General features: G+C 39.9%; 3 protein-coding genes across 4 annotated transcripts; 2 read left to right on the plus strand and 1 right to left on the minus strand.

Moving 5' to 3' along the window:
- The first annotated feature begins 241 nt into the window (after positions 1–241).
- Positions 242–13277, plus strand: ednraa (endothelin receptor type Aa). Of its 2 annotated transcripts, none has more exons than XM_063218217.1 (8): positions 242–493; positions 1519–2003; positions 4309–4436; positions 6899–7097; positions 8103–8255; positions 8434–8567; positions 8683–8791; positions 9493–13277. In XM_063218217.1, exons 2-8 carry the CDS (start codon positions 1596–1598, stop codon positions 9610–9612), a joined length of 1251 nt encoding a protein of 416 aa, XP_063074287.1. In that variant the 5' UTR covers positions 242–493; positions 1519–1595; the 3' UTR covers positions 9613–13277. The 2 variants fall into 2 exon arrangements, with proteins under 2 accessions (XP_063074287.1, XP_063074288.1); XM_063218218.1 differs by lacking the exon at positions 242–493 and adding an exon at positions 524–611.
- Positions 13278–21367: 8090 nt separating this feature from the next.
- tmem184c (transmembrane protein 184C) lies at positions 21368–31028 on the plus strand. Its single transcript, XM_063218220.1, has 10 exons — positions 21368–21992; positions 22085–22215; positions 22369–22405; positions 22533–22738; positions 23069–23143; positions 24979–25072; positions 26368–26480; positions 27006–27105; positions 27422–27593; positions 29496–31028. Exons 1-10 carry the CDS (start codon positions 21876–21878, stop codon positions 29780–29782), a joined length of 1332 nt encoding a protein of 443 aa, XP_063074290.1. The 5' UTR covers positions 21368–21875; the 3' UTR covers positions 29783–31028.
- Positions 31029–32440: 1412 nt separating this feature from the next.
- prmt9 (protein arginine methyltransferase 9) lies at positions 32441–56724 on the minus strand. The gene is made up of 13 exons (XM_063218219.1): positions 56508–56724; positions 55970–56169; positions 52983–53131; positions 51784–52020; positions 51434–51601; positions 50894–50996; positions 48979–49088; positions 48595–48787; positions 46490–46673; positions 43557–44259; positions 42244–42397; positions 34879–35001; positions 32441–33374 (listed from the first exon to the last, which is right to left on the minus strand). Exons 2-13 carry the CDS (start codon positions 56165–56167, stop codon positions 33066–33068), a joined length of 2631 nt encoding a protein of 876 aa, XP_063074289.1. The 5' UTR covers positions 56168–56169; positions 56508–56724; the 3' UTR covers positions 32441–33065.
- Between the last annotated feature and the right edge of the window lie 4224 nt (positions 56725–60948).

Below are 60948 nucleotides of genomic sequence, written 5' to 3' on the forward strand. Positions count from 1 at the left end.
TGTGCTTCACACTGCATATGTCTCTATACCATGTCTGTGTGTTGTAATGCGTGGCCATAACCTGTACTAATGTGTTCGAGTAAGTGCTGTGCTATGTCCGTCTGTGCCTGTGTTTCTCACCCGACTGCTGTTCTCTCTAGGGCCTCCCTCCCGGCTGAATCTTTGAGGTGGGAGAGGAAGGGGGAGGGGTAGAGATTTGCACTCCCACCCAGCCAAAGTGATCACAAACAGACACACACACATACGCACGCGCACACACACACACCAGACAACTCTCCACAGGAAAAGCTTGAGACAGAATGCGCAGCACCTCTTTCCCGTCTCATACACGCTCTGTCAGCCCAGAAGGGATCCCTCGCTACTTTGATATCTGCTTAATTACTAATGTGATGCCACACAGATGTCTGGGGGCAAGAGCCGAAAGTTTCCCTGCATGTGTGTGAATGACTGACTGAGTGACGGGACCGTGAGGAAGGCAGACATTTTAGGAGCGGTAGGTGCAAATCCAAAAGGCATTTATTATTTATACATCAAGCAATTTGCTGTCAGGACTCCTTGTGTTACAAAGGCCGAAGTTAAACTGTGATGCTACATGAAAGACTGACAGTTAAGTAAGTTTTGTGTATCAGGAGGTGGCAAGATTTTTTTGTTTTAATTGTGACTGCAATTATAGATAAAAAAGGCATATCTGTGACTCAAAATAGTCATTTAACTGAATTGCACAAATTTGAGTTTTACAATGAATTCACCTTTGATATACATTTATTTTTTCTGTGATTATAGGTGTATGCTATACTTGAAGATTATTAATCTAATCTAATTTAATCTGATCTAATTTAATGTGATTCTTTTAAAACAAAATAGACTTAATCTTAAGTAATCCACAATTTTTTGTAAAATAATGCAATGAAATTTACTCACGTACCATGTAATGATACACTGAAAGTTACTTGGGATGACCATGATGTTTTGATTATTGTCTGTTTCCTCATATGTCACTGACTAAAAGGACAAAAATGCCCCCTAAGCATTCCCAGAAAGTTCTGTCTTTTATGTTCCAATGGTCCTTTGTTTGTTGAAACCATTTGCTTAAAGCTGTAAATTAGAAACAGAATGGAATGCCCAGCAACAGAAACCACACTGATGAAAGACATGCATGGAGTGCATTGACAAAACAACATGTGGAAAAAAACAGTTCCAACATGGAGTTGCATGGTCTTAGCTTAGCTGCCACTGTTGATGTGTGATGAGAGAAAAAAAGCCCTTTTCCCTGACAGTAACCAGCCATGGCATCCTCCATCTGTACCTTCCCTCTAAATATTTTTTCCTGCTTTAAAAAAAAGTCCCTCAGAAGACATGATATCTAACTTTCAATAGGCCTACTGGTTTCATTTGTTTATTTCGATAAACTATGCTCTCTGAATGGTTACATTTCCATGTACTGATGTGTGTTGTGCCCAGTACATGGCAAAAGCGAAGATGCTTGGAGTTCTAACAACATGTACTTTTCTCTCATAGTGTCTTTCTGAATCTGTGGATATATTGGATACTTTTCCCATCTTGTCTGGAAGTTAAGTTGTGGATTGTGCAGCACAATGGGCCTCCTGACCATACATGTGCTGCTGTTCATGGCAGCTTTGGCCAGTAGTGGAATTTGCCAGATGAATGATTCAGACACTCAAGATCCCCGAAGCGTCCCAGTGCTGAGCTCTGGTTCTACATCCACACCATCCGGTTCTCAAGTCAATCGTGGCTCAAATGTCAGCAAGCAACGGGTGCCCTATTGTACAAAAACCGGGACATCCATTAAGTCTCACTTCAGGTACATCAACACAGTCATCTCTTGTATCGTGTTCATCGTAGGAATTGTAGGGAATGCTACCCTCCTGAGGATCATCTACCAGAACAAAAGTATGAGGAATGGACCCAATGCTCTGATTGCAAGCTTGGCTTTAGGAGATCTTCTCTACATCATAATTGACATTCCCATCACAGTCTATAAGGTAGGCTGAACATTAATGTCATATTAGCACACCACATGTCTTCCCTTCTGATAATATAATCTGATCGGAATTAACAGAGGAACCCCATTGAGGATTACTGTTGGGACACTTTCTTACAGATAATGGTATATCAACGTTTTTTTGGTTCGTTTGTCTTTTTTTGTTTATCAAGCAGATTTAAATTTAAATCCATCCATTTAAATTTCAAAGTAGAACACTCATTTTATTTTTAATTGTTTGCCACCACTTGTTCTCAGCTGAGATGTCAGGTGTCAAGTGTCAGGTCTGTGTCTGTGTGTGTGTGTGTGTGTGTGTGTGTGTGTGTGTGTGTGTGTGTGTGTGTGTGTGTGTGTGTGTGTGTGTGTGTGTGTGTGTGTGTGTGTGTGTGTGTGTGTGTGTGTGTGTGTGTGTCTTTGTGAACAGGTGGTGACAAAACAATAGAATTAGGCTTGCAAATTTAGAAAATATTTTGGTTTTGGAAATAAAATGACATAAAAGTAATTGAATGAACACTTACGTTAGAATAATGTAAACTGTACATAGCCTACATCTGGGTATGAGAAAAGAGTCACACGACCCCACGTCATTTAAGTGCATCACAGCTTGACATTACCTTTTTTGTTTGATTTTCTCCAAGTCACTAGCCACTCAGCCATTCTACTAGCCACAGTTTTATTATCAGTTGTTATTTCTTCTATCACAAGATCAAGTGCTAAAGCAAGAACATCAGTCCTGTTAGGCTACATGAAAATAAATCAATTGAATATGAGTAACTGAGAAATTAAGCTATTTCTCGAACTTGAAAAAGCAACAACAGGGAGAGATGGCATAATCTACTGTGGAATAAGCTTCCTTTCAGAGTGGCTGAAATTTTCACAGCCATAATCAAGTTTGCAGTTGGCAGGTGCTAATGCCGAGCCCTGGGGTTTACCCCTTTGTGAGTGACTCTGAAGTGTCTTTGGGCTGCTGTCAGTGTCCACAACATCTAAGCTTTTACTATTACGCTTCTTATTATTTCCCCACTTTCTCTGAATTCATACTGATTCTACTTGTGGCCATACATCACAGTAAACATGTCTAAATAAAAGTAGATCCCGCACAATACTAAGGCCTAATTAATAACCAAATTATGTTTTCAATTGAAGCATTTATATTAAAGCATGCTCAGCACTACATGAAGTAAAGGAGACTGCATAGCGGAGGATAAATATCACTGGATCAAAAGAATATGAAGATAAGTATGAACAGCAATGAACAGAAAAAAAGAAAGAACAAGAAGAGAGGGAGGCTAAACTTAGAGAGGGGAAGAAGGAGGAGAAAGGGGGCACAAGCAATTACACATCTATTCAGTGCTGAACTCCCAGACCAGCTTGTCTTAGTCACAGAGCTTTTTCATGACGAGGACAGCAGAGAGAGGGGCTGCTAAAATAAACACAGGGATTGAGTTGTGGTTACAGAACGGAGAGGTACTTTATCACTGGTCAAACCGAACAGTCTTATCTTCCACTATCAGTGGCTGTTGGACAATGTGCAGACCCCTTACCAAACCAATAGTCATTATCACACAAATGTCTGATTGCACCCTAACACCAGTTGTGGTACTTCAGGTCTATCCATGAGACTCTTCAGAGTCAAATGAATTTGAAGAGGATAATCAAGCACTAAAATAATGCTTCTCTGCTTGCTCTGTTTTATTCTTGTCTATGTTAAATATTATCTCACAGTCCATTTATTTTTCCAAAAATAACCCCTCTCATTATTAGACACAGCTACATTTACCAGGTGTTCTCGATCAAAACAGTGAACTGACAGCTGAACAACAGAGAGTCCTCCTTCCATAGGCAGAAAAGAAAACAAAATATGCTTTTGTTTAGGAAGGAAGGAGCACTATATGTCTGCTCATCTCACTGAAAAATACACATCATGGACACATCTAACCCTAACCCTAACCCTAACCCTAGAACAAATATAGCTATCTGTCTCTGACGCTGTTGGTAACTCTTTTGGTAACCGCAGTAACACTTATCACATAAAACATAGATCCTTCACTTATGGTTTATGTTAAGGGGTTGTTTCAATAGCTCATTTGAGCTGTCTACAGAGTCCATTACACTATCTATAAATACTGTGTTTTTCTGTTTTAATTATTGTAATTTCAATTTATTGTATTATTGTATTGTGTTTTTATCAGTATTTCATGGTCAATTTTAGTAATAATAATAATAATAATAATAATAATAATAATAATAATAATAATAACAATGCTGTTTGCAAAAATGGTACATGACTATTTCATCTATCTCAGCTCCTGGCATCTAGGTTCCCCTTCAGCGACAGCTCATTTGGACTGTTTCTTTGCAAGCTGGTACCCTTTCTACAGAAGGCCTCAGTGGGGATAACAGTTCTCAACCTCTGTGCCCTAAGTGTGGACAGGTATGCGCTACATTTGTTTACATGCAAGATACAAGAGCTATTGACAACTAATACATAACAATAAGTTCAATAAATGGTTACTGGTAATGTTGGAGTTTTACATCTACACATCTACAGACCATCTAAAACATTCTTGTTTTTGTTGTCATAGTTCACCAACAATGTGACCTGTAAATATTTGAATGTATTTGAAGCTGGGATAAAGAGTAAGCCTATGCGGGGGCAAAAATACCAAAATGTGAACAAGAGTATATATAGGGCAAGAGGATATATCCTTGATTACTCATAGTCCTAATTGGAAACACATGATGCTGACAAAGCTATGGGTCACATTCCATGCCTAAGATGAGAAACACTTGTGGTTTGCTGTTCTCATTTAGGCTAGGCTATTCCAATGTAGTCCTGCAGTTTTTCATTCAAAATGTTTAATGAAATGTTATTTTGCCATATGTTACCATTTCATAGACAATATGTGAACAGCACAGTGTCAATACAGTACTGAAGAACAGCTTAAAAAAAAAAATCAAGATGCTATTTTGGGACTTTTCTGAGCCTTTGGGCAGTGTTGGGGTTAATTGTTATGGCCACCGCTCATGGTCCAGTGAAATTTCATGTTTTATACACAAGGCCACCTGTGAGTATGTTTACTTGTGAATCTTTCCCAAGCAGCAGTTTTAAATGGCTAGAACAGTAAAGTATATATGCTAGATGTGTTGACTTACATATGTCGCAAATCCTACTTGAATTTAAGTCAGTATTGACATGTTTTAAAGAATCAGTAGTTTGGCAACTGTGTATTATTCTAATGGCTAGAACAGTAAAGTATATATGCTAGATGTGTTGACTTACATATGTTGCAAATTCTACTTGAATTTAAGTCAGTATTGACATGTTTTAAAGAATCTGTAGGCAACCGTGTATTATTCTAATGGTCCTTAAATTCCTAAAAAAAGGAAGTTATGTTTTTGGTCACGTTGGTTTGTTTGTCTGTCTGTCTCTGTCTGTCTGTCAGCAGGATTACTCAAAAAGTAATGAATGAATCTGGATGAAATTCGGTGGAGTTATTGGAAATGAATGAAACAAAAGAAACAGTGATTCAATTTTGGTGGTGATCCGGATCACGATCCGGATCCAGGAATTTTGTAAAAGATTCTTCACCATTGCAGGCTTGGGCGAATTTTTACATTCCAGTTTCTAACTCCACAAAAACAAGGCAGAAAGACGTGAAAAAATGGGGTGTAACATAGTCAAATGCTCTATCAAACAGCAAAGTTTAGTGATGATCGGATGTGGATTCCAGATCTGGTGATCCAGAATGTGGAAAAATATACAGTACAGTAGAAAATGTGTAATTGTGAGATGACAAATGAAGGTAGTTTTTACTACTGAACAAACATCATTGTAAGTTATATTATAGACATTGGATTCCACAGTGTGTAGATAATATTGCGCCAGTGACCCCCATGGCCTTGGCGGAGGTTTGCACTCTCTGAGTGCTTCTAGTTAAAATATATTACGTAATGGCATGTCTTTTATTCAATTCAATACATTTATGTTTACACGGTGAACATAAAGTCTAGTCAAAAGTCTTGTCAGATAATTTCAGTGTTTTTTTTCTTTCTTTGAAAATATTTTGTTTGTAAAATCGTGTTAAGAGAAGAAATAATCTCATTACTGTCACTATACACTATTGCTTAAGTATTGTTGAGTAATGCTGCGCCACATTTGGATGAAAAGGTTTTAGTTAGCTGAAACATGTTGACACGATGAGTCTTAACAGATTGATATAAAGAGATATAGCTGCTACAGAAAAAAGATACGGTAATTTTGAAGCGAGACCAAGGGAATGATCATTTCTGGCACTACTGTATGCTGTCTGGACTGTTATGTCTTCTTCCATGGTCTGGCAGTCTAGAAAATTGGGTACACACTACATTGTGAAATATAAATGGTACATTGTTGTTTGGTTGGGATATTCAAATGTGTCATGAAAAATATATAGTTTTGCATAAAATCTTGATGCAGCATTTTACTAAAACATTCACTTGAGAGATGTTAATGATACAAACAAGCAACATGATTTCCAGGAACAGCAAACAGAATTGTGCTTGGCAAGCAAGCTCAGCGTCTTCCTAGTAATAAACATTAGTTCTGTCAGTAAGTATTTTGCAGCATTAATATTACAGCACAGGAGAGCACTGTATTACTTTCCATGAATATGGGATCATTCTCTGCCAGCTCTGATTTGTTATGTGCACTCAATTGGACTGGATTAAAGTGAGAGTCATTGCAAATAATACACTGTTGGAATATGAGTGAGTGGGCAGAACGTGTGTCTGTGTTTGACAAGAGATCCCGTAATAAATAACATGAACGGAGAAAAGGTTTACATGAACATTTTATTTTGTTGTTAATTATTTTACGTGTTTCATGTAGGCTACCTGTCTTTCTATCTGCTACAGGTACAGGGCAGTGGCATCATGGAGTAGAGTTCAGGGAGTGGGCATCCCACTGTTCACTGCCATCGAGATTCTCTTAATCTGGGTGGTTTCGATCATTTTCGCAGTTCCTGAAGCAATTGTGTTTGACATCGTCCCCTTCAACTACACTAACCAGACCCTAAGGACGTGCATGTTGAACCCCAAAAATTCCTTCATGCAAGTAAGCCAACATTTCTTGACATTTATCTAAGTTACTCAGACAGATTATAGTAATAAACTGCTGACCAAACTATTGTTCTCTCTCTCAGACTTGAGCAGGATACCCAAAAAACAGAGAACAATTGAGAAATTGAATATGACCACATTTTTCGTCCTTCCCCCATTGTGTTTTTCCAAAGATCACTTTCTTTGTTCCAACCAACTTTAATTGATTGCAGGCCATGAGAGCAATCTCCTGCTGATTTATGTTCCCCTGAAGCAGACCATGTGTGCAGAGAAACACTGGGGTTTTTTTTAGAGCAGGGGTTCCCAAACTTCACCATGGCAAGACCCCCATAATACCAGCAAAGGCCCCCTTACATGGGTCGTGCCAGACTACTTTTCTGTACATCCCCTTTTACAACCATAGTCTACTGTAGGTCTTATAGTTAGTGCCCCACTGGGATACATTAAATAACAACTTAACGTAGTAATGTTCAGAGATGCCATAGATTATTATTATGCATTATTTACCGTAACTAATGGGTATATTGTTAAATTTATATTTGGTTTATTTTGGTATACATTAGTTATTCAATTTATTGAAATATTTATTTTGTTTTGCTATGCTTTTCCTGCCGCGAGCCCCCTACCAACACCTTGCTGGCCCCCAGGGGGTCCCTGGCCCCCACTTGGACAACCACTGCTTTAGACTCTAAACTAAAGTTTAGAGCACCACAGCCTCTTAGTTAATTTGACATTGTTTTATTGAATCTGGACTGTACACATAATAGCTATGCATTACTTATCCACACTATCCAGTTGATATTCTTTGTATGACATATTACAACTGTTACAGGAACATTTTATAGGTCTACTACAAATTGGCAGCCATATATTTTGGATGAGAGTGAATTTCCCTCTGTTGTGTTCAGTATGAAGTGAACCGTTTTATCTGTTTTTGTTTCTCTTGGTTTTCATTAAATAATGACACTCTGTTTTATGTTGGATTGTTAACTCATTGCAGTTCTACACAAATGCCAAGGACTGGTGGCTGTTTGGCTTCTACTTCTGCGTGCCTTTGGCCTGCACTGTCATCTTCTACACACTAATGACATCTGAGATGCTCAATCACCGCAATGGCAACCTTCGCTTTGCCCTAAGTGAACACCTAAAGCAGGTAATTACGTTCAGCTACGCTACCTGACCAATACTGTTGCACAAGTGGCAATACTGTAAACCATTTACATATAATGAGACCATGCAACAGAAAGTACACTTTGGTTTAGAAATGTATGTATGAAAATGTTATTTTACATTGCTTATAATAAGGACTTCTTAAATCTGATCCCTTGCAGAGACGAGAAGTGGCCAAAGCTGTCTTTTGCCTGGTTTTGATTTTCGCTTTGTGCTGGTTCCCTCTGCATCTAAGCAGGATTTTGAAGAAAATGGTCTACCAGGAAAATGACACAGGCAGATGTGATCTACTCAAGTGTGTTGACTTGAAATTAAAACATTCTATGCTAAATATAATCCTGCAACACTTTTCCTACGGCTTTGACTATGACTATAGTCAATATTAATCTTTGTCTTTTCATTTTTTTTAGCTTCCTTTTAATTATGAACTATGTGGGTATGAACTTGGCCACAGTCAATTCCTGCATTAATCCCATCATCCTCTACTTCGTCAGTAAAAAGTTCAAAAACTGTTTTAAGGTGAGAATGTAATGCCTTGTCCATCCTACATAGGGGGGAAACAGTGTTAATAATTCAATATTTTTCTGAGAATACATGGTCCCAAACAATTCAACTCTAGGTGAATTTAACACTGTATTTGAGCATATAGCCTATGGCTTCACAATGTTTATTCAACACTCAGAGTTAAATTTAACACTAAAATCAAATGTGACCATACGTTCTCAGAACACTGCTAATGTAACACATTAGCCCACCTCCCTTCTCTCTGGCATACCCTCAATTTCAGACACACACATACACAGTTCCTCCCATAAATACTGACTGGTCTTAGTGAATTTCTCTGCTACACATGAAACCCAGTCGAGGCACAGCCTACTTACAGGAAACTATAAACGAAAGCATGATGTATAGCCCTATATACTGGGGCATGGTTGCTTACAGAACTCCCTTACAGAGATAAGTCGTGTCTGACCCTTGTCAAACTTTAAGAGAAAGTTCAAGGTGACTGGTATGCCTTTCAAATGACTTAGACGGTTATCATCCATGTTGTCCCACACATACGTAGGTCATTAACATAAATGTCATATACATTGTTCATGATCTGTTAAATTGATTTGTTGACAAATTATGAATTTGCCAGAAATCTGAAATGCAATTGTTTCTTCTGAAAACGCAAGTTCACTGAAATATCAATGTTCCTCTCCTGTTGTTTCTTTTAGTCTTGCCTTTGCTGCTGGTGCCACTCCAACCCTCAAGTTAACAGCAACAGTATCCAATGCAAGACCACAAGTCCAAACAACCTGCACACAGACCCGTGTGTGAGAAAAGACAGTGACTAAACCCCTATCAAATATGATGCCTGTGGAACAGGGCAAAGCACTTTGCAATACATGTCCAGGAATCTGCAAGCCAGTTGGTAGAGCTGCAAGCTCAAGTGTGTGTGTGTGTGTGTGTGTGTGTGTGTGTGTGTGTGCGTGCGTGCGTGTGCGTGTGTGCGTGCGTGCGTGCGTGCGTGCGTGCGTGCGTGCGTGCGTGCGTGTATTTTGCAGACACTCTGAGCCAAATCACGGTGGGTTCATTTACAGGGTCACATGTAACCATATGAAACTGATATGATACATTTAAAGGCCTATTTATATTATCACACTTCTTATTCTTCCCTCCTTGGAGGACCATGGAAATCCAAGTTCACATGACCACTTTTCAAATGAATCGCATCGCTCTTCTATTAAAGCTACACAACTTGTAATCAGACATGTATCAAAGTTGTTAACTAGTAGAAAAGGTGACAGCAGTAATGTACACAATATTGCAAATTGATGAACAATGTGGCTATTCAAAGTTATGTGACTGACACATAGACACGTTGACTTGATTTCAAACTATAAGTAATAATTTCCAAATAGACGTTTTATCAACACAACTTAGCCATAGGCTTTAAATGTATGGTCAGTATGACTTTAGATACATGCAGGGACATGCATCCTGAACACATAAGATCATCTTGGCTGCCCTCACAATGAATATAATGCTGGTCATTATATTCTGCGAAGTTGCTCAGTCAAACAGATTGAATTACCTTCAAAATACAATAGGTACAGATACAAGCTTCTTTATCATAACCCCTTCTTTTTCTTATTTTTTAGTTGTACTTATAAGCATTCACAGTGATAAGGAGCATTACAGACTTCAGTTTTCCAAACGACTAATCACAAATTGTAATGTGTGTTTCATGATTGAAATCCACATTTAAATTAGCCTGATGTTTTTTTTTTAAATGTCTGGTCAGATACATGTGATGCATTTGCAATCAAGGGCATTGATAAGTGTACGTACCAATTGAAGGGGGCACACTCTTTTTCACCAAATAGGGTCTACATATAGGCTATAAAAACATATGTATTAAGTTATTTCTAAAAAAAAAAAAAGGGGGGAAGATGAAGAAAGAAAAGAAAGAAAAACACACGAAAGAGATATTGCAACTGCTAGGTTTTATTTATGTGAATTATGAAAAAAAAATTGACAAATTAAAACCTAAATTTGTGATTTCTTTGAAGATAGACAAGTTTGATGTCAGTAGACCTACCTTGATATTTTAATTTCTACAAATTATTGCACAAACCTTAGAACGCCAGAAGCAGACTAAACCAGATGTCAAAAGGCTACAAGCAATAAACTAAGAAATATGACGTGTGATCATGTTTGAGATTTAAAAGCCTGCTTTTGGAAACTGTCCAAGTGCAACAAACTTTGAATAAACTGAAAAATTATTACTATACTTGGGCAAGGGCTATGGAAAAACAGCCAGAGGTATTGTGAATGACAAAAACACATTTTACAATATACAATGTGCAATGCACAATGTGAATTTTAGAGGATATTCAGTGTCTGTGTTTATACATGTTCATGAGTGTTACCGGTGTGGTTGCCTCGATATCTATATTTTCTTTCTGACCTGCTACACTATATTAATTCATATGCTTGGCACAAGATATTATGGTATACAATATTATTCCACGTCTTTTGTAAAAAGCAAAAGAAATCATGATGATGACTTCTAAAGTGTGAAAAGATGCTATGCAAAAATGTTTGTGTAACAGTTTTACATATAGGTACAATTTTGCATTATGTAACAGCAGGCAGGTACCATAAAACAACTCTGTAACAGTTTCTTTGACTTCATGTGATTGTAATGCTGCAATGATATACTTTGTACAGATAAACAACACATTGCATTTTTTTTATTAAATATTGTGCCTTCTTTATTTGGGTTGGGGAATTCTCTATACCTTTTCGTTATTTCATATTTAGAATTTGGTTGTCTAATCAGCCAACAACAACAATAATGTGATGGTGTTACATGGGACTCAGGGCATCCTAACAGTGTGAACTCTTCTTCTTTAAGTACAAAGTCTGGTCTGGGAATGATTTAAAGTGAACTATGACCTGCTTGGCAGTGTAACATTAGAGGTCAGTGGGGTCAGCAAGGAGGATGTGAACTACCCAGAGTCACAGAAAAAATGCAGGCCAGGAGACATTCAAGTCCAGGCTGGAATCTGCTTAACAGATGTGTTATGGGAACCTTTATCTTGCCTCTGAATTTAAGAAAGCTGTAAAACAGAAACCCCTGACAGAATGTTTATAAAAACGTAAGTGTTTATAATGACCCATAAAGCAAGCTATTAAGCGCAGAGTTAAGAAGACATGCAGACGTTATTTCAGCCACGCATAGTAGGCTACGTATACATGTAGCCTATACTGTGTTGTATCATTAAAACATTTTTATAGGCCTATTATATGAATAACATATCTGTTTCAAATGTTTCAAACATTTTGAATACTTGTAAAATAAGTCCCATCCTCATAAACTTGTTTGAAGATGTACAGTATTCATTAAGGAAATGTTAGTGACTGACTGGTGTTAATGGTGGCAAATCATACACAAACATGAAATGTACAATTGAATCAAATTATGTGTGTGTTAACGAAAGATGTCCTGTTGGCAATGATATTCAAAAATGACATTATGCAAGTCTGGGGTAGGGTATGCATGTATGTGTGTTGTGTCAGTGAAAAACAACATTTCATTAAATCCATGTTTCTTCTTGTACTTCCAATATCCTTCCAACACATTCTACTGCTTCTGATGCCTGGGTGACTAAGCAATGGTCGCCATACAGCAAATGTGCAAATGTGTTTCCAGTTTTCACAAACAGAATGTCTGTTTGTCTTCCCTGCCCCAACATGGGAGACCCCTTATGCCATTTTGTAGCATAGGCCCTTGCAGCCATCCAGCAAAGAGGACTGATTGTGGCAAGAACATTCCTAATTCATAGAAGCCGAAAGGATTAATTTAATATTCATGAACAATCTGTCCTAGCCCAACCAGCTACTTCTGTGACTGTGGGGCAGTATGATGACAGAGCATCAAAAAGGGAAAAGTTATGTATCACCCCCACACTCCAGACTGAAATACAGGAACAACAAACCAAACGATGTTGAACACCTCCAAATGAAGGAACAGGATTTCTCCACCCTCCCAATCAATTCCAGTCAAACCAGAGCAGACAAATCATGGTTAAGTCTTCAGAGTAATTTTGCAGGAACTATTAGGCCTATAACAAGACATTAGGGGGCAAAACGATCAGGCAAAAATGTATACTTTACTTTAGCCAACCACAGTCATTTTTTGGTCTGACTTCAGGATCATCAGAAATTGAATAGTAGCCTGGTTACAGGGCTAGGCCTATAGCTCAAATTGATTTTGACTACCTAGTGATCACACCACAAAGTTTGTTTTCTGTGAAAGGGGTGATGATCTAAAGTTCTAAACACAACAGCTATATTACAAAATGCAGAGATTAAGTATAACAATTTATTTCTTGTAATGTATGTCTTGCTGCAATGACTATTATTTGTATCTTGTATTGTCTTGTAATGTATATTACATGTATCTTAGTATGCTGCTACTGATTTCCTTCTGGATAAATAAAGGAACTCTACTCTAGTGGACTTTGACTTGTATGTCAATTCTTATATGTCCATTCTTAACATTTCTTCAGATTGAGGAGGCATCTGTTTTATGAGGCAAAATTGACCTTTTTTTCCTCATGTCTTAGGAATCTTAATTCGAAACATGCAAATGTACCCTGCTGATTGGTGCAAGAAACATTCTCTAATGATGAAGCAAACTGAAATAGCTACCCGCATAGCCAGTAAACCATTTCACTGATATTGTAGAAAAGCTGAACCTTATAGATTTAATGCTCATACCTTTCTTTCCATTCTGAAGACCTTTCAGACACTGCAAAAAATGTACCCAAGATTTTTAACGTAATTTTACAGGTTTTTTTCCATTGGTTTTGTTTGTTTCATGAAACCGAGATGATATTCTCAATATAACAAGGACAAATCCCCAAACCAACTTGCAATTTTTCACAACAGAATAGCAACAACATGGCCCAGTTTCATTGTGTAAATCATCACATGCAAAAATAGTCAAGAACACAATACATTCCTAATTCAATTAAATATTTAAATTCACTGTGGCAATCAAGTGATATTAACTTTAAAAACATTTTCTTCTGTACATTACAGTTTTCGTTGTTGTCTGGCTCCTTTTTTTAAAAAAATCTTTAATGACATTCTGTAATGGAAAATTTAAGTTGGTTTGGGATTCATCCATGTTATCTTGAGAAGGCCATTTCTGTTTCAAAACATGGATCAGTAACTTGGATTGTGGCACCATCTGCTGGGAGGAACATGTGCATACATGAGCAGAGTAGGCCCTATTTTGGTGCACTTAGCCTGGTTCTCGCCCAATATGTTTGACATTCAAAGCAAAATTTCTATCATTTTTTGCTGCTGTGCCCGAACAGATATATAGATAAGTTTGAAAACATGTCATGTTCTAAAGAGCTCATACAGTTTGCATGATTTTTTCCCAAAATGATGGGTTTGAGGTAAGTTGTAGGCCTACCAGCTTGTGCAAAAGGGCATAGGGTGTGCCAGATTTGATGATGGGAGATAATACATTTTAAAAAATCTGTTATGGTAATTGTGCGTTCACAGTTTTTCTCATTTGGTTTGGTGCATTTCTCAAATCAGAATTGTAATTCTCAAAAGTTCTTGTTCAATTGCCACATCATCGTGTCACTTGTGCAGGTCGAATACTCAGTTTCTGCTTGCTGTTAGCAAATTGATTGAAAATTGAAATTGATTTTGTCAATCCATGCAAGTGATTGTGTACAATTCTCAGTTTTTTTTCTTTCGTACATTATCAGTTGCTTTTGTCATATTTCTCAAAAATCTTTGTCACTTAATGCATGAATCTGTCTCACCCCTCAACACATTAGGGCCTAGGCCATTGTACATTCAAGTTATGACATGTAAAATGATTTACCAAGCTGTCATAGTGTGTAAAGCAGTCTAATTTCCATTACATTTTTGTCTATAAATATGATCTGAATTGCAAAATTGCTTGGCTCTCTCTAATCAAAGGCAGTAAAAGGAAATAATATTTCACAGAGAAAACAGGCATGCAATATACTGCAACAATAGGCACTGTACTGCATCACATTATTTTATGCGTGCCCTGTATAATTATGCTCCACGCAAAATTACAATATTTTGCTACAATTTCACAAGAGATTAAGTACACTTTATACAATATCAGTGTATTGTTTCAAATTTGTTTCACTTTACAGTTCTATATTTTTTCCACATGGGCCTGCAACACCCCCTTTAGCCCTACGCCTTTCCCCTTCCCCTCCGTGTTGCGCGTCCATGTGTAGGGGTAGTGGCGTAAGACTTTCCACCCCTCCAAACGGAGATTTTCAGACACCACACTCCAGACAGAGGGCGACGACAAATTTCCCTGAATGCATTGCGAATGCCTTTAAAAATTGCCGCAGCATCCACAACAGCACACAATTATATAAATATCTTGGTATTTTGCTTGATGACACTTTGACGTTCAAAGCCCACATTGAAAATCGTGTGAGGAGTAGGTTTTTTTATTTAGAAATACATTTTGTTTTTCCTTTCATTTTAAGAAGCGCCTTGTCTCTGCAACTTTTGTATCCATTTTAGACTATGCAGACCTGCTGTACATTAATGCTTCAGCTCAATGTCTGAGTAAGATTGACTCTGTGTATTGGTGCCCTGAGGTTCATCACTAACTGTAGGGCCCTAACTCATCACTGTGAACTGTGCCAGGGTTGAATGGCCTGCACTGACCACTAGGAGACTCACTTACTAGTATATATTTATATACAAGGCAATACTTGGACTACTGCAACCCTACATCTGCAGCCTTATCACAGTGAAGAATGTTGAATCTTATGGTCTGCGCTCTAAAGGCCATTTGACTTGAAATTAAATTAATAGAACTGATTCCATTGAGCGATTTTAATTCCAAGATGAGATCACGACTGAGTCCCTTGTCTGTAACTGTTTTATAATTGATTTGTTATTGTTTTACATGATTTGTTATTCTAATGCAACTGGAATTTTAACTTTGTAACTTGTGCCGCCACTTGGCCAGGACGCCCCTGTAATAGAGATTTTTAATCTCAACGGGTTTATTTTCCTGGTTAAATAAAGGATAAATAAAATAAATAAAGATTACTGTATTGAGTTTTTCACATTCGTTTTTTAAAATATAAAGTTCATATTTATGCCATCATGCCAAATGCTTTATACTGTAAATGATTCAAAATGTCGTGTATTTATTTTATAGCTGTATATATTCCAGGTTTTATTAATGTTACAGTCTCATTGCAGGACATTTGACATAAACCTTTACATAAATCTGAACAAAAATGTTTCTTCTCATCTAAAAGTAATATGAAACATAATGTACCACATCTACTTTCATTCACATTTGTTTTTAAGAGGAAACATAACAATTTTGTAGGTTTTTATCCACACAACAAATATTAATTAAATTAATGTGTTGGGGCAGCCGTGGCCTAGTGGTTAGAGAGTTGGTCTTTCAATCTGGGGGTTGCAGGTTCAAATCCCCCCTGACCTCTCCCACATCCATGGCAGAAGTGCCCTTGAGCAAGGCACCTAACCTCACATTGCTCCAGGGACTGTTACCAATACCCTGACAAATAATAACTGTAAGTTGCTTTGAATAAAATGAAAGCATCAGCTAAGTGAGATGTAATGTAATTAATAGGCCTATTTCAATCAGTCTTTGTTAAAGTGGGAACATATACAGCAGGGGTCCCCAAACTTTTTTCTCTGGGGGCCACATTATCGTTCCTGGCTGTGATCAGGGGCCGGGATCAATTATGTGGGCTGTATACTAGGCCACTGCCTGTTATAGCCATAATTTCTAGCACAGCAATAGCCATTACACGCTGAAGAAGGGCTCTGCCCGAAACGTTTGTAGGCGAATAAACAGAGAAAAAAAGGAGTGCTGTCCTTCGCTTACTTCATTCATAATTTCTAGCACAAAATAGCTCATCATTACAAGTGATTTGCACAGTGAGTGAGTACTTCACATGTTTTTCCATTTGAAATACCACAGGTATTCCTTTTAATTTCCAAAAACCATGTGAAAAGGTTAGAAACATATGGTGATTGACAGTTTAGGAGTGATACAATAGAAATGGTAGGCCTGTTTATATTACAGTGAGATGATTATCAAGATAAGAAACTTCTGGTGATTCACACTAAGTTAGTGAAAATTAAACTGTAGGAAGGCCTGTTGATAAATATTTTTCTGTGAGGATTGCTTCTTTGGGCCAGTTCAAATGGTGAGATGCAGAGAGGTGGAGGGCTGGTCAAAGGGGTATATTATACAGCATCTAAAACTAGTGCATGGGGGGCAAAAAAAGTTTGCATTATCATTCATATTCATTGATACAAAGCAATCCATTTTGCAGCCAGAGGCCAAAACTTATGAACAGCACTGTAACCAATATAGGCGAGTAAATGTAGGGTTTAACCACAAAAAAAATGATACAAAAGGTATTTTTCATGGATTATATTATTACTGGACCTGCTAAATGACATAGGCTACTATAAATTTCAAAATGCAAAAAAAATCAAAATTTGAAAAAGTCAGGCTCAAAATTATTTTTTATTTTCTTTCTAGTGAGCCAAAATTTATCTTCAGAAGAGATTAGTGACATCTCTTCTTGTTTAAATTAAAACAATCTTTGTGCAGATAGGCCAGCTAGCATTTTCTTTTTTCAAAACATGGTTATTTAACACTTCTCTTAGATTTAAATAATTGAGTTTTATGTTTCTCAAGTTCTTCCAGACATTCTTTGAGTCCGGTCGTATCATTCGTATCATGGCAAGGTCAGCTGTCCTCAACTCATAACCTCTCCACCGAGATATCCAAAGGGCTGGTGCTGGGGCTCCTATTTGCCATGTACACCATGTCACTGGGCCTTATCTGTTCAAAGCTTCTCATACTACTGTTACACTGATGAAGCACAGTCATACCTGTAATTTGTGCCAGATGACTTCATAATCTACACACACATTTCCGCTTGCCTCTCTGAACTATCCACAAGTAAGGAATGTCACCTTCAGTTGAGCCTCGCTCAAACTGCACTGCTGGTGATCCCAGCCAAAGATTTAGGCAGCCTTCAAGAAGCAAGTAAAGACTCTCATCTTTCGTGACTATCTATTACACTGTCTGAGCTGCCCTAGCCCCAGGCCAGACTCTGGAAATGATATAGGTATGTGTGTGTGTATTCTACTTAACAAATAAAATAAAAATAAACTTCTTTGCATCTGCACTTGTTCTGTATATTTCCTGTGCACTTTGTATCTGCTTGTGATGTTGGCTATGACCATGTCCTCGTTTGAAAGTTGTTTATAAAGCGTCTGCCACATGCAATGTAATGTAATGTAATGTAATGTAATGCCATTATATCAAACTCAATATAGACTCTGCTACTGTTGCCTCAAATAAGGCCACAAGAAACCTAAGTGTCATTATTGATGACCATCATTCTCTGACCACTCAGTTTCCCAGTCATGTCACTTCTCACTGTTCAATAGGCTACACATAAAATCAGACTGTACCTGACCTAAATCTTCTGGTCCAGCGGACCTGAACTACTGCAACTCCCTCCTGGTCTTCCAGCAATAAGACCTTTGCAAAGCAGCAGCCTGTGTCTCTGTCTTTCAACATCATTGACTGATGGAGACTGGGACCGCAAACTGAATTGCCCTTCTGATGGGACTAATAAAGTTATCTGAATCTGAATCTGAATATCACTGCATGACACTCCTCTTTTTCATGCCCAAATTGAATACAAGGCCCTGACCATTGCCTACAAAGCTAACAGGACCTGCTCTGCTCTGACCTGAAAGCAATGCTAAAGCCCTATGTCCCGTTCAGGACATTGTTTCCTTCTACCAACCGTTTAATATGCCCTCTTTACACAAGTAGGCTAGTGGCTCCTGTCTGTTCAGTTCAGCTGCTGAAAGACCCACACTCCCAGCGACACCATGATTCATCACTGATGGTGTGCCCTGACAAACAGCAATATGGATATTACCATGCAGTAGGCCTAATGTCTTTATCCACCCTAACAGCACTCCAACCAAAGAGATCCTGAAAACATATGCCATAGGCTACAGGTGAGTAGGCTATGCTATGTTAGCCTAATTACCCACACAGCAAAAGTACACCGTAATGGATCCGCCCCGGAGTCCACCGTCCGGAGGCCATCCTCCGGAACGGATCCGGTAAACGGGGCCGTATCGGCGTCCACTTGCACGCCGCCTATCATCCGACGCGGAGGCGTGGTGCGGACTCAAAAGGGACCCGTTTGTCACCCGCAACGGATCCGCGTGCAGAAGCGTACCTCCGCAGTGAGCCCGGTTCGGAGGCGCGACATCCGATGCGGACTCATTCCGTGTCCACTTATTGCATCCGTCACGGTTCCACTACTTTTTATCAGTTACGGACCCATTCCGGACTCATAGATGTTCCGGGCCGGGACCATTTTGGATCCGTGCTCATAAAGTTACTTTCTTATTATGCTATAATCCCAATAAACGAACACTAAACCAGTTAACCGTTTCAAACAGCATTTAGATTTAATTCTACAGATAACACAGACCTGGCCTAGACACCGTTTAAATAAGAACCCGAAAAAAACACAACCTGACTAAGAACTTCACTCATCATGATTTTTTATTTATCTTGACATTATTTTTCTGTCTCACTGTCATGTTGAACAATCGCGTGTCGTGGCTGCCTTCTCTTCCTTCCCCGATGCCTCATCAGTGGACGGGGAAACATCACATCAGCGCTCCGATCTGAAAAGGCAACAGAGCTAAACTTAGAGCTTTCATTTAAATTTCGTAAGATGGCAATCAGACATTGCATTGCATAGGAATGGACAACGCTCTTTCACATCTCTATCCCGTGACAGTAATGATGTTGAATATTATAAGATGTACTTACTCTTGGTCGTAAAAGCCGGGAGGCAGGCGGGCATCACCGTAGCAGGGTGGATTACAGCTGGCTAGCCCTGTCCGACCCAGAGGTAATTCCACCTGTTTACTGATACACAAGATTAAGGACAAATTCAGATATTTGTAGCCCAACCACGGACACCTGTATATGAGCCCAGCTACTTCATTCATTCACCAATGATGGACAGCATATGGGACGAGGGCGCAGTTCATGGCCATCCATTAATTGCTAATAAATAATTAGCCTGGATTTCGTTAACGTGAGGAGAACATGATGCCACCGCTTTAGGATTTGTACCGTTAAAAACACAGTTGGTGCCAAACCTGTTGAGAGCATCACCAATCCGTGTAAAAGTGTACCATGAGCCAAATTCAGACCAATATAGCCGTTTCATAGGAGTATTTGAACACTTAGACCTACGTTTAACTTTACACAAGTTTGCTTCAGTCAACCGGTTTGCTAGTAACTGGCTAGGAAGCTAATGTAAACAAGGCTGTTAAAATGGGCACAATGTTGATCATTTTTATTCAACTGCACTTCCTCCATGTATCGGATGGCATCATATTTTAACAGTATTTAGGAAATACTACAATAGCCAATGTAGTTCTCCATGTCTTTGAATGAATGAACTAGCTGTCTCGTTTTGAAAACAACTAGGGTTAACTTACACTTTTAAAGTCATAAAACAAAATCCTACGAAATATCAATAAGCATTGATAGTATAAAAGCTTCAGATATACTTTTTGTACCTTTGTGTATCACCTAATATAAATAAATCAATACTTACTGTAGAGCGCTGTTCGGTCGTGTCTGCCCCAACAAAAACTGTACCAACGTCCGTTAGATTTACAGCGCGTCCGCGTTTGTGAATCAGATATGGATGCGATTATGGTCCGCGTTTTGACGGTAGAATTTGGGGCGGCGCACGGTGGCGACCCTGATCCACCAAGTGGAACCCAAAGGAATGTGACAGTGACACGGATGTGGTGACTTGAACGCGGCTCCGCATCGGAGTCCTCTGCTGTGTGGGTAATGCCAAAGTGCAAAGCATGGGCAAGTTGAACAATACAAGGAAGTTATCTGTGGCAATTTTGACAAATATACATATAATGCATTACAGTTTTTGAGTTGCCCAACCGTTATTAGGCTATTATTATTAAAAAAAAAAATCTTGAAAATTACACCTTTCCTGAAGTTAGATTTTCTTACATTTTTAGTACGCTAGTAACACCTAGATGTATTGAAATCACCTAGATGTAGCATATTGAAATCAGTTGAAAAACCTTAGGCCTGTCAATGTTTGGGGGGTTTTGTCCATAAATGTAAGCTACTCGACTGGCCTACAGTAGGCCTAGGGATATTTGCAGTGCGACCTTCTTTGATCGACAGGCTGTCTACTCAACGTAGACTGATTGTGAATTAGACGAAATATTCACACGTGTCTTGCTGATCATGGGTCGGGTATTAAGTTTATTTACTTATTTGCTTTGATCAAAATTGCTGCAAGAAGGTTCACGCGATTAACCTGGTTCTCAGATGTGTACTATGGTTATTACCAACCACGCGATCGCCTAACTAGAAGCACGCGCTCCCTGTACTGCGTCAGCGTTATGTCCAATCAGATTCCAGGAGGCACACAAACAGGAAGTTCAGATCGAGTCGTTGTCTGTGGAAGTTTGTTTTGCCACGTTATGACAACAGTTTGAGATGCTCTGCATGTAGCTGATTGTATTTATTGATAATGTCTCGTTGCCGATTCAGCGATTTGTTTGACAAGATACCGGTTGCGTTTGTTTGACGGCATTATAGCCTAAACAATGCTGCGTTTCACAACTAACTGATTAGCCGACGGAGTAGCGCGAAGTCTGGATTGTTGACACAACAAATCAGCTGACTAATGTAGCGAAACCAGTTAGCTAAGCAACCGACCTCATTCGGGTATTTTAAATCTGGCTAGACTATGTTATCACTCAGTGATTTACTAACAATCAACAACATGCGTACTGCAGCTTAACATTATGCATGAGGCACTGCAACCTTGCTAACATACGAAAACAAAGGTCGCTGGATAGTGTTAGCCCTCAAGCTAACAACTAGATGGATCTTTTGTTTTTAGCTTTAGAGAAATAAGCATTTCCCCTCATTATGCCATGTACTTGTGGAAACTGGAGGCGGTGGATTCGTCCCTTGGTAGTGGTCCTTTACATTTTACTCTTGCTTGTGGTACTGCCCCTATGCATATGGGAGCTACAAAAATCAGAGGTTCGTTTCTCGCATCCTCTTAACTTTGATTAAAAAAGTCGCTGTGAGATGAGAGGGCATTTCTTACATCAGCGTCTACTCTCTTTCATCAGGTTGGCACACACAACAAGGCATGGTTCATCGCAGGTATTTTTGTGTTCATGACAATACCAATATCACTGTGGGGAATATTACAGCATCTAGTAAATTACACCCGGCCGGAACTTCAAAAGCCCATTATCAGGTCAGTTGTTGCAAAGAAGGTTCTTTGGTTGTTATTCTATCGTTCATGTTAAGGTTATCGGCGATGCAACCAAAAGGTTCAAGCAAATGGGATGTCAAATAAGAGTGCTGCTAGTCTCCTGTGTTGTTAAACCCCACCCCTTGTGTTTTGCAGGATACTTTGGATGGTCCCTATTTACAGTGTGGATAGTGTAAGTCAGATAAAAAAAAAACCAGTGTTTTTGTATGTTCATGCAGCCGTCTATACAGTTGAGTGCACTAGCTGTTTTCTAGTAAACCCTAATGTCTCATTGTTCCACTTGCATTTTTGCTCTCTAGTGGATTGCGCTGAAGTACCCCAAAATTGCCATATATGTCGACACCTGCAGAGAATGCTATGAAGCATATGTCATCTACAATTTCATGATCTTTCTTCTCAATTACCTTGGAAATGAGTACCCCAGTTTGGTATTAATGTTAGAAGTCCAGGAACAACAGAAACACCTCCCACCTCTCTGCTGCTGCCCACCATGGCCCATGGGAGAGTAAGTCCTACCAGCATCACTAGCCAACATGACTAACATGTGATATGTATGTCCCTAAGATACAGACTGTTATGTACGATCTAGACCTTAATGTCTACATAAACTGTGTGCTGCAAGCTCATTCCAGGAGTTTCCATTGACTGCTCCCAAGTCTAAATTGACCTACAATTTTGATAAACATACTAGTTACAAGTAAAAGTTGCACAGGGTTGTTCAAAAAGAGTTTACCCAAGTTCATAGTAATAATTATGACGAGAATGCTGCTAAATATTAGTAATCGGCCTAAATATCATTGATGCTCAAATGTGAGAAATTGGTGTTATTCTACAGGGTGATGCTTCTCAGATGCAAACTTGGAGTCCTGCAGTACACTGTCGTGAGGCCAGTCACGACAGTCATAGCACTGTGAGTACATCCTTTTACTTCATGTATACATAAAATGGGCTGTGTACCCTGCCAATACACAAAATAAGAATCACTTTATCATGATAAAATGCCTGCGTTTTAATATTTAGACTGTTTTCTGTATTGACAAAGCAAAACAGACAATACACACTCACCAACTTGAGTTTGATGAACATGTTATTCTTCCTATTGGGTCTTCTGTCCAACAAGTGAAAAGCAGTTCACTTATTGGTGGGCTGATTCATTGACAATTGACGGCAAGCAATACTAGATCCATATGAATGAAACTGAATGAATGAATGAATGAATGAATGAAACTTTATTGTCATTGTACAGGTACAACAAAATTGGTAAAGTGCAGATGTCATTTTGGACATACAGTGCACACAAATAATGAGTACACCCCTTTTGAAAGGTATCATTATTTCAATGAGCACACAGGTTATTTCCTAAATGTGCATAGAGTAAGTTAAACACAACATCTGGGAGTTTTCAAGAGACAAACTGGGCATCAGTCTGGTGTGTACTCACTTTTGCACCACAATAATTTCACAAAAATTGAAAAATATCTATCAATCAAAATGCTTATATAGCATATTATCATACATAAATGTTATTCAATGTGCTAAAGAGTAGAGAAAAGAGAAAAAAAGATATTGTGCTGTAGATAGTGTGTAATTAGCTGTCACCAAAGGCTATGAGAATAAAGCTGTTTGTGTAATTTCCTTTTAAACAAGATACTCTATGGGCAGTTCTAATTTGGACATGAAGTTGGTTCCAGCATTTTGCAGCACAATAACTAAATACCATTTCACCCTGTCTAGACCTGACCCTCGGCACAACCAGGAGATTCTGAAGACCTAACACATCTATTAGGATGATATTGCTCAAGCATATTTACAACATATTTAGGTCCTAAGCCATTTAGTGACTTATAAACTATCAGAAGACTTTTAAACTCAATTCTAAATCGCACGCACTGGTAGCCATTGCAATGACCTAAGTACTGGAGTGATGTGTCATTCTAGTTGTATTATTAACCTTACTGGGAATAGCTTGGTTATTCAACTATTTTTCAAAATGTTAATTTTCAAAAGGCATCTACTCATTATTAATGTGCACTGTTACGATTTCCTAGTTAGCCAGAGAGTTGGAGATGTGTTGAGACAGTATGTAACTGGCTGTGTTGATTAGAATACTGATTAAAATAAAAGTAATCTTCTATCAAACGAATGTTGAGGGACTATTTTGTCAACAGAGAATAATATTGCGCTAGTCGTAATGTAACCAAGTCACATCAGAATCACCAGAGATTTGTTGCAAAAACGCCTCTGCTTGTTGTAGCTAGCTCAACATCCACTGCCTTTGGATCTATGGATTAAAAACCAACAAAGTCGTAGAAATGGTAAATCATTGTGCATACCAATTCCAACAATAAACCCCCATGAATGGTTATCGAAAAGTTTCGATATGGAAGATCTTGAAAGAAGGCAACTCTTCTAAGCTGTCAAATAGTTAAATCATTCAACACAGACATTGATCTCAATATTTTCTCATAATAAGTGGTGCTTTGTGGATTGTGTTTAAACGTGTTTTTAGTGGCGCAGGCTGCACTTTTACTAACCTAGTACCAGAGACAGAGGGAAAAATGCTGCTCTCAAAAAAATTGCCAACACATCTCCACACTTTGGCTAACTAGGAAATTGGTTCCAAAATTTCAGAGTGCCACTTAAACATTTTTGTAGGCTATCATTTCATGGTGACAATTATATTTATCTTTTCTATTTTCCTTACAGTTATGAGTAATAATTAACTGATTTTTTTGTCTTGTGCAGAATATGCCAACTATGTGGGGTCTATCATGAGGGCAACTTTAGTTCAAAGAACGCCTGGACCTACCTGGTCATTGTGAACAACCTTTCTCAACTGGTAAGAGACTGCTTTTAAAAAACAAAACATTGTTATGCATCTGACAGTATAGCTACAAAAGAAGAACTGTGTACCAGATATCTAAACCAACTGTATCGTCTGATTATTCTTGTGTTATTATATTGAAAAAGGATGCTGCGTTAGAACAGTTTAGCATACATTCCACAATACAGTAGAGGAAAGACTGCTTTTAAAAATCACTTGCCAAGATCTGCCATAATATACTTTTTTTTTTTAATTGTTTGAGATCCTATACACTGCTGTTCAAAAGTTTAAACCCTAATTGTTCCAGTTTTTTCAAGGTGAAAAAACGGTTTGATTACCCATCAAATTGGTTAAACTGGACAGAAGAATGAAATCTAACTAACCTGTTTCACACATTTGTTACTATTGTTTTAATCAGTTTTTCTATAGACATGTATATGGTTTATTAGGGCATGCATGCAGCCATTGGAAAGCTCTTTGCCCATTCCATAGGTTTATGACATTTGTTGTGCTGCTGCATACATTTCTTAGCCTGGCTCTCACGAAGACCCTTTGTGCATTTCCGCTCAACTTCGTGAGCTCGCATGAGGGTCTGCAAATCTTAGATGAGCCCGAACGGAATCAGAAATTTCAGGGCCTGTCCAATCAGAATCACGGGGCGGGATTCCGGGCGTGGTATATACACGTCAGTGGTTGAAGTAGTACGTGATTTAAAAAAAAGCCAATGACAATGGCTCCAGATGGTCGCGTGAGAACCAGGTTATACATTTCTAGCCATCAGTATTAACCTAATGGATCCTGTTATTATGAGCTCATGATCTCTGCCTTGTTTCAGTGTACAGGCAAGTGCCATACATCTAGCAATGTGTAGATCAAAAGGAGTAGACATCCACTTTGGCATGCAGGGGGTCATAGAGCTCATTGGGGAGCTATTAGTAATGCCAAAGGTGTCTACACTTAGATTTGTCAAAAGTTAAGGATACATTTTGGTATTTTCTATGCATAGATTTGAATTATGCTAAGGGCATAGTGACTCCAAACTTTTGAACAGTAGTGTATATTTAACAAATATTTAATAAAGGCACTGCACTGAGGAGGGATGATCAGAATGGGGGCATGTGTTCTACATGTAGGAGTAGTAGTAGTAGTAGTAATAGTAAATACAGTATGTGTTCAGTCTATCCAAAGGAAGACACCAAGACATATCAGGAGTTATGACTTTGCAGCTGACAAATGTGAAGGGGAAACGAGTGCTATACAAGTATACAAATTTCATGTTCTGAAACAGTGATGTTTTCTTATCGTTACAGTTTGCAATGTATTGTCTGGTGCTGTTCTACAGAACACTGCGAGAAGAGTTGAGTCCCATCAAACCAGTTGGCAAGTTCCTGTGTGTGAAACTGGTGGTTTTTGTGTCCTTCTGGTAAGCCTATAGTAATGTTGCATACTATGTTTAATATCTCAAGTATCTAACTCATACAGTTCAGATGTACAAAATGTACCAAAACAGTTGGGACTCTGTACTTTGTGAATAAAATCGAATTGTTGTCTTTGTCAAAAACATTCAATATGGTAATAAGATGGAGCATTGTGCAAAGACACAAAGACATTGCTAGAGCCAAGCACAATTATTGTTTTGAGGAAAATGTGTGTTTTTTAAAATGGTAAAGTGATGTACGTACAAAATTGTTACAAGATATTACACTGGTATTACATGCTATTAAATATTGTTGCACTTGTTATTACACTGTACCAAATGTGGTAGACCCACTGTAATAGTGAACCATCAAAATAAAGTGTTACCCTCTTTTCTTGCCACACAATTTAACCAATCAGTGGTCACCTTGTCATCACCTCCTGACGGCTCTCTAAAGCACCCTAGGGTCTGGCACTGTCCCCGTTGACAATCTCTAATCTCTCATTTTTTCCTTCCCATTGCCACTTACAGGCAAGCAGTTTTCATCGCCCTGTTGGTCAAAGTGGGGGTTATCTCAGACTCTCATACATGGGACTGGGATAGTGTAGAAGCTGTGGCTACTGGATTACAGGTAAACTGCATATTTCTTTGTGGTAGAGATGGGATGCAGATCTGACTCACTGTTTGCAAAAAAAAAACTTAACTACAAACCCCAGTTATGACACTTGGTAAATTGTGAATACTGTATCAACAAAACACTATCATTTTCAAAACCTCGGATTCTACGCTTGTAATCTATGTTGATTGTTATGTGTGTTTGTCTTTGTGTGTCTTTGAGTGTCATGAAAAGTGCTATATAAAACGTTTTATATTATTATTATTATTATTATAATCATCATCACTCACTGTATTGAAACTAAGTGGCAAATCTGTTGTTTATTTTTAAGGACTTCGTCATTTGTGTGGAGATGTTCCTAGCAGCTATTGCACACCACTTCAGTTTTACCTACAAGCCTTACATCCAGGAGGCAGAGGAAGGATCCTGCTTCGATTCCTTTTTAGCTATGTGGGACATATCTGATATAAGAGCTGACATTTCAGAGCAAGTACGAAATGTTGGTAAGTTCAGTAACATGTATTAACTATTCCGTCATTATTTCTATCTTCCAAATATGCCAAGGTGGAAAATATAGTTCATTTTTCACAATTCCCATCTGTCAGTTACCTCAGATGTCTGGCAGTTATCTCTTAAGTATTACTCTTTTTTAAATGAATATACTCGTTGGGAACGGTGTGTTAAAAAGTTCAACAGCAGGTGTAGTGTGGTATACCAATGCCTGATAGTTTGTTGGGGAGTATGGCATTGACGGAAAAACTAAAGTCTATGAAGAGCAGCCGAGCATTCCCTTTTGCTCCAGATGGCACAATGCAGCATGGAGAGCTATGGCTTGCACATCTTCAGTAGCCCTGTTCCCTTCAAGCAAACTGGCCTGGGTCAAATGACATGTGTGAATGCTACTGGTAGATAATCATTGAGGGAGGTGAGGTTTGTCTTTTATGCGGACACTGACAATATTGCTTTGTAAGTAAAGACTAGACAAAGAAGACCATACTTGGTGGCATAGCCCTTGTTTTACAGCACAGAGGTCAGACGTTTCATGTAGTTGATGACACTGTGCATGTATCAAAGGGGTTTTTGTCCACTTTTCTTTGCAGAACATCTCTAAATCCTTGGCTGTGTGGCAAATAGGTGCTTCAGTTTTTGCCATTGGATTACTCTAGAGTTAATGTTTCCAGACTGTCTAGGAAACTTCATGACCTTAATTTGCCTCATCGTGTGCCACTCCTTCGCTGCTTTGGCTGTATGTGGTGATTTATTGTCATGTTGGGAGACCCATCCATTACCCATCTTCAGTCACGTAGTGGAGGGACGGAGGTTGGCATTCAGGGTACATTTCATGTCTCCCTCCCTCCATCCATTTGTTGACTATGTAAAGTTGTCCTGTACTTTGGCCAGACACCCACCCTCAAACCATAATGTTACCACTTTCATGCATGATGGTGAGGAGAGTGTTGTTGGGATCATAGACAGCATTTATCTTCCTCAAAACACATTGAGTTGTGTTAATGTCAAACAGCTTGATTTTGGTTTCATCTGACCACAGCACCTCCCAATCATATCCTAAACGAGTCTGTTGTTCATTGGCAAACCTCAGCTGGGCTTGCACAGAGTGCGTTTATATGCAGTTCAGTATCCCGAATATGAAGCACATTCCGGTTACGATCATATTCGGGATAAGGTGTTTATGAGCACAGAGTGTTATATCCCAGTCTACATTCTTTGCCGTTAAAGAATTCTCTTCAAATGCATGTTGCCTGGATATCAGCAGCAACAGTGTTCTATGGGAAGCCCCTGTATTCGGGATAAGGTGTTAACATGCGTCAGTATCCCGACTTCTGACGGAATACTCCACCTCGCATATCCCGATTTCATAGTATCCCGAATACTGGCGTATTCGGGACACTGAAGTCGGGAAAAGGTGTTCATATGCTCATTATACGCTAATTCGGGATACTTAATATCCCGATCATATTCAGGATACTGAACTGCATGTAAACGCACTCACAGGTTACTTCTTAAGCAAAAGTATCACATTATGTGCACTGCAGGATTTTTTAATCATCTGTAGCAGTGTTGCCAATAGTTTTCTTAGTGATTGAGGTCTCAACTGCCTTTAGATCATTGCCTAGCTCCTCCTGTATAGCCCTAGGGTGCTTTCTCTTTGTTCTCATGATTATTGAATACCCACAAGGTCAAATCTTTTATGGTCTCCAATTTATTTGAAGAATGTTGACATTAACTTACCTTTTTAAAGGCACAGTTATTATTTTAAACACAACTGCATGTCGTGTTTACCTATTTTTTTTGCGTGTATGTGAATCACATGGATTGATGTTGAAAATTGATGTAGACTTGACTTGATGTAGAAAATGTGCCATGAAAGTGTTTCTTTTTTTTAGGTCGGACAGTTATGGGTCGGCCAAGGAAGACATATTTTGGCGAGGAGCCAGAAGACGACGAACATAGAGGTCTCCTATCAGCTGGCTCGCAAGACCCAATTCCTGAAGCTTCGTCTGTTCCTGCATCTCCAAAAGGCAAATACCAGGGGTTAGGTCGCACTCTCACCCCTCACTCGGTGTCTGCACCAGCCAACCTGAGCACTACAGCATGGGATGGTGATGTGGATGACATCATATCCGCGCCAGCCACTGAATCACCTGATTTGGATGACGCTCCTGTGACTTAGTAGAATAGATTTTGTAGCCACTGTAACACACACCCACGGCGGTAGGAGGAGGTGCGTCAGATTGGTCTCACTGAATCATATACCTTGTGCAAAAGTAATAGCCTGTGAAACTGTTTTACACTGTGCTATTAACTAGCCAAAGTGAGTGACTGGTATTAGTACTAAAGCCATAGGCCCAAGGAACCCAGTTATGAGAATACGGCCCTCCTTCACCTCAGTTTGACAGATGTGGCCGCCACACATATTTAAGGAAACTTGAAACAAAGCACACCTTTTGTCCTGCAGTATCCATCAACGGCACGGCTGTTGGGCCTCTCTAAGAAGACAGCTGTTTGAATGTCAATATTTGTTTTTCCATCATAAAGCATTGAATCATGATTTTTTTTTAAACAATTGAAGTTGATACCATTTCCTGCTAACATCCAGATGTGTGTATTTTGACGCGTTTAATTCTCATTGGTTTTAATGCATTGTGTGGCTGGACATCATTAGGTAGTGTGATACTTATCAGACTTTCTACAAAATGAACATCCTACAAGTACTAGAAAAACAAACGTATTATACTACACGTCCTGGTCTACATCTTAAATTTCACATCAAACTGTATTTCATTGTGGTAGATGTATATATTTTGGAGACACATTCCTGTTTCATTCATTCATGGCAAATGTACACCACAGTAACATTTGCATGCACATGACAAATGATATAACAAACATAGAAATCAAGTTGCTGCAGTAATTCTATGAACCTTCATAGGATGTCTTTACATCAGTAATATGGGTCTGTATTTCATGCACAATACCAGTGCCTCAACACATACACATAATGCTCAATACACAACCGTGGTTTCCTTGATTGGCAGTTATTTCTCTAAAGACAAACCAAATTTGCAAGACATTTTTTGCCATTGCCTTTGAGGATTAAAATGCTCTGAACCATTTAACCTAATTTTTAACCAAAGATCCGTCAAATAAACAAATGTCTGGGTGACATCTGGTTGAAAGATCATGTTATGATCCAAGTAGTATCTATTCAGGATTTTGTTTTATTTTACTTTGTGGTAGTACATCATATTCGAAGTGCTGATCATATCAAATGTGTCTTTCTGTAATTGTATGTGCAGCTATGTTGCATTGCCTTATCTAACAATTGTAAATCATTAAATATTACAGGGGAAATTATTCTAATTGACCATCTTTCCTGTGCAACCTGTACTAAACCTTAAAACAGTACATACATATTACACAGTGTTTTATCATTTTTTTGCACATATATTTATTTACACGTTACATAGTTTATAGCTCACACCCATACCACAGCACCGACTTTTTAACTGCCCTTGTATATACAGTACTACACTATATAACCAAAAGTATTCGCTAACCTGCCTTGACTCAAACATGAACTTAACTGCCATCCCATTCCTAACCCATAGAGTTCAATATGTCAGCAGCTTTTGCAGCTACTTCAGCTTCGACTCTTCCTGAAAGGCTGTCCACAAGATTAAGGAGTGTGGTTATAGGATTATTTTTTTTCCCAAAAGTGCATTGGTGAGGTCACACATTGAGGTTTGTGTTTGTGTTGAGAAGGCCTGGCTCTCAGTCTCCGCTCTAATTCATTCCAAATTTGTTCTATTGGGTTCAGGTTAGGACTCTGTGCAGGTCAGTCAAGTTCATCCACAACAGTCATCTATGTCTTTATGGACCATGCTTTGTGCACTGATACACAATCATGTTGGAAGAGGAATAGGCCCGCTACAAACTCTTCCTACAAGGTTGGGAGCATGGAATTGCTAAAAATGTATCGAGAAGCATTCAACGTTCCATTCATGGAATTTCAAGCGCCATAATACAAAACTGCAAAACAATGAGTACAGTATGATATTGGCGCATGGAGAAACTACAGGCATACATTTCAGCCATTTATATTTTCAGAAATTACATAAGATTTTACCCATGACATGTATAGTGGTACATTGTTGTCTATATATATTTAAAAAAATGCAGTACAGTGAATCATTTCTGTTTACAACACACTTTCATTCGTCCCTCATGCAGGGGTCTATGCAATTAAAAAAATTAACAAAACAGGAGTGCAGATAAGAATTTAGGAGCACTGTGAAATTGTTAACGCACAGACAAAAAGGGTCTAAGAGAATAGGCTATGCCTTTTTCCCCACACACACCGGCGTATACATTCTAGGGGTGCTGGTCACAGGGCCAGTTTTTCATAATTCCTCCCAGTAAAAGGGCTGAACAACATATTTTAAACATTTATGTCTACATTCACATTCATTTCTATATGCAGCCCGATGTCTCCTCTGCAGTGTCAATGAAGGCCTGTCGCCTAACTCATCAATATACAACTGTAAAACAAAGCCTGGGGAGTGTCACTAAACTCATCCCAACTGTCCCTTCTCTGAAGGTTTTTTATTGCTCCCAAACCCATGTTAACTACAACAACTTGACTAGGCGTTTGATCTCTCTGTCTTTCAAGCACTCATGGATTTCTCTATAGGATGTATTCACTCCAGGAGGAAAATTCGAAGGAAATCGTTTTTAAAATCGCTTTTAAAAAAACGGATATCGTTTAAAAAAACAGTTTCATTTACATTTTCGGAAACTATGGTGGCCAAATTTAAACTATGGCAGTTTCCTCAATGTATGGGAAACACTGCACATGGAAAATATTGATTCCTCACTCCAGAGAACTCCGTTGGTGGACTCACCAATGCCCTTTTTGAAGAATGGCCAAAAATTCCTATAAATACACTTCTCAATCTTGTGGACAGCGTTCCCAAATGATTTGGGGCTGTAATAGCTGCAAAAGGTTATACATGGGTTTTTAAAAATATATTAACATGGTGTTGTGAGGAAGGGCAAGACACTGGCAGCCAACCCCGTGAGCTAATTTTTTGACCGACAGTGGTTTCCAACAATCAGAGATTGAGTTGTGCGCAGCCAGGGTCGCACAGCCAGTGGAAAATAAAAAAGAAAACTTATGTGTATATCATATTGAACTCTATGGGTTAGGAATTGGAAGGTAGTTAAGTTCATATGTGAGTCAAGGCAGGTTAGCGAATACGTTTTCGTAAGACAGTGTCTCCCCATGGGTGTCAGCGTTTGTGAGGTACTACACAGATTTAATGAACCCTTCATTGCGTAATACAAAGGATGCCTTCCTTTTTGTTTATTTCTAAGCCTCTTGTCCTTATTAGGTCCTATACAAAGTGAGGTCAATCAAGAGCAAGTGGTTTCCAAATTGCTGAGCATACTTCCAATTAATCATGCACTCCACTTGCTTCTTCATTTGCAGGGTCCATCCTAACAACGTCCTCACTCTGACTTGCATCCATGTTTATAGGCTTGTCTTCTTCTCTGGTGGCAGTGATAGACAGGCTGCTCTTGTGGAGTTGGATAGTTAGCCGAACCCAGTCCCCAACAGTAACATGCAGGGGTTCCTGTAAAACTACAGCAGCTTGCTTCCAATGTGAATCCTTACTGAAGGTGCTGACGCCCCACTCATCATCCAAGTGAATCTGATACCAGAAGGGGATGGCTGTCAGTCTGCCTGAGCAAGTTACCTGCACCTGTGTTTCATAGACACATGGAAAATCATTCAAAAGAGGTTGCAAAGCAAGTTACATTTTCTGATGTTGAATTCATCACACTTTTTATTCAATCTTGGATTCAGAAAGTAAAAACTGTGCCACAAAATTTGATTCAACCATCTTAATCAGGTGATCTTAATGATTAAAGGAGAAAAGGGTTTTTTTTACATTGGGCCCTTAATTTCACATTATTACATGTTCTTCTCACCCCTGTAACGTGTGTCATTTGGAGCTCTGTCGAGTATATTCGGTTTGGTTATATCCATGAAACGACTTCCTATGGGCCATTTTTTTGCATGCACAACATATGCTGTTTTTAATTTATTCATTACAGTACACTACCACTCATAACACGTAGGTGGATTGCTTGTTTGAAACTTCGTGGTTTTGGGGTAATACAGTTTTTGAAGGACTGAGTGATGAGTGATGATCCACCCTTTGTTGTTGTTATAGTACCCAAGATAACGTGCCCCAAAGTCCAGAATGATTTCAGGCTTTTGAAAGATTTGTTAATGACATTTTAAAGAAGACTCAGTCTGATATTGTCCAATTTCAGTTTGCCTATAGGCCACATAAGCTTAGAGCTATTGAGGATGCAGCTGTATCTGATGGAGCATGCGTTTTTAACATCTGGAAGGTAAGGGAACACATGCCCAACTCTATTTATTGATTTCTGCTTTTAAAACTATTCAACATCATATTTTAATAGACAGACTTGGAGCAATTTCATTTGAGCAAAACATTGTGGGCTTTGATACTTGATAAAACTCACATGAAGATTGAATTATTATTTACTGTAGATGTTTGGAAACTTCCAGACAGCTCCATATCTCCATAACGGAACCAGGAGGCCTGGTGTGTGTGGGATTCGAAAGAGGAAGCGTGGCTTCTATCCAAATGCACCATACACGCTGCCTCTGTTCTCGTAAAATAATTCTTCATGAGAATGAAAAGTGTGAAAGAATAACTGTAAAATACCATATAAAAGCCCGGGCTATTATTTGTCTCCATCACATAAGAGACCAAGGCTGAATCTCAAATGGTGCACTTGTGCACTTCGGGCACTATGTTTCAGTGCGTAACTAATACGGCATGCGCACTGAAACATGAACACTAAAGTGCACAAGTGCACCATTTGAGATTCAGCCCAGGAGTCCATTTGATAATAGGCAGCCATTTGGGTGCACCTAATTCCAAGGTTTAGCTGAAAGTGAAGTATTCAAGTTCCTCTCCCTTCCTCAATGTCCTCCAAAATGCCAGCAAAGTTGTGCACGTATTGTGATTGGGCAGCTACCCACACCCCCAAACCGGTTTAGTTAAGGTGTTAACCAAGGGAGTGCTGAAATTTTGTTCATTAGACTACAGGCTTTGGCAGGAGCTAGATAACTCATCATTTTCCCATAACAGGTTATTTCCTATACTACTCATATGCAGCTTATATGATGAAATTTACCAAAAACGGCATGTAGAAACTCTTACTCACCATCAGGTCCCTAGAGGGGTAATTGTTGTGCGCGTTCATAAGATCTAGACTGAAGAGTTCTGCAGGCTCACTGAGATCTGTGCAGTCCAGAGTGGAAAGATCCAGAAAGACATGGATAGGCACCTGTTGGTCAGAGGATAATCAATTGCCATTGTATCTATGCTAATTCAAGCAGACAAGTGCTAGATTTTGCACCATTTGTGTAGACTGCACTACACTGTGAGACTTTTGTCTATTTGATAACATATTTTCAGTATTTTAACCGGATTACACCCAGTGACCTAGGAACATTTAGTACCTACACAATCTGAATATTTAGGACGTGTTTGCAGTATGCAGTCATATCAGGACTGTATGGACTGCTGTCTAGCAAGCAGGATGGGTAATCAAGCAGCACAAAAGCATGTTCCTCTCTGCAAAGAGAACAAAGAAGCTGTCAGCAGTAGGTGCATTCAAGACGGCAGAGGCTTTTGATGTGACTAATGCAATGCATGCTGATAGATGCAGGTAGAGGGTGTCCTATGCTGAGCACAGTGACACTCTCCCACGATGACAACCAGTAGCATTTGGAGAAGTGCCCTACACTGAGCACTTCAAAGACAACATCTGTTTAAACAAAAGGCCATCCCTTGGGTGTCTGTTTGAAATTAGAGCACAAATACGACACACAGAAAGAACGAGAAAGGCTTCCGAATCCTACAGATACAATTTCACGTGATATTGTACAGGCTTTTAAACTTTTTCTAAAAGGAAAGTGCCTTGGATTACCTTCTGTGACTAGCAAATGTACTACAAAAATTGAAGTTGAAGACCTTACTATTTTTTTCCAAATATCAGCAGATTTTTCAAAAGAATGTTCAAGTGTCAGTCACAAAGTTAAAGCTGAGCAGAGTTTGGAGTTTCAAACAGGACAGTGATTTGACTGTAATGATTCAAATTCAACAAGGAGTTCATGTAAAAAACAAGTACCGGCACAATGTTTTGAAATAGCCATACCAATCTAGAGATCTTACCATCATTACAAATTAATGAATTTAATTGAACCCGGCTGTCTATAGAAGACATAAGTAACCTGACTGAATTAGAGGTGTTCTGGATAGAATAATTGGCAATTATTCAGTAGTAGCCTACCGTACTGTTGGGACTTGTCTGTTTCAGCCAACTCAAAACTATTATTTTTATAAGGCAGGCCCAGGGCAGCTGTTACCAACTACTGTAATCTAATCTCATCACAAAGTTTTACCCAAGACTCCAATTATTTTTTGAGTAGTCCTTAGTCAATGGGTTTACATACTTTTCCCACCTTGCACTGTGAATGTTTACATGTTGTGTTCAATAAAGATGAAAACGTGTCATTTCTGTGCAGTATTGGTTACATCAGAATGTGCTGATCTATTGATGTGTGCATGAAGATCAGAGCACATCTTATGTCTGTCTATCCACCTGACATCAATACGGCACAACTGATGGCCCCACACATTTCAATAAGCTTATTGTTTGTCTATTTTCAAGTAAAAATGCCCAGTCAGTCATGTCAATCTCAATTGAACATTAAAGTCTTCCAATAACTCACTAGAATTGTAGAACTAGAATTTTGAGACCTAAAACCAAGTTTTAAACACTTGCCAAGCATCTTACAGACATTTTCTTGATCTGATATTGAGTCACAGCCAGTTACTTGGAGAGGTCAAACCTGTGTTGGAGGGAATCTGTGGCAGGGTTTTTCACTTTCAATTTTACTTTTTGTACCACTGTCTCACCTAGATAACCAGCAATGTTTGACCAAGTGACCCATTATCAGATCAAGAAAATCTTTCTTGTATTGCTTGTGTCAATTACCTTGTGTTCCATGAAAGGCGCTATATAAAACCAAGTTATTATTATTATTATTAAGATTGACTTGACTGACTGTGTATTTTTACTTGAAAATAGACAGGAAAAATAAGCTTGTTGAAACGTGTGAGGTCCTCAGTTTTGGTGTGTTGATGTCACTGTTTGGCATTTTTTTATATTTTTTTAATAATTGTTTTTATTTTTTATATACAGCTCCAGGCCTTTTTATTAGAATACCATGAAAAAGTTGATTTATTTCCATAATTCCATCAATAATGTTAAACTGTCATGGATTGTAGATTCATGGCCCAGTGTTTTAACTATTCCAATCATTAAATTGTTTATTTTTACTAGTGGTGGGCCGTTATCGGCGTTAACGTGCTGCGATAATGTGAGACTCTTGTCGTGCGATAAAGAAAATATCGCACGTTAATCTATTCTCAAAATATAGATTTGGAATTTGGGTATGCACGTCACAATAGCGTTTAATTGACAGACGCTTTCAGACTGCGCTCCAGTCGTTTCTCCTCTCCACCTGCTGCTTCAGCAGACCTACTAAATATGAAGTGTTTGCATGCTGAAAACATTAATCCCTCTGTCGTGGTAGGTGTTGTTTGAGTGCTTTTTCATAAGTGGTAGACTAAAGAGACATTATTGTTTAAGGTGAACATAGAGATACATTATGTGTGAGTAGGCTACCAGCCCGACATAGCCTACATTTCCTCACTCATTGCATGGACAGGAACACATAGCCTAAACAACTTCCAGAAATCTTGAATGTGCCATAATTGCAAAACATTCCGTGTGATATGCATTTTGAAGATTGTCAAACTGAAACTGTCAATAGGCCTATCTACTCTCACTGAATGTTTGTGTTGCAATCGCGCACATTTGCCACTCAGTGAGATGTTCTCATATCAAACGGTAATAATCCTCGCGGTTGTCGCGCTTGATTTTTTTTTTTTTTGCCAACTGAATTCATTTCCAGTTGTAACTCCTCTGGCGTTCTGAGACTGAAAACAACTGTCAGGTTTAGGCCAAATCGCCGTGTGCCAGTGCTGCATGTTCTAGATAGCGAGTATAGTGGAGTCGTATTAGGCTCAGTCATTTCAAATTGGTGTTAAAGTTTGGTTTTCACTTCCAAGTTGAAGTTTAGGGTCTATAGAACAATTTGAGTTCGAGTGTCAAACACACAGATAACAAAATGGCCTGCGGGGGGCGCTCTAAAATATATAAACTGCTATAACTTTTGATTAGTTAAACCAAATTTAACATATGAGGTATGTATGGATTCAGCATGAAGAGGAGAAACTGGTGAGCTAAGTATTTGGTTGCCAGATTAAAAACACACTATGTAATAAACACACATTTAGCCAATGTACAGCTAAATCCGTGCTTTTTTTAAGATAAAGGGTGGAAATGCCCTCAAAGTTGCAATGAAACATAATTTATTGTTACAAGTTATTGTAAATAAAGCCTGGGTTATCACTTAACTTGATTTGTTCAGAATATCCCTGAAGCACACAGATACTTAGGATACCTATACACAAATATGGCTGCATAAAGCCTATGTGATATTTAGCACCCAACTTGCAACTTTGAGTTTATGAATTTAGGATCATGAGTACCAGCTTTTTTCAATCAAGCCATCATTTCATTCACAACTTAAAACGTCATATCTGGAAGAAAGTAAATAAATAATAATAAATAATAATAAATAATAATAAATAATAATAAATAATAATAAATAATAATGAAGATGATGATGGAATACTAGGGGAACATCATTTTTTCCTGCATTCAAAAAACAAATAAAAGACCATTGGGCTAACATTTATTCCAATACTCCACTCTACAATAACTATGACAGAGAACAGATACAAAAACATTCAGTGGTCAGTCTTGGAAATTGCATGTGCACTTTTTGACTAGGTATCAACAAGGTAAAGGCATTGTCAGAGAGGTCTTGGCTCTGAATACAAACTGTGCGAAGATCATAAGCAAACTCTTAAAAAAATTTCAGAGAGAGCAGGTTTAAAATCCCTATGATGCGACCCCCAGTTTTCACTTAGAAAAAAAAAGAAATGTGTGAACAGCTCAGCGCATAGGCCTGAATATGTCAATTTTTTGACTGAACCACTTGGCCTAGAAAAGTGATCTCAGCTTTAACATGAAGCAGGGTTGTGCCATTTGTGTGTCAATATCATCTGACAATCTGCAAAACTTTTGGAGATTTGACAGCGTAAAAACAAGGCTGCACATATTACTCAGCTATTGACTGCCAAATTGTCACCTTTAGAATCTTTATTCATATACCACACACACACACACACACACACACACACACACACACACACACACACCACACACACACACACACACACACACACACACACACACACACACATGCAGCCTTGTAGAACTTTAGACCTCTGCTGAGACCTGGGCAACCGTGGCCTAATATGCTGCTGTGGCCACTCTATACAGTAAGTGGCAGTGGCCTACTGGGTAGGGTGTTGGTCCGTCAGAGGGTTGCAGGTTCGAATCCCACCCTTACTTCTCCCTACCCACCCATTGCTGAAAGGCACCTGAAGCATCTGCACACACACACACCTCTCTCTCTCTCTCTCGCACACACAAACACACACACACTCACAAACACACACACACACACACACCTCTCTCTCTCTCTCTCGCACAGACAGACAAACACACACACACACACAGACACTCACATACTCAGACCTCAGATCTCTTTGCAAATTGACCGCCTATGCTGATGACATTAGTAGTAGGAATGAGGAATGATAATGATAGTGAGTAGTGAGTAGTGAGGAATAATGATATTGTGGGGCTGCTGTCTTGTCTGGACACTTTTTCAAAGGCTACATCAGCACGGATTAACTGGAATAAATGTTCCTCTCTCCTGCTGGGGAACTGGGGGGTTACCCCACCACCATGACTCCCTCAGCAAGGTGTGTGGGAGAAGGGGGGTTTAAAATACTGGGGGTGTTTTTGGGCTCTGTGTGTGTATACAACAGCTGTGTGTGTGTGTGTGTGTGTGTGTGTGTGTGTGCATAAGCCGCAAGCATACTAATAGCATTGTCTCTCCGGAAATGCAGTCATATTATTATTATTATTATTATTATCATTATTATTATTTTCTTCCAGATGTAACATTTTTTTGTGATTTTATGTGTGAATAGAATAGGCCCTATGACTTGATTGAAAAAAAAAAAGTTGATACTCATGATCCTAAATTTATAAACTCAAAGTTGCAAGTTGGGTCCTAAATATCACATAGGCTTTGTGCAGCCATATTTGCGTATAGGTATCCCAGGTGTCTTTGTGCTTCAGGGATATTCTGAACAAATCAAGTTGAATGATATCCCAGGCTTTATTTACAATAACTTGTAACATTAAATGATGTTTCATTGCAACTTGGAGGGCATTTCCACCCTTTATCTTAAAAAACCTGAATTTTGCTGTCCATGGGCTAAAGGTGTGTTTATTACATAGTGTATCTTTAATCTGGTTACCAAATACTTGGCTCACCAGCTCCTCCTCTTAATGCGGAGTCCATGCATACCTCATATGTTAAATTTGGTTAAACTAATAAAAAGTTATAGCAGTTAATATATTTTAGAGCGCCCCCCGCAGGCCATTTTGTTATCTGTGTGTTTGACACTCGAACCCAAATTGTTCTATAGACCCTAAACTTCAACTTGGAAGTGAAAACCAAACTTTAACACCAATTTGAAATGACTGAGAAAAATTGCATAGGCCCACGACCCCACTAGTAGCCTGGCTCTGCTGAGGGCTGCTGTGCCTACTGAGAGCTCCTCCCTCTCTTAAAGGAGCCGCTGCTCCTTTTAACAGTCAGTGGCAGATTCTCTCTCTCTCTCTCTCTCTCTCTCTCTCTCTTAGAAATGCTGAATTGTTGAGGTAATTTTGTTTAAATAGCCTAAATGTTTGATAGATTTATCTGTATTTGCCTCTACAATGTATAGCACTGTTCATTTTGAAATTTCAGCATCTTATAACTGTAAATGCTTCCTAATATATTGGACACACTTTACACATATTGTTGTGATTTTTTTTTCATCACCAAATGTCAACATAACCATTTTTTGAAGATGAGATGCATTTTGGAAAAAAAAGATGAGCTCTGGTCTAATTGCGACATCTGTCTTAAGAAACCCCAAGGTTTTTTTCGGCATTATTTTGCTAGCATGCCTATTCTGAATGAGCGATTTTGATATAGATTAATCTAGATTAATCTAGATTAATTTAATAATTACAGTGAGATTAATCTAGATTAAAAAAATTAATCTATGCCCACCCCTAGTTTTTACACATTTTGGTCTTCCAGCTCAAAAAAAACATGAATTGGGGAATTCACATCATTAGAATATTGTAATAAAATCACAATTTTCTTCATCAAAATTTGTTTCACATCAGTGCACATCAAATTAGTTGAACTTTGGTACTTTCTACACAACATGCAATGTTCAATACTTGGTTAGGACTCTCTCTGTCTTAATATTATTAATAATAACGGCCATGATGCGTTTAACATTGAAGTCAATGGCAGAAACAGTGCATGGGAGTAATGGAAGGCCAGATATCCTTGATGCTTTGCCGTCAGCTGTTTTTGTATAGCTGACCTGGTGTCCCACACTTCACTCTTCAATATACCCTGTAGATTTCCATGCCACGTTTTGGCACTAATCACCAGTTTAATTCTAAATAACCAGAAATGAAACCCCATTGAAAATGAATGGGGTTTTATTTCTGTTGAGTTAGAATTAAACTGGTGAGTTAACACCAAAACGTGGCATGGAAATCTACAGGGTATATTGAAGAGTGAAGTGTGGGGCACCAGGTCAACACACAAGAACGGCTGACAGCAAAGCATCAAGGATATCTGGGCTTCCATAACTCCCATGCACTGTTTTTGCCATTGACTTCAATGTTAAACGCATCATGGCCATCATGAAGACAGAGAATGTCCTAACCAAGTATTGACCATTGCATGTTATGTAGAAAGTACCAAAATTCAACTGATTTAATGTGACCCGAATTTTGATGAAGAAAAATGTGATTTTATAACAATATTCTAATAATGCGAATTCCCCAATTCATGGTTTTTTTGAGCTGGAAGGCCAACGTATATAAAAAGAAAAAAAATAATGATTGGAATAGTTAAAAAACTGGGCCATGAATCTACAATCCATGACAGTTTAACAGTATTGATGGAATTATGGAAATAAATCAACTTTTTCATGGTATTCTAATAAAAAGGCCTGGAGCTGTATATTTTCATTTTTTTGGTAAGCACATAATTATACATGTGTTCATCCACAGTTGTGATGTCCTCCCTGAAAATGTACGTATGTTCTATAAATAGCCACAAAAATAAAGACAATTAATTAAATGAGAAGGTCAGTCCAAACTTTTGGCCTGTACTGTACTGTTTCTTGTACTGTACTGTAAAGATTGACAAAAATGTGAATTGATAACTAAACATACTGTGAACTGGTTGATGAAAGGTGCGATGTTGAAGCCCAGTGTTGGCTCTCTGCCCTGGACGGCACTCTCCTGGAGCAGCATGTCAGATTCCACCAACTTCCCATAGACCACAATGCGCTCTGGGAATATATGTCCGCCATTCTCCAACAGACACCTGGGAAGTTACAATGAAACATTGTGTTTTATGTTTTAAAGTAATTTGTTTGGTTGGCAAAAAGGATAATCTCTTAGGACCATATTTTTGAACCATGCAAACGAAGTTCATTCTGCTTGCTCTTTAGTGACATCGTGGTTTATGAGAATGTAATCATCGACGCAACCTATGGTAAGAGAATCTAAGCATAAAAGTTGACTAAAGGTTTAGAATTACTAGCCTGATAATATTTGTCAAGTTTCTGAATAAACTTCCCTCCACCACATGCTGATAGATACACAAACCAGGATCTGAACTTGTCATGTTCAGAAAACTGGCAGAATGCTGAACACAGAATGCAACAAAAATGTAGAGTACCTGTGATTAATTTCATAATTAGAAATAAACCATAACAGAAACCGAAAAGAAAACAGACAAAATGAACAGGGATTATAATGCAATTCTTTTCATATACCGGTAATATATTTGGTTCAATCCACACCAAATCCCAGAATGATCCCGCACGACCATTTCAGATTTGGCTGAAAAAAGTCCCAGGTGGTTCTGGTTCACACACTTCCCAATCAGAAAAGTGCCAAATTCCTAACTCTGTATAGTCATGTCTTTAACAAATATTTTCTCACCTACCCCTTGACCTGTTTAAATCAGAGTTTTCAAAGTAGCTGTATGTACAGAATTGTTAGGGCCGTCAAATTTTCAGGGGTTAAAATCTCGTAAAAGTTTCCCCATGTGTGCTTTTCATCACAATTTTTAAGGTCCTGAATTGGCTTGAGCATTCTACTCTTCCAATATGACTGCATTGTTACCCTAACATACTCCTAACCCTAGCATGTTTGAAGGACTATGGGAGTGGAACTTCAAAGACATTTCATATACCAGTCAGAACCAGTAGACTGAAGGACAGCTTCTTCCTCAAAGCTGTCACAATTCTGAATGCATACTTGCACTAAGGGCTGTGTTTATCTATCAAAGACTGTGTGCACCTCGTAGGGAGGGTTAAAGTCTCTTTATACTGTGTATAATGACAACAATAGGCTTTCTATTTCTAAATATTGAACATATACCTTCACACACCTGCTCATGCCGTTTCTTTTGGAGATTTGACATGGAATGACCCTATTTCAGAAAAAAAGTTCAATGTCAAAGGCTACATGATTACCTAGCCAGTGTAGCTTTTTCCATGAGCTTTTGTCTCAGTAGTCCACAGGTCTCCACACAGTCCAGAACGATTGCACTCCATAGTTTTTCAGTGGAAGGCCTCTGAAATACAGCAGAATCGTCCTCCACATGATTGAGCCAGAATTCAAGTGCCTCCATAGGCACACCGTTCCCTTGAGCCAGGAGACGCAAGATAGTCTGGTGCTGCTCTTTTTCCACTGAGCTATATGCTCGAACAAGAGCACAGGCTGATTCAGATCCAGCTGTTGAATTTAAACCCAACTTGGCAGCCATGAGGGATATTAGGGAGAAGCCCTCACTTACGTCTAACACATAAAGAGGTTCTAAAGCTTGCTGAATGATCTGAGGCCCAGTGCGAGATTCCTGGAGTCGAGTCAGTAGTTTATCCATAGCTGCCTGGAAGTTTTCATGGTAATTTGTGTTGTTAACCAGGGCAAGCTCAGAGCACTCCAACATAAAGGCCTCAGTAGGCCCCTCACGATCTGTCTGCAGGCCAGCCAGAGCGCTACAAAGCTCCACCTCAGGGGTAGAGGCAGAGTCAGAGCCCCAGATGTCTCCTCCTTCCCAGCTGTCTAGACGGAGCACACATCCATCTTTCACCACTGCCACACAGCACAGCCTCAGATAAGCATCATTGCAGGAGACTTCCACAAGGAGTGTATCGCCAGGTTTTACTTCACAGTCTGCATAACAGAAAACATACAACCATGTTTTATTCATGTTTAAATATGATTAAAATGATGGAATTTACGACTTTGAGAAAATAAATACACTTTACACATTACCACGAACAAGGACCTTGATTTTGTGTAAATTCAAGAATGAAATACCATGGAGAATCTTTGGGATGTGCTAGATAAGGCTCTGTGCAGCGGTCAGACACCATTCAGGCGTGTGCCATCATCAATGCAAGATCTTGATAAAAAATGAATACAGCACTGGATCGCCAAAAATCTTGAGGAATTGCAGATTAATCAAAAGAATGCCACAGCAAATGCCATGATAAAAGTTTAAGGTGATCCAACGTGTGGGGCATTTTTTTGGTGTTGACCTTTTTTTGACAGATTGAGATTGAGATACATTATCACCCAGCCCTAATTCAAAGCCCACATTAACACACATTCTCATTATTGAAACGATGTCGGACAGAGTAAAACGCTTTTCTGCACAAAACTGTGTTTTCAAAAATAATCTAAAGATATATAGGTTATTGAAAATATCATTTCACATCATGTAGTGAGGGGGACATCTTATTTAACTATGCAACTTTGATAGACAAATCCTGAGATGATAATCTTCAGGAACTTTATGCATGACGCTGAAAACTCAATCTGGCACAGAACAAGAATCTTTGCCTTCCCACAAAGAGACAATGAAAGTGGGATCTGAGCTGAAGGCAAATGAAGCTTGAGGCATTCAAAGTCGAAATCCTCAAGGAATAACATCTGCTCACACTCTGGCACTGTGTACGTGTGCGTCTTCTTAGTGTGTGTGCAACAAAAACCTCTGGGGATATAGATACATATTCATGCCCTATAATAATTTCATGAACACTAAATAGTGTCACAGACAATGGTAGGGCACTTGCCACCACGCACAGGGAAGAAATTGAATGTTGGCGGTCATGATGGTTCAGAGGGAGGAGGCTTGATAGAAATTCCCTTGATGACGCCTGTGTCAATTAATGTGACAGTGACAGGAAACAGGAAACCTTATCAAAGCCTTCATCATAATAGTTACCTTCACCTTCTAAGGTTCCGGCTTCTTCATGAGCATCTATTGTAACAAGGTAGAATAGCATTAGGTCTGAATGGCTTCTCTGTTAGGCCCTTGATGAGCTTGCAGCGGGATAGGCGTGTTTTGTGCACAAACACGTTGTCGAGTGTATTTCATGTCAATTTTGCCGCGTTGGATACTGCACGTAGGCGCATGCGTTCGGCGCAATACCGGCAAAATTGCTGGGGGCAATAGTAATAGAAAGACTGCACAGTTCCACGTGAGTGTTTCCGGTGAAAATGACGATGGCTTAGTATGTTTTTTCATTTTTATGTTTCAAATTCTATCTTACCTGCTGACATTTTTTTAAATGATTTTATATACGTGAAGCTCATTGAACTGCTTTTTTGTATGGCATGTGCTATACAAAAAATGGCCTTGGTAGTTAACCTGGAATAGAGCAGGTTAGGGCAGAATCATATGTTGCCAAAGTAACTCAGGCAACATTGATGTTAGCAAGACTAAAGGAACAGACCTCTGTTTAAATACATCAAGGTTAAACAAAGTAAATGGGGATTAGTGCTTAATGGATTTGATGGGATAGGCCCCAGATGTTATGGTTTACACACAACATTGTTTCCTAGGTAGAAGCACATATACAATGCAATGCACTCATTACCTCCGCCATGGAGGTTATGTTTACGGTCACGTTGGTTTGTCAGTCAGTCAGTCAGTCAGTCAGTCAGTCAGTCAGTCAGTCAGTCAGTCAGTCAGTCTGTCTGTCTGTCTGTCTGTCTGTCTGTCTGTCTGTCTGTCTGTCTGTCTGTCTGTCTGTCTGTCTGTCTGTCTGTCTGTCTGTCTGTCTGTCAGCAGGATAACTCAAAAAGTTCTGAACAGATTAGGATGAAAGTCTATGGAGTTGGTGGGAATGACAAAAGGAACAAGTGATTACATTTTGGTGGTGATCCGAATCACGATCCGGAACCAGGATTTTTAAAAAGATTCTGCACTATTGCGGGATAGGGCAGATTTTAACATTCCAGTTTCTAACTCCACAAAAAAAGAGGCAAGAAAGACTTGGAATAAATAGGGTGCAACATAGTCAAATGTTCTATCAAACAGCTTCCTTGGCGGAGGTCTCTCTGAGTGCGTTTCTAGTTTTAGAATGCTGTATTGGCAGTGTACGAGGTGTCTCACCTTGTGGGCCTTGAATGGGGTAGATGGCCTGCTCCCAACACGTTTTCTCATGCGGAGCAGTAGAGAGGCTGTTGTCCTCATCCAAATGCAGCTGGAACCACACAGCAAGGGCATCCAATATGCCCTCCTGGGTTACCTTCAAGGTCAGTCGGCTTACCTCTCTGGAGCACAGACCCTCCAGCTCCTAAGGGAGTTAAAATAATGAATAATTTCATAGAATCATAGAATCAAACTACTTCTTCTATATGGGTGCAAGCCCAAAACATGTTAAAGAGGCAGTGATAGGATCTAACTGCTGTTGAAAGCATTTTTAGTCCAGAACAAAGAGTGTTTTGAGCCATATTGGCATGTCATATGGGTAATGTGCATGTTTTTTAAGCACTAATGGGAGACAAAAGAGCTGCCTTGGTCCACAGTGCTTCAGAAGCAGGCTAATGCTGCTACTGTTTAAAAAAATATCAAGAATCCTGAAAACAGACATTTAAGAAGTCGTTATTACTTGTCGTGCACAACACAAAGATGCCTTTTACTTTTTGTGAGTGCCATAAGGTTCTGACATGCAATGGCCATAAATCAGATAGTATACATGCATGTACTAGGGCTTAGATATTCGAATACAATTTAAATGTTACAAAATTAAACGTCATGAATATTAGGCAGCTCTTGATATTCAAACCTGTATTGGGTATCACTATTTTATTTTATTCCCTGCCCCAGGACCATGGCTGGGGAAATTGCGAAGCTGTACGACTCCACCAAGACCGTACTATGGGAGATACTACGTGGAGAAAAGCTTGCGCTCACGACTGATAAGGAGAGTTTTGCTTATTTCATGACTGCGGACTGGGAGTTATATTGAAATATCGACTTGACATGTCCGAGCTTCAAGCCACCCACACCACAGCAAAGGTGTCTTCGTGCATTGCCAGCATTCATCAGGAATACGAAATAGACAAGCTGATGCTAGCCATAACGAGTGGCAATGCTCTGAACTCCATAAACGCTGTGGAGAGACACCTGGGCATATCTGCATGGCCCAAACCCTCAATTTGACAGCACAAAAGAGGCAACCTTTCAAGACCTCTACGGCTGACAGCTACGTCTTGGAGGCCAAGCAGAAGCTACTTTGCTTGAAACCACTGCAGCTCATAAAGCAACCACCCCACCTGCTGGACGAGATACGACGTGATATGCCGGTCTGCTCATCAACAAGATGCCGTTGCAGCTCAGCAGTGTGGAGTGGATTGGCCAGTGAACAATACTAACAATACTAGAGAAGGTCAGTAGCAGTGGCTTATGTTTAATATTTTGCAACATCAAGGGTAGCTAAGGCTTTCTAGCACAGCAGTGCCTACTACTTAGCAGTATCATGTTATGACTAGGTTAAAAAAAAACACAATACGGCCCTGCCATGGCTCAAACGTTTGGGCACTGCATTGTCATGCAGAGGACCCGGGTTCGTTTCTGGCCTGAGGTCATTTACCAATCCTTCCTGATCTCTCTCTCTCTCTCACTCGCTTACTGTCACCATCTCCAACTGTCAAATAAAGGTATAACCCCCTGAAAAACACCCATTATACCAGTTTGGACTGGGCGATTTTTTTATTTCGATTTTATACGTTATATACATTTTCTCTACGATTAAATGAGACGTTCACTGAGCCTATGCATTTAAAAAAAAAAGTTTTCACAGACCCACGAATAGCCAATCATGTCTAAAAAGCACCGCAGGTTCAGCAGAACATAAACACATGTCTAGAAGAGCAGCAGCGCAAAGCCATAGTGACGTTTGCAGCAGGTCATCATTCCAACCAAACCATTAAACTATCTGTAAGACTTTAAAAATGAGCGGGAACTCTGTTGACAATCTCCTGCCTACTGCCCAGAAGAAGGTTAAAAGAAGGCCCTAGACCGATAACGCGCCCTCGAACACCAATAACCGGAAGCTTGATCATCAGACCATATAGTCGGGTCTTTCCAGCATCACAGTGTATGGAAAAATGTGCTTCCGGTGCTAGGGTCAATGCTGCATTACGCAGCATCCAGCATAAATGGATTAAAAATGTGCCTATTTGTGCACCGTATACTTAAGCTGTTCACTGTACCTGAGGGTCATTGAAATCAATGTCAAGTGCTCGAAATGGGTCAGTGAGGGGCAAGTATCCTCCAGGCAGACGACTAAGTCTCTCTGTTGTGTAGGGCTCCGTGGAGTCATCTGCATCTACTGAACAGCTTACAGGACTGTGAATTTCACCCACTCCATCCAGAGCTAGGCCACCCACAGCAGAGACACAAAGCCTGCATGACACAAAACAATAAAGTTACACCACAAGGCTGCTACATGGCATCCACGACTTTCATGGCTGAAGCAACCCAACACCCATACAAGCATCATGACATTTTAAATCTGAAACTTTGATTTTAATACAGCATCTCTCACACTGCTGGTAAGCCAGTTGCTGGCCATATTTTGCCTGATTTAGTCTTACCTGTGGTGTCGCCTTATCTCCTGGCATTCCACAGCCATTCCAAAGACGGTGGCTCCAGCAGGAATGACACGGCCAGTCTCAGAGGGATTCACAGGCGAATCCTGTGAATTCTGCAAGAGATTTTGGGGTCAATCCGTGTGAAATCAGATTCTTTAGGGCTTGGCAGGGACTGATATTAATTAAACGTGGTGTGCCTTTTTAGTGAGAAGGTAGAACCCCAACACTGTATTTGCACAAATCTGGCACCAGTAGGAAAAATAGACTGAGAAAGCAGTACACCTTGCATTCATCCTCTATTATTACAGTCAACTTCGGTCACACAGAAATTGTTTTGAAGCTCTTTTCTAGGTCAATAAATTACTGAAAGAGCATAGCATATAACCCTCAACAGCATGTTAATGATAAAATACTAAAAATGGCATTTCAAATCGGACTATAACATCATTAACACTCTAATGCATGTCATGTGTGCTTTTGGTAACTGTGCTGAACAGAAGTCACACAGCTTATGATCAAAAACTTACAAAGTCATGATTTGGATATTTCATCGTGGCATTTCATCGCAACACATTTGATTGTTATAACAGAAGAGTATCTAACCATGCACTTCCTGATCACGTCACGTCTCAAGTTTCATGGATTCATCAAAACATAAAAGTCTCACCAATGCTTTGCTAGTTATTGGACATAAGGAAGGACTTAAGAACTGTACTGCCATCAAATTTCAAAAGTTCAAATGGTAAAGATTGTACAGAACAGTACTTTTGACATTGCGTTGGGTGAGTGATCCGCTTTCTTCTTAGAAAGACTAATTGTCCCCATAGGGCAAGACTGTCACATATTCAGAAGATATGGCTGTAAAAATGACCCCTGATCCAGGTGTTTCTTTATATTCAAATAGTTTACTTGGAAGCAACTGGACGTGGGGCATTAAAACACATTTAGTTCCTCAATTTGAACTCAATGCGCGGCCAGTCCTGTTCAACCCCCCCCCAAACGAGCCAAAGCTAGCGTGCTACTTTGCCGTTCATTTGAATGAGACACCGCCGGCGTGAAAAATACGCTCGAGTTCTATTTTCCAAATGCAGTGCGGCGTGGAGCCAGCTCCCGTGCTGCTGACGCCCGACTACCGCCGGTTGATGTGTAAGGACAGATATGTTTTAATGTATTTTCACCGACGCCGGTAAAAATTGCGTCCGTTCCGCGACGCTTTACCGCCCTTAGAAAACCTCTGCGAGGCCCTGGTTTGTGTTTGTGCTGTTGTGCCAGAGAATGGTGAATCTGTGCCTTATGCCTTCATGTCATACATTAATTGTGGTATGTTGACTTATTTGCTGATAATAGATTATTGAAGTGACCCATATCCTTGTAAGGTGTTTGGGTCTGTGGTTCCCTTTGTATAGGTTTTAACTTTTACTATTAGTGAAGTGAAAGTGAAAGCCCATTTGGAAACTTCAACTCCCATTGTCATTGTGACACAGCACTCCACAGCACACAAGTGAATACTACACACTGCACACAACGAAATTGCATTTATGCCTCACCCGTGCAAGGGGGCAGCCCTCAGTGGCGCCCCATGGGGAGCAGTGCGGTGGGACGGTACCATGCTCAGGGTACCTCAGTCATGGAGGAGGATGGGGGAGAGCACTGGTTGATTACTCCCCCCACCAACCTGGCGGGTCGGGAGTCGAACCGGCAACCTCTTGGATGCAAGTCTGACGCCCTAACCGCTCACCCATGACTGCCCTATTAACGGGCAGTATACTTTTGAAAGCCATTCATTTCAAAAGGCATCAGAGTACATTCTAATTTTGCCAGGTTCTTCAACAAAATATTCTGGAAAGACTTGAGAGGAAACCTGGACGAATCTGAAAGAACACCATGCACTATGTAGTAAGATTAGGGTAAGATTTACCTGAGGTGGTAGAAGAAGATGATTCCACGCGTGTATTAAAGTCTCAATGATGCCTTCACCAAACAGCCCAGCGTCTACAGTTTCCGTAACAACCAATGATACTCTAAAAAGAAACAAAAGATACGACACTTGAACAGGTTCTTTGATTATGTCAATGTTCTTTACTGAGTGCATTGCAAAGTTGTGCGATTACAATAACCGTCTTCCAGAATGAATATTTGATGTAATACTTTTAGTAAAAAGGAGAACTAGAGAAGCCTCATCCCTGTGGTTAGCCCTCCTGTGAGTAGTGTTTAGACTAGGCCCAAAGCCATGCATCATATGTACTGCCCTGGGTCTTGTTTTACTTTTATTGTATACAGATATGAATCAAATAAAATTGTGTAGCCCAGAGTTTTTCCCGGTTTATTTCAGCATTTCCTTCCAATATGCTACGAAATAGTAAAGCATTCAAACGCTGTCAACATTGTGAGGTTTTCAATATGGTACTGTGTTAACATGCCTTGCTTTCTTTTTGTGAATTCAAATTTCCAAACTTACCTCTTAGGAATGTCTTTAGGAATTTCCATTTCCAGAGATTTCATATGCAGCAATTTGATGCTTCCTTCCATGTTATTGGCAGCAACCACCTCACAAGCCAGCTCATACATTGTCTTAGAGAGCTCACATGCGTAGACCTCTGCTGCTCCAGCCTTTTTAGCACACATTCTGCATAAAAAATGCAACACTACAACATCAACTAACTAGAGACTTGTTCATTATGACGGAATTTTGTCAATTTAAAAGTTCCAAAAGGTTAAAATAGTTAAAATAGCACATGATATTTTAAATATTTTACAAACATAGCTCCTGATTTAAACAGCCATTTAAATAATATAATTCGCGCTCACCCTAATATGCCAGTGCCTGTGCCAATGTCCAGCACTGTGCTGCAGCCCCCATGCACAGCCTTCTGGATGGCTAGTTGGTACTTGTGATTTCGCCCGCGGTCATTAAGCATTAGAAAGTGCCATCGCTCCACGAGCCAGTTGGCAACCCGATAGAAATTCTCCTTGGCCTCCGGGAAGTCAGGTTTCAGCTTCAGTGCTTTATGAAAATGGCCAGCTGCCTCGTCTCTAAAACCCATTCTGAATAGGTCAAAAAAAGGAGAAAGAGTTTCTGTCAATGTAAAACACAGTATGCTTAATGCATGAGTAACAAGGAACACACCTAGACGTTCTCTCCACCTCTCTAACTAAGTAGTACTGTAAAACACTGACATCGTAAAACCGGCAGGCAAGATAGGTTATTTTAGGTTTGTGTTAAATTGGGTAAGAGACTACAATGTGCGCTTCACGTATTTGACGTGAACCGAGGCTGACGGTGCACGGCCAGCCCTACCGCTGCAACACAGCTGAAGTGGCTGCACTTCAGACATGCTGTGATGGAGTGACCATCACTAGGGTTGTGGGTGTGTTCTGACTAACATGCCAACGAGCCTGGCTCTTTGGTGTAGCGGTCAGAACCCCGGTTTACTACCCCAGAGGGTCTGGGTTCGAGTCCCAGCTGGGCAACTCTACTCCCCTTCGCTACACATGCCACTTCTGTTGTGTAGTCCAAATAATTACATATTTATGCACGCACACATCTCACAAATCGCTTGACAAGTGAAGTTGACAATCATCACACCATTGGTTATCATTAATTCTGAGGTACGGCATTAGTGATCTAGGGCAATGTTTCCCAACCTTTTTTGTCTTGTGTACCCCCAAGCCTTTTCATTGTGCCATGAGTACCCCCTAAGTCAAGTTCTATATCGCTTTCTCCATCCCAATGTAACTAAGCTCCATATGTTTGTTAAAATTAAAATTTTCCAAGTACCCCCTGCAGTGTGCTCGCGTACCCCTAGTGGTACACGTACCCCTGGTTGGGAAACACTGATCTAGGGGGAATGCGAGGTGGATCTGAAAATAGGTTTCATCAGTCCATTACATCCCAGTTAAATTTTTGACTTTCTAAGCCCCATTAGCTGCCCGGAAGGGGCGGAGACTTAGGTACCACATTGCTACACATGTCCTCCAAAGTGTAGAGAAAACAAGTTTCAAGTTACCTGAAGAGTTGTTCTCCCATGCTATTCAGGATGACCTCATCCACAGGAAACAACTCCAAAGCTTGTTCATAACAGTCAAAAAGGTCCTGAATACGACCAAGTGAATCCAGCTCCTCTGCCCATTTGAATAGAGTGAACCTGAAGGATTCCTGAAACGCAACATACATATATTAAAATATCAAATGAGAAAAGGTGGGATGCATGGACTAAGATAATAAGGCTTGCAAGTCTTTATTGAAAATGCTTATGACACAAACACATACGCAACCATATCAAAGTGTTTTTTTTATACTGTTACCACTGTACCATAGTATAGGATGTGGCTCTTGAAATCATCATGCTTTGATTGGGATTAAAGATGCTTACCAAATTGAGGCATATTATTAATATAAAGTATAAATTAATATAAAGTATAAATTAATATAAAATCTCTAAAGCGCCAGCATGTGGTAGTATCACCACATTGGCCAAAATTATTTGTTGGCATGGTTGGCTTGCCTTGCGTTCAGAATCGAAGTCCTCACTGAATGCGTGTGCACCGTTGACTCAAACACACCAGAGAGGTTTTAAAGGTATTACGAGAGACTTCACTCTTCCAAGTGGTACTGCACTCTAGGGGCGCCAACGGAGGAGTGCAGACTCTATTCAGAATGAATGGGCTGCACTCTCTCGACAGCAGTCACTAGGTGAACTGCAGGCATGGGTAAAATGGTTAGTGGGAATGCTGTATCACAGTGGGTTTACATACAGTGTCCAATCTCGCTCTCCAACCCGTGCATGCAGTTCACCTAGGGAGCGCTGTCGAGACAGCAGAGCCCATATAAGGCTGGCGCTAATAACTGACAATTGTGCTCGCTGCCAGCTGAAACTTGACAATATTACTGTAAGTTCTGAGAAACCAATGTGGATTTAAATGAAATGTACAATAACCTGGGAGTTATGTCCTTCTGATTTCTTACAGCTTTGGCATTTATGAGTCAGGCTCCGCTAGCATCTTGCTAACAAAATTGCTTTACGGCAATCGAGATCACAGCAATGCAGCCGTCCGACCAATCCAAACGCAGTGTGTGTATGTACAAAGATCTAGCGAGTTTAAACATTCAAACTAACTGCTGTTTGAAAGGATAATTTATCCTGCCTTTGGGAAAAATAAAATGAAACGATGATACCAATTCTTTCCCAAAGCAATGGCAGCATCTGTGGTTGAGCTCCATGGGACCCCATTTCATTCTAACAGCCTGTGCGCTCCTTGGCGCTCCTCTGCGCTGTCTGGATGGCGCCACTTAGTGGACAGTACCACCCGGAAAAAGACGCGAGATTCCCTTCTCGTTACTACCCCATAGACCATCTCTGGCTGTATGTAAAACTGGCTGTGAACACACACACACACACACACACACACACACACACACACACACACACACGCACACACACGCACACACACATACACACACACACACACACACACACACACACACACACACACACACACACACACACACACACACACACACACAAACAGACAGTGCAGAACCTAAAAAAGAAGACCTGCCGTCCTGAAGCGTGTACGTTTATCAAAAATAGAGATTCCGAAAAGTACACTTGTTATGCTATTTTGCGAGGGAAGAGGCTGTTCCAGAAGCATGAGATGTTTGTTGCTACAAGACACTAAACTACTTACTAGACTGAGGACATCATCAGGAATGCCCATGTCTGTGGTACCCAATGCATATCTGAAGTTATCGTGACCATCCGTTTTCTTATTTCGGGAAAAAACACCCGGATAGTTTCTATACAAATGAATGGTGCATGGTCGATTTTGCTCCAACTATGCGCATACAGCCAAATTACATCATATCTGTTTACAAACAGTAAAGCGGTCAATACTTTCACTTGTTACACTTGACTTGGCAAGGTTGTGTATCTGATTTTCAAAGTGGGGGCTGGGCACCCCTGTGGAGCCGCGAGTTGGTGCTAGGGGGGCCGCGGCAGGTTGGCAGGGAAAGTATAGCAAAACAAAATGAATAAATTGAATAGTAAATACACCAAAATAAACAAAAGTAAGCTACATAATATGCTTATATGGTTAATAACTATATTATAATGTGATATAAGCTTACTGCATCTCTGAACATTAGCCTACCATTGCCGTAATTTTACAGACAAGGGCCTAATCTCAAATGGTGCACTTGTGCACTTCAGTGCCCATGTTTCAGTGTGTATGCCGTATTAGTTACGCACTGAAACATAGTGCCTGAAGTGCACAAGTGCGCCATTTGAGATCCAGCCATAGACTATGGTTGTGAAAGGGGATGCAAAAAAGAAAAAAAAAAGTTTGGCACGGCCCATGTCAGGGGGGCCTTAGCTGGAATGTACCAGGTGATATGGGGGGCCTTCTCATGGTAAAGTTTAGGAACTCCTGACTTAGACAAACAGAAAAGATGGGGCGGGGGCAATATGCCCCACCTCGAGTCGTCGGTATGTGGGCCTGTCAACGCCGCTCACAACTTTAAAAATCATGTCTATGGGTCCATTCCAATGATACAGTAAGGGTCCATTCCAATATGCGGACTTCCGTCCTCCCTTGCTCACTTGTCTGCTTGTGAATGATCATGATGACGTCAGTGAGGACAGAAAATTAATTCAATATCTTGGAAAAGCACAATTCTAATTTCCTCATTAGCAATAGGGATGGTGAAAGAAGAACAGTACCCCCAAAAATATTTTGGCTTTGACTTTATTGTTTTCTCCCCGGAGGCGGGGCATCAGCAAAATGTGAGGCCACAAGCACAAGTGGAGGACGGAAGTCTGCATATTGGAATGCGGCCCATATTTGTTGACATTTCTGCAGCGGACAGGAAAGTAGCCTATAGCATGCAGGCGGGGGCTTTGACATGGAGGAATAGAGAGCTGCGCAAATCCTATCCATTGAGTCCAAATCTTACCAACATCCTCATCACAGAGACTAAATAATCGCTAAGAAATACCTTTACGAAGTCTTTCAGCATGGGCTCCACATTGAGAACCAAGAGGTAGTGCACAAAGGCCGTGCCATAATCTTGATTATGCAGACATTGCTGAGCACTCTCTAGGGATCGTGACACCAGTTCGTTCCTCGCCGAGTTTTCTCTTGATGTCCGTCGATTCCGCCTTGACCGTTTGGATCTTGTGGTTGAATTTGGCATTTCTGCGGGGAGGGAAGGTGCGGGAAATGGACGTGGTATTTAGTTTGGACAACACAGCTATTTCGTATTCAGTTATAACGCCTGTCGAATTAAGTAAAACAAGACAGCGACGTGTAGTAGCCTCACTGTAGCAGAATTATACCATCACACTAAACAGCACGTAAATCACAGAACAGAATAATCGTGATCACATCAGCCACCACCACAACGGCTTTCATCACTGCTGGAGGTCCGTGTGGTGTAAATAAAACTATTACCTCCACCGAGTTATCCATCACATGCCAACTACAAAGTATAAAAACAAAATTTGCCCAAGTAGACTACAAATGATTAAACTTACTGTCTCTCTCTTGTGGCTTTGGCCAAGTGGGCTGAGGTGATAAATTACAACAACGTGAATTGTTCCCTGGGCCGTGCAAGAATGATATCAGATCTATAATGCTATGATCAAATTTACTACAATATAACAAATGTCACTCGTTGTTCGTTGACTAGATGAAATGAACAATCTTTTAAAAAGCATTCATTTGACGCAGGGTTCCGTTCTCCATCAGAGAGCGCTGGACAACTGGGTCCGTGACATAAACATGTCCGAACGGAAACAACTATAATCAAAGAAAAGTTCCGAGGGTGCGTGCGTGAGCTTGGATCCCCGAACAAACCGCGTTATCCACATTAGTTACCGGTATTCTGATGTGTGGCACATTTCTCACATCGGAATCGCAATTCTCAAAAGTTCACATCATCGTGTCACATCATGTGCAGGTCAAAAAGTCAGTTGTTTTCAGCAAATTGCAATGCTTGTAAGTAGGTTTTTTAAGGAAATAGGGTGTCTGTCGTTTTACAAAAATACACAAATATATAATACATTCAGACCTAATACACAGAGACCTAGGCTACTACACAGTATTGCACATTGCAGTAACCATAGCCAGTAATGCATTACAAAAGTAGGCCCTAATGCACAGTGGTGTAGTAGACTTTTTTATGGTGGGTAGGCCTATACTGTATATTGGAGCATTTTTTGAAGTGGGTATACTGTATATATTTGTGCCATTCAAAATAATGTATCAATCAATTTTAAGTGGGTATACTGAAATCCCTGAAATTTAGAAGTGGGTATACTCCGTATATCCGCGTTCTACGTAGACTAGGCCTACACCAATGCTAATGCATTAGGCTATTTTTTGCTGTAATGGCGTAATGTAAGGCATTACAGGGTAAAATATGTCATATTTACTTAGTTACAATGCTAAATAACTCAATTACAATTGCATTACAACGACCTGGATTTTAGTGGTATGCAGTGTGGTAGGTCAGAAAGAAGCTATTCCTGAACCTGGTAGTTTTTAGTCCGCATGCTGCCAAGAACACCTCCTGGCTCCTGAATGGGAGGTGAAAAAGTCATGACTCTTGAGCTTGATTTACACTGTAATAAAATATTTAGGCATACAGTTATTTTGCCGAAAGTAACTAAAGTAATGCAACAGTAGTGTAATGCCTTACATTTTAAATAGGCTAATATTGTAGGTAAGGGATTATTTTGAAAAGACAGTAACATGTAAACAGTAATGCATTACAGTTTTTGAGTAACTTGTCCAACACTGACCATAGCACACACTTGAGTCTACATCAATCAGCCTTACAGTACGCACACACGCATGCACGCACGCACGCACGCACGCACGCACGCATGCACACACACACACACACACACACACTTACATTTAAACAAAAGTAGTTCAACAGTAGTGAGGGAAAAAATTAGCGTCCCCAAACACTTGATTGTTACATTTTGCCTTTGAAGTCATAAACACGCAAGGCACTCCAGGCAATGTATAGGAATGCCTTGCTGGCCACACACCCGAGTCTAGTGTAACGGAGGCTAACTAGCAGAGTTGGCGTGGAACGTTAGTAAACCTCCCTCCCTTAGCCTCATACAGTGACGATGCCCCTGGGCTGGGGGACTGGTCCTTTAGGCCAGCGGTATCGTACTGTGCCTCCCATTTCCTAACCGATATAGTTGACGAGGTCGCAGGTTCGCGCTCTGGGGGTACAACAGGTGCAAGAAGACCTTCATCACACAAGTGTCTCAACTAGGGCATTCTACATGAGCTCCTTTAGGTGTACAGTTGAATGTTTCTTTTCTTTCTAACTTTTTTTAAACGTTTTTGGGCTTTTGCCTTAATTGATAGAAAGGAAGAGAGCTAGATGAGGTAGGATTGGGAAATGGCGCACGCTACTCGAACCTGGGTGCCCATGGGCAGTTTAGGCGTCTATGGTATAGTGTATAAATATAAGGTGGTATGGTATTTTCTGGTAAGTGACCATAAATTGACAGTTACACGGCCTCCGTTAGCCCACTGGCCTCCGTTAGCCCACCTACAATAGCTTTACATCTGCAACATAAACAGTTGGGCGGGGGATAGGCCTACCTCTTGATGCCTAGGAGTACCTCTTGATGCCTGGGTGGGGGATCAGGTGAGGGGATGGGCAATTAGAGGCACTATAAATTCAAATAAAATGTGTTAAGACATGGCCCCTGTTATTACAAGCAATGTTATTATAAGTCATAATGTATTGGTTAAGACCGTAAAGTCATATTAGAATAGTACTCAGGGTAGTACATTAGCAGGGTTACATTTTGAGAGCTCTTAGGATGAGAGGGTTTCAGGTTTGAGTCCCACCCTAACCAGTAATTACTCAAGTGCCCTTGAGCACATTGCTCCAGGGACTGTAACCAATACGTAAATAATTGTAGATTGACGTCGAAACACTGTAAAATACGCTCTAAAAAAGAAGAAATTAATCTTCCACTTCTGAGATGCTCTGATGACTTTCCATCTTGCTTAAAACTTAGTCCTCTCCCATGAAGCACCAGAACAGCAGCATGGAGTACACCTCTCTTTTCTAGTGTACATAACTGCAAATCACTTTGGATAAAAGTATCAGAATGCAGTGCAATGTAATGTAATGTAATGTAATGTAATGTAAGATTGCTAACGCGCATTGCTGAGACTGACACTGACCTGGCAGCTGCAGCCTCCTGGTTGCACACCTGGCACATGAGGCGCAGCAGGCGACCTGGCACATGGTCATCTTTGGCCCGTAGTAGACCAGGCGGGGTCGGGCCGTGGGCCCCAGCAAGGCTGCTGCTGAGTCAGCAGGGACATGATTTGACCCACAGGGGCTCCACACTCCGGCTGCTGTAACAGGACACACACTAGAGAGAGAGAGAGAGAGAGAGAGAGAGAGAGAGAGAGAGAGAGAGAGAGAGAGAGAGAGAGAAGAGAGAGAGAGAGAGAGAGAGAGAGAGAGAGAGAGAGAGAGAGAGAGAGAGAGAGAGAGAGAGAGAGAGAGAGAGAGAGAGCATGAGTTGACTTGAATTACATTGAATACATTTGAAATTGAATTGATTGATGGCGTTGAGTTGAATAGAATCAAAACAAATGGAATGGAATTGCATTGCACTGCACATGGAGTACATGAAGAGTAAGCAGCAAGTTGAATTGGTAGCTTTATTGGCTTTTAGTCCAGCGTAGAGAATTTTGGGGTCACCAGTAAGCACATTTAGCACAAGTATGTAAAACATAAAACACATAATCTTCATGCATGTTGTAACCCCCATGCCCATAATATAAAAGCAGCATGCATATGCACAAATTAACCGCAGATATCAAGTTCAACATTCCCTTTTCCTTACTACTTTCAATGTCTTCTCATGATCCAATGCAGAAACCCCACACTGCCACCTAGTGGTCATATGATATCATTACATCCTTTCTCTGAGGTTATTCGACAGGAGTGGGCTAATATAACGGCCATATCAAAACTAGACATGCATGCTTAACATAAATTCATTCCACATATCATGGAAAATGGACACTGAACACACAACCATTAAACATATAATTACATCCTCCTGTACTCAACAGTAAAATAGAGGTGAGCCTGGACGCATCCCGACTGGCTTTTTTGCACAACACACTTCCCGGACCTTACCTTGTGTGTGTGTGTGTGTGTGTGTGTGTGTGTGTGTGTGTGTGTGTGTGTGTGTGTGTGTGTGTGTGTGTGTGTGTGTGTGTGTGTGTGTGTGTGTGTGTGTGTGTGTGTGTGTGTGTATGTGTGGCGCATGTAAGGCTGATTGCTCAATAACAAAATTTGACCCCCCCGGCCACCCCAAACAGACATTTTGTTGCCTCAAGGCAACACTGCGCATTAAAGGTATGGCAAGGTTAGTATTAGGCAGGCTTATACTGGAACCAGGATAATACACAATATTCATATTTTGACTGTTTTTGATCAATTAACTGAACAGATTACATTTAAATAACCAAAAAAATAATTACTATCACATTGCTGATTAGAAAAAAGTAGGGTAAAAACACCACAATAAACAATTAAATTCTATATGTTGCACTCCGGAATGTGTTGGAGTTCTAGCAGTGTGGAGTGTCAAGCAGTTCTTCAGTTGTTTGATGACACACATTTTAAGGTCTCAGAGGAAGTGATTAAATTCATAATTAGGTTAAATCCTGAAACAATAACATTTTGTATTATGAATGATGCCTATCATAATGCTAATGTAACTTGGCCTGTTCATGTTACTCCTAGTGAGGAGAGATGACTGGCGAGGGAGCACAGTGTATTCACTTGCTTACCTACTGTCACATGACATCACTGTCACGAGCGGCTCGGGGATTGAACCCGGGTCTCTAAGCGTAGCAGGCAGACACTCAACCACCAGACCAAAGAGTTGACTCAAGTGCAGAGATAGAGGC

Source organism: Engraulis encrasicolus, chromosome 16 (genome assembly GCF_034702125.1).
Source record: "Engraulis encrasicolus isolate BLACKSEA-1 chromosome 16, IST_EnEncr_1.0, whole genome shotgun sequence".
Lineage (NCBI taxonomy): Eukaryota > Metazoa > Chordata > Actinopteri > Clupeiformes > Engraulidae > Engraulis > Engraulis encrasicolus.

Excerpts from the sequence above, each read along its gene's own strand:
- ednraa (XM_063218217.1), top strand. The coding sequence starts at position 1,596 with ATGGGCCTCCTGACCATACATGTGCTGCTGTTCATGGCAGCTTTGGCC. Across the intron at positions 7,098-8,102 it reads CCAAAAATTCCTTCATGCAA|TTCTACACAAATGCCAAGGA; the intron begins GTAAGCCAACAT and ends AACTCATTGCAG. Across the intron at positions 8,256-8,433 it reads TAAGTGAACACCTAAAGCAG|AGACGAGAAGTGGCCAAAGC; the intron begins GTAATTACGTTC and ends GATCCCTTGCAG.
- tmem184c (XM_063218220.1), top strand. The coding sequence starts at position 21,876 with ATGCCATGTACTTGTGGAAACTGGAGGCGGTGGATTCGTCCCTTGGTA. Across the intron at positions 21,993-22,084 it reads GGGAGCTACAAAAATCAGAG|GTTGGCACACACAACAAGGC; the intron begins GTTCGTTTCTCG and ends CTCTTTCATCAG. Across the intron at positions 23,144-24,978 it reads GTCACGACAGTCATAGCACT|AATATGCCAACTATGTGGGG; the intron begins GTGAGTACATCC and ends TGTCTTGTGCAG.
- prmt9 (XM_063218219.1), bottom strand. The coding sequence starts at position 56,167 with ATGCCAAATTCAACCACAAGATCCAAACGGTCAAGGCGGAATCGACGG. Across the intron at positions 52,021-52,982 it reads ATGGGAGAACAACTCTTCAG|AATGGGTTTTAGAGACGAGG; the intron begins GTAACTTGAAAC and ends TGACCTATTCAG. Across the intron at positions 42,398-43,556 it reads GAAAAAGCTACACTGGCTAG|GTGTCTGTTGGAGAATGGCG; the intron begins GTAATCATGTAG and ends GTAACTTCCCAG.